The sequence below is a fragment of the Spermophilus citellus genome, assembly GCF_964194105.1.
Source record: "Spermophilus citellus genome assembly, chromosome: 16".
NCBI classification, from domain to species: domain Eukaryota; kingdom Metazoa; phylum Chordata; class Mammalia; order Rodentia; family Sciuridae; genus Spermophilus; species Spermophilus citellus.
Window position 1 is genome coordinate 1,306,658 of NC_138196.1, and position 64,272 is coordinate 1,370,929.

At 37.4% G+C, this 64,272-nt stretch overlaps 2 long non-coding RNA genes across 2 annotated transcripts; both read right to left on the bottom strand.

Moving 5' to 3' along the window:
- Positions 1-21,813: 21,813 nt before the first annotated feature.
- LOC308635348 lies at positions 21,814-30,654 on the bottom strand. Its single transcript, XR_014019176.1, has 6 exons — positions 30,634-30,654; positions 27,536-27,687; positions 26,508-26,648; positions 26,177-26,255; positions 22,289-22,393; positions 21,814-21,950 (listed from the first exon to the last, which is right to left on the bottom strand). It is a non-coding gene; the product is annotated as an uncharacterized lncRNA (long non-coding RNA).
- Positions 30,655-32,995: 2,341 nt separating this feature from the next.
- LOC308635438 lies at positions 32,996-49,880 on the bottom strand. Its single transcript, XR_014019190.1, has 3 exons — positions 49,811-49,880; positions 44,038-44,166; positions 32,996-33,032 (listed from the first exon to the last, which is right to left on the bottom strand). It is a non-coding gene; the product is annotated as an uncharacterized lncRNA (long non-coding RNA).
- Between the last annotated feature and the right edge of the window lie 14,392 nt (positions 49,881-64,272).

Consider the following 64,272-nt stretch of genomic DNA (forward strand, 5'->3'; position numbering starts at 1 on the left):
AACAATAGACACAGGAGCTGGCCAGGCAGCTTCTGAACAGCATGCCAGTGACCATGGGTCAAGTTGGTTCTAGAATTTTCTACACTTCACAGCTGCATCTAGCCTCAGGTCCTCCAACAGTTTCCTACAATTATTAAGTTTGCCTTGGCTTTCACCTTAACATGTATTTATTGTTTTTTAAAGTATTGACTTTTTAAAAAAAATCTATAGTTTTAGATGGACAGAATGTCTTTATTATGTTATGTGGTGCTGAGGATCAAACCCAGTGCCCCACACACGTTAGGCAAGTGCTCTGCCACTGAGCCCCAGTTCCAGCCCTTAGTATGAATTTTAAACTTGTCACTCAGCCACACTGTGAAGTCAGAAATTGTACCTTCCAGTTCTTGTGATGGCCCTAGAGTCATATTTTATTTAAATTCATATTTTATTTGCAAGGACAAACCACAGAGCAAAGCAGTAGGAACATCCAGACCAGAAGAGCAGGTTCTGGCCCCTCCCACAGCCAGGTGTCCCTGGAGAGCCACTTGCATGCACAGAATCTGCCTTTCCCCTCTGCACAGGGCTGGACTTTAGGGTCTTGCCACAGTCTGGCTGGGCAAAAATAACCAAGCAACCACACACCTTGTAGATTCAAACAGCAACTCTTTATTTTCGAACTGTCACCGGCACTCTACACGCACGTTCTGGGGAAAAATACACCCTCCACCGGGCTCTGTACCAAATACCCTCTGAATCCCGTGAGAACTCAATGGGAACTCAAGGAGTGGGCGCCTGAGGCAGCAGGATATGCCCTATTCCCAGCAGGATCCACCCTAAACCTGGAACCGCCCTATTCCCAGCAGGATCCACCCTAAACCTGGATCCACTCTAAACCCAGATCCACCCTGGTCCTTGAGCAGGGTCACCTTTCAACCAAAACTCTCAAACATTCATGCAATGTCACTGCAAATGACCTGGGTCCAAGGCACACCCATTTCCACAATGGAGAGTCCTCCCTCTAAGCAACATTGGGTAGGCTGACAAGCAAATTGCCATGCGTCATTCCTACTTGGCTATGGCTCTCAGCAGGGTCTCTAACTTTTCTTTTGGTGTTTGAGGACTAAATCTGCAGAACTCTGAGAAGAAATGCTAAGGGGAGTAAGAGCTGATCCGTTCACAGGCAAGGAGTGGACAGGGACCAGATGAGCAGCACACACCAGGAGGGAAGGAGCCGGGGGCAGCAGAATAAGGGAGCAAATTCCTTACTCGTTCCTGGGAGTTATATTAGCCGAATGAAATGCAAGAGGTGGGAACCGGAGGAGGAAAGACTCTTTTAGGAGCAACTGGACGTGGGTATCTCTTATGCATTCGCCTCCTTTAATTATTCTTAGTGGTGGTTATTAATACAATAGTTTTCAGGGCCTTGCTTTTCAGAAAGTAGAAAATTGTGGAAAGAAAGGCCAATGACAGAGAGTAGCTTGGAAAAGTTATTAAAGTTATTCCACAGGCTGCTGGCCTTGTCCTGAAGGCAAAGATGGAATCCCTTCAAACCACAAATGGGTCCAGATGGGTCCATATATGCAGGGGGCCTGTAATCACAAAGCAGAAGGCCTAGAGCTCTAGCAATCAAAAGGCAAATAAATAAAGGGACCAGGAAGGATGGCTGGGGACACAGGGTGCAGAGGATTGGGCAGTCCACATTTAGGTCTTTCAGGAAGAAGAAGGAAAGACTGTGAAGAGTCCCTGTGGACGGGTGGCAGTCCCAGGAGGGGTCCCCAGACAGCTGTTTCTTTTTTTCTTGCCCCAGCAGCTCCAGGGGCTCTGTGAAGGAGCCACTTCACCCAATGAAACTGCTTTTGCATCTGCAGGACAAGGTGAACTCTACCTGCTCTGACTGAGCTCCGCAGGAGCAGGTGAAGCCCACGATGCACCAGGTGTCTGAGATGTGCTGTGCCAACACACACCGTCCTAAAGCAGCAAGCAATCATCCTATTATGCGCTGGTGGTGCGAGGCCCAGCAATCTCCCCAGTACCCTGCCTTCTCCCTCACTCGACCACTGCCACTGCCTGGTGGTGTGTTGCCATCCCCATCAAGTCGAGCCATCTTTCCAGACTGCGGTTGTGTGGCAGCCCTCCCTTTCTTCTGACACTTCCCATCATCTCTAGATGACACTTAAGGCTTCTTAAGAACACAGGCAAGACCCTTCATGACCTGTCCTTCATCCGCCGATTTCCAAACACTGCTAACCTCTGACTGCCACAATCTCTATCCTGCAGCCAAGTCAAACTATCCGAAATTCCCCCAATAATCTGGATCTTCCACGACCCCGGGACTTTATATGTGTCTGGTCCTTTTCCTGAAGAGTCCTTTCCCATCGGACATGTTCCAACTTACCCTTCAAACCCAGTTCAAATGCAATCAATATCTAGTTCAAATACCATCCTCCCTGAGACGCCTTCTCCTGCTCCCCCAGGCAGTTAATACTTCTGTTACCTTCGATTTTTACCAAAAGATTCATTTGTTCACACTGGAAATTCTACCATTTCCCATAGGAAAAAAAATGTTCTATAAACTGCTTTTTGCATTTGATTCTCTGCTCTTTCCTTGATAGCCCTGAAAATTTTACCTTATTGACAGCTCCAAGGTCAGAGTTTTGGAAATGATGCTTCTTTTAGCTTATACTACTCACTAGGACTAAATTATACTTTTAAAAAAATAGATACAATCTGTCGACGACCATCCTCTGCCAAGTGGCACATTTCTGTAAATGTACGAGAGGGAAATTCAATTGCTTTGTTAATTCCAGAGACTCTTCACATCTGAATGAGTGAGAACTCCCTCCTTTGCCCTCCCAGAGCTCTGCACATGACTATGGCACAGCCTGGATATAGAGCTCCTCATGGTGTCCCCTAGCTTCCCACAGAAGGCCCTGAATGCTTGGTGGCCAGGGACTGTTCCCCATGTTCCCCAGCACCCAGCCCCCTTTGTGTGACACAGTGTCAGTCAATCCAGAAATATTCATTGGAAAAATAGTAATATCTACAATTAAGGACTGCACGTGCACCAGGCCCAGGGCTAGACACTGTGCGTGAACTCACTGGAGTGTCACCACATCCCGGTGAGACAGGCATTGTGATCATCCCCACTCTGAAGATGAGAAAGGCTGAGTTTCAGCAGAAGTCTGATTTAAAACCAAGACACTCTGGCAAGAGAGCACATGCCTCTGCAACTCCACTGTCTTGCCTTTCTCATCCAATAAAAAAACACTCCTCATGAGTTCCATCGTAAGAGGACTCTGTACTCTTCTACCCACTTTCAGAAAGAAGACAAGGAGATCTACGTACTGAGTTGCTTCATTGAGTAAACGTACATCAAACTATCTTTGTGCCAAACATCAGTCCTGGGTTCTGTGGGACCTAAGAGGAGTTGGACTTTGCACTGTACAGAATCTGGCCCTCCAATTCACCTCCAAAAGCATCACTTTCCAGGTTATGCAGCTGTGTTTGATAATAAGGAAGTTACCGTCCAGAGGAACCTCCCGGAGCCAGCAGGTCATCCTTACAGGATTAGGTATAAAGAACAGGCCTCAGAGACCCCAGGAGGAGGCCTCCGGCATGCAGGGCAGCCAGGTGCAGCCAGGACAATTACCCCAACGGCAGCCCGGACTTCCCCTGAGGGAGTGGGTTTCTCTGGTGGAGCCGAGTTCCTGCAGGCTGACCTCTAGTTTCCATAAAAGTCTGTTGAAGAGGAGACTGAAGAGTCCAAGCTTCCAGGAGAGCAATCTGGAGGAAATGGGAGTGTAAAGGAAAAATAGGAGAACCTAGCTAATAATGAAAGTGAGATCTCATTCTTACAACAATCCTCTGATACAGGCGTTATTTGGATTCTTGGTTTGCAATTGAGGCAACAGGCGCAGGAAGGCTAAGGGGCCAAAGTTTGTGTGATAAAACCCTTCCCTGTGATTTCCTCCATCTTCTCAAAATTTTACTAGGTTTTCTCAAAATCGTCAGTGTGATAATGCATATTTCCACTGAAGCAAGTGCCCACCCTGAACTTCCTTTGGAGGTTGAATGAGGGTGAAAGGAGGCGGTGGCCTATGTACATACACATCTGTTTGGGACATGGGGGATGAGACGACAACATTCATTCAACAGCAAAAGTAATCACCTCCAAGAGATGCTTCGGAGGGACAGTTACACACATGAGCTGTCATCGGTTAAATCGCTGGGAAGGAGAAAAGAAGTCATCTAATTCCGCAGAGATCCAAACAAAGCAACCCAGGAGTCACTGGAAGAATTTTAAATGGGCACAAGGGCTCCCCACACTTGGGGGCATCCATCCAGACTCCTCACCGTCCCCATGTGCCCTTGGCTTGACCTAGTGAGGCCACGGCATCACAGGGCGTGGGTTCTTTTCTCCTTTCCCTTTTCACATTGTGCCAAAGAACACATATCTCCCGCTCCTTCCCAAACTTCAGATTATGCATTGCTCAGGGTGCCAAAATCTCCAGAGAGAAGACAAACCATTCAGAATACAGTGAATGATCATCTTTAGAGTGAAAACAGGAGTCAGCCAGCTGGAATCCACAGGCTGAACACAAACTTCTACCTCTTCTTTTGAACAAATCCCATGGGAATGTGACCACACCACAGCGATCACATGTCGCCCAGCCCTTTCTCGTTTCAGCAGCAGGGTTGAGTGGTTAGGCAGAGACTCTCTGGCACACAAAGTTTATAATACCTGGGCCTCTGCAGAAAAATATTTGCCAACTCTTGTGGTAAGCAACAGACGCTTCTCAAATACCAGAAGGTTATGACCCCAAAACTCCATCATAAGTTGAAAATATAAAAGTCAAAAAAATATTTAATTCTCCTAACCTACCAAATGTCATAGCAACAGAACACACTGACCAGCAGTGACCTGGTGGCTCGTGACCACAGGACAGATCAACTGCAGCTTACTGCCAGTACCCAGCATCACAAGAGTCTCTTATTGCTTGATAATCACCCATAAAGATCAAAATTCAAAATTTGAAGTATGGTTTCTACTGAATGCATGTGACCTTTGCACTATTGTAAAGTGGAAAAAGCATAAGTCAAAACATGGGGGTCTATCTGCACTTTTTCAGGTCAGGTGGTTTCAAATTCGTTTCTTTCAACAAAAATGAAGGAGAGCTTAAAGGATGATCTGTGCTGAACACCTGCTTTCCTTCTGGGAGCCTGGAATTTTGGTGTGTTCTAGGCAGGCAGAGGAAGCCAACGTGCGCAGCCCCCAAGTAAAGCCTAAGTAAAGATCTAAGGATCTTTCCTGGTAGTTGACATTTCACACGTCTTGTCACATCACCTTGCTGATGGAATTAAGTAGATCCTGTGTAACTGCTGAGACAGGACTCTTGAGGCTTGAGCCCTGTTTCCACTGGACTTCACCACGTGCGCTTTTCCCCTTGCTGATTTTGCTTTGTGTGCTTCCCTATAATAAATCCTAGTCATAAGAATGACAATGTGCTGATCCCATGAGTCCTGCCAACCTGCTCCCCCCGCCAGACTGGGACACCTCATCATTCATAGACTGAAGGTAGAGCCTCAGAAGGGTCTTGTCTCAGGAGTGGGGTCTAATTAGCCTGGAACAAACACTGCTATGTCCTAGCAAACAAACTCTAAAAACAAGACCAAAAAGGAATTAAACTGGTTTCAAGCAACTTAGCTGATTCCAAAAGCAAAAATCAAACATATTTATGGGCAATACTCAACACCAAATATGGTAAAATTCACAATGCCTGGCACTCAATCAAAAGTCACCAAGCAAAGAAACAGGTGTACAGCACCCATCAGATAAGCCAGTGAAGTGAAACTGTACATAACCAACACAGGTGTAAGAATCAACAGACAAGTACATTAAAAAATTATTATTAAAATTGGACCCCCTACATTCAGAAACCTAATAGACATACAGACAGCATCAATAAGATGCAAATCAAATTTTTAGAAATAAAAATTATGTTTGAGCTAAAAACTAGAAAGATATACTGGATGAGATGAATGGCAGATTAAATACTACAGAAGAAACGGTAAGAGCATAATAGTAGCTACATCCATACCAAAGAGAAAAAAAAAAGATGGATTCATTGAGAAGACAGCAGTCCTAAACAGTTATATCGTTAAAAACAGAATCAAAACACATGAAGGAAAAACTGATAAACTTATAATAAAAACAAAAATCCATAGCTATCAGATATATCAACAGTTTTCCATTAGCAGTTGACAATAATAAACAGAAAAGGATATAAAATACAGAAAGGACCTGAATGGCTTGAATATTAACACAAACACCTTGATCCAACTGACATTCATGGAACATGCCATCCAACACCAGTCAAGTGTTGAGGCATTGACCAAGACAGATCATATTCAAAGGCATAAAACACTCAGTAAGCTTCAGAGAATATGAGTCATACAAAGGATGTTCTCCATGAATAGAACTAAAATAGAAATCAATAACTGAAAGATGTTTTTCAAAATTCCCAAATATCTAGAAAATTAAATTACATTTCTAAATACACATCAAATAATAAGTCAAAAGGGAAGTCAGAAAGTATTTTAAATTGAATGAAAAAGGAACACAAATAGGAAAATAAAAAGGAACAAAAAGGAACACAAATAGGAAAATAAATACTACTATGTAAGTTAGTGTAGGAGACAAAGTGGTATTAGTCTTCAAAGAAAAATACTTTTAGAGGCAGAATGAAATACAAAGGTACAAAAAAGAACTAAAGATATGTATGCTTATCTCTTTGAGAACCCATCCATTAAGGTCCATGAGAGTTCACACATACTGTATATCTCTAAGATGCGTGAGGCTGACAGACAACCTGTGATGGTGGCAATTCAAAAACAGCACATCTCTACTCAATACACTGCAATTTTGCCAGTTTGTTGTTAGTAGCAACAGAAAATTCTGTGTGTCAAAATAGACTGAATGTTACAATTGCCAGAACACAAAATCAGTGAAACAGTACAGGAAGTGGTATGCAAATTGACCCTGGAATAAAAAACAAGTGCCAGGAAATCCACAAGATCTTCTTTCACCTGCATTTCTAGATCACTTTCTAGAATTATCAGACTAAGGAAAAGCATTAACCTGTTCCAAATTCAGAGTTCAAAGAGAAGTGAAACTTAGGCACACAGAGAAGTGTGGCTGGTGAAACTTCTGGTTTGATTACATCAGTCAACACATTATGGAAAAGGATAAAGTATGCTCCATACCAGGGACAGAGACTCTCCCTTTAGATAATCAAAGCTAAAGGAAACGGATGAACAAAAGAAATATCAGCTCAGAAAAGCTAAATTAAAACACTAAAACAGAACTTCCGTTTTAAGCAAAAATAGAGCATGAAGCAACAGAACACCAATAAACCTCTTGGAAAACACACACACACACACACACCCCTAATACATCTAACACCAACACACCAGGCAGTGCAGGGTACTGACAACTAAGGGAAACTGAGTTCTACAATACTCCAACTCCAGATCACCACCCAAAAAGAGGTGACAGACCACAGGACAAAAAGCAGGGAGCAGATCCAAACAGAGCCTGGCAGTCCTTCTGAGTTGAGGAGACAAGGTTTGAAACTCAGCAAGCCAAAGCAGCTAATAATCCATAGATAACAGGGCATAGAAGAAAGATTCTGCACTATGAAAGCAAACTCTGAAGATCCTCCGAAGTCTGTGAGCAAGTCATGTACTCAGAAGCTCTGATCAGCCCACACTTGTGAATATGTAAAGAACCAAGCAAAAGGAACAGAAGGAACTGTAGCTTTCACGCAAAAAAGCCAGAAATAGCCTGTGTTCCCACCAGTCAGAATGGAAAAATAATAATTTACAGTGTATCAGTACGTAGAGGAGCATCACCTTAGCCTTGACGGAAGGCTATTCTGTTCCCACACAGCAAAGCTAAAAAGTAAGCCTCAAAAGGATTATGTCCAAGCAACTTACCTGTACCCCAGAAGAAAGCCTCAATACACATGTATCATCCACCCCAGTCATGTTAAATCCACGATGTCAGCCAATGAATCAAAAATTGCCAGGAATGTACAAACTAAAAAGCTGCTTCTCAGCAAAAGAAATAATCAGTGAGGTTAAGTAGAGAGACCACAGCTTGGGAGCAAATTTTTACCACTTGCACAGACAGAGCACTAATCTCTAGGGTATATAAAGAACTCAAAAAGCTAAGCACCAAAAAAATAAATAGCCCAATCAATAAATGGGCCAAGGACGTGAACAGACATTTCCCAGAAGATGATATACAATCAATCAATATATGAAAAAATGTTCATCTTTGCCAGCAATTAGAGAAATGGAAATCAAAGCTACTCTAGTCAGAATGGCAGCTATTATGAAGACAAACAATAAGTGTTGGTGAGAATGTGGGGAGAAAGGCACACTCATACACTGCTGGTAGGACTGCAAATTGTGCAGCCAATATGGAAAGTAGTATTGAGATTCCTTGGAAAACTGGGAATATAACCACCTTTTGACCCAGCTATCCCATTCCACGGCCTGTACCCAAAGGACTTAAAAACAGCATACTACAGGGACAGAGCCACATCAATATTATAGCAGCACAATTCACAACAGCTAAACTGTGGAACCAACCTAGATGCCCTTCAATTGATGAATGGATAAAGAAAATGTGGTATATATACAATGGAATATTACTCACCAATAAGAGAATAAAATCATAGCATTTGCAGATAAATGAATGGAGTTGGAGAATATAATGCTAAGTGAAGTTAGCCAATCCCCCCCCCCCAAAAAAAAACAAATGCCAAATGTTTTCTCTGGTAGAAGGAGACTGATTCATAGTGGAATTCAGAGGGGGAGCACGGGAGGAATAGATAAACTCTAGAAAGAGCAAAGGGGTGGGAGGGGGATAGAAAAGACAGTTGAATGAGATGGACATCATTACCCTAAGTACATGTATGAAGAAATGAACAGTATGAAAATACTTTGTATACAACCAGAGGTATGAAAAATTGTGATCTATATGTGTAATATTAACTGTAATGCATTTTGCTCTCATATATAATAAATTAGGATATATATATATTTATTTTGAAAAAAATTGCCAGGAATGCAAAGAAAGATAAAATGATGGCCCATTACCATAAGAAAATTTGTTTTTTAAACAAATCAAGAAACACCATGAATGACATAAGCAGTAGCATAGAAAATAAATATATCCAAATCTACCAGGAATCAAAAACATCAGAAATGAAAAATAGTATACTAAGATTAAATACCCACACACAAACAGCCATAAACAGCCATCAACAGCAGACACTGAAAGGAAGACTAATGTAGAAACTACCCAAAATGAAACACAGGGTAAGAATGACTAGGACAATTGAGCTCTAACATAAGATCAAGCAGCCAACACACATACAATTGGGGTCTGGAGGAGGCGAAATGGTATGTATTATTGGAAACAGGAGAGAGGGAAGGGAAAAAATAATATAAATGAGTTTCCTAAATTTGGTGAAAACTATAACCCCAGAAATTCAAGGAACTCCATAACCAAAAATTAGAACATGTAGAAAGCAACACTAATAGACAGCATAATAAAATGGCTCAAGACCAATTATAAGATCTTTGAAGTACACATATAAAATAAGACACGAGAGAAAGTAAAAGTAACAGATCTCTCATCAAAAGCAATGTGAGCCAGAAGACAATGGGGTGACCCTACTGATGCACTGAAAGAGTAATAGTAGCAACAAGTAATGGGGATTTAATGGAGCAAACTAAGCTATGTGGATTTATGAAATATGTCAAAATCAACTGTTTATGACTACAAAGCACTAATATTAAATAAAATTGGCAGTGTATAAGTCTATACTTAACATACCTTTCAAAACAGACAAAATACAGACTTCAGACATAAAAACAAAGATAATTCCTCACCAGCAGATCAGCACTGTAGCCAAGTTAAAGAAAACCTTTCATGCAGAAAGAAACTAATACCAGAAAAACGTGGACTTCACAAGGCAATGGAGGGAAATGAAGAGCACTGGAAATGGTAAATGTGTAAATATAAAATACATTTTTAATTTAAAATTAATTAAAACAAAAATAAGAAAAATTTATAGTGGCATTCATCACACACATCAGACAATAGCGAAAAGCCAGAAGGAAAGAAAAATGCTTTTAGAAATGTCTTACTTTTTATGTACTATTATTTGAAAGTGGTCTTTCAGAGTAGACTTTGCTTTCAGTGTTTAGGTATAACAGTCTTCATAAACCACTTTAGTGTTTAACAGAGAAAACTAACATTGTTATGGAATAGCAGTTCTCTAGGATGAGGCGACTAAAAGGAGAGAACAGAGGGATGCTGGTAATACCATTTAATTGTCTTCACTGTGTGAAAATGTGTCAAGTTGTACATTTTCCTGTATCTGCAGTTCAATAAAAGTTAAATTTTAAAAGAAACACTTGACTACTTAAAATAAGGCTTATTATACAGTTTTATTAGTAATCTGGAATGTCAGATCTCTTGCCAGCAAAGGGTCACTGACCCAGATTAAAAAAAAAAAAATCAAAGCCTCAAAGTCATCAGGAAGAAGTGATTCGTCTTAAGAGCTGCTAAGACAAAATATTTGCAATGGGGTAATTTACAAACAACAGATATTTATTTTTAGAGTTCTGGATTCTGAGAAGTCTAAGAAGCAGGTGGGCTTGGTGTCTCATGAAAGGGCCAGTCTCCATTTAAGATTCCCCTTACTGCTGTGTCCTCTAGAGGGAGAAACACTTCATCCTCATATTATGGAAGGGATGGAAAAGCAAGAAGGTGCCGTCTTCAATCTTGAGTTTCTAGCAGGGCACAAATCCCATCCATGAGGCCAGAGCCCTCAACTGAATCACTTCCCAAAGGCCACATCTCATGCTGCTGTACTGGAGATTGCATTTCAATGTGCATTTGGGACATGGCACCATCATTCAAACCATAGTCATTCCTCATTTGTCAGTTTTTATTCATCAGTCTTTTTGCAAGCCTATTTAATACACCTAAAACTAAAAGGAATCCATAAAATGATATTCCTATCAATATCTACAAAAGAAATGTTGCGGCTACTGCCATAACAATATCCTCTATTACAACTACCATTGACATTTTTATTGAACATCACACTTCAGTCATAAAAAAGGTTTCACGGAAGTATGTGGCCAGCAACTATCAGAACCAAATCATATACCCACATTTCTAACTACAAGCCAGTGCTCGTTCCAGGATACCATACTATCAATTCTCCTCTCCTCGACAAATGTATGTCCACATATGTCAAGTAATTCCAATATTTATGTATGCCTTGGGTGTTTCCATAGTTTTATGTACATTATCCAAACTTTTGGGATCAAATGAAAGGGGAACAAATCGAGTTTAAACATTTCTTAAAATATTGCATATATTTTTCTACATAACAGCAATTTAATTTTTAATAGCATTTTTCTTATTACAATCTTTAAACAAGCTTACCAATATCAGAAATTGGAAAAAGTGTCTCCCAGGGTTATTTATATGTTAATCAAACATAGTATGATAAAGATACTTGCTGTTACAGACAAGTATTTACATATTAATGAAATCTTTATTGGCAAAGACTGATCAAAAAGAATTATGGGGGCTATGTTGCTGCGGCAATTCAACCATTCAGAATATGTTGTTGCTTACTTAAAGGTCATGTGTTCTCAAATTATTGGTCAAGATACTTAAGTTTAGAAGAAAACTGAATAAAAGGAAGATCTTATTTCCATGAAGAGTATCATTTGTATCACTCAGTAATGCTGCATCTGGTAACAGCCTGATTTAAAGGAAATACATCAATGGGGCAGAGGGGGGAAAGGCCAAAATTGGGGGGAAGTGCCTCCTCAAAAAATTTTTAATGAAAGCAGTAACTTTAAACTGTACTAAACCACATTAAAAACATTTGATAGGGCTAGGACAGGGGCTGTAGCTCAGGGGTGGAGCACTTGCCTCACACATGTATGGCACTGGATTTGATCCTCAGCACCACATAAAAATAAACATATTATGTCCATATACAACTTCAAAAACAAGTTAGAAAAAAATATTGGCAAGCACTATATCCATACTAAACAGGATGTGATAAGTATTAAAATAACTCTACATTTCAGAACATATTTTACTAATATGTTTCAAATGTTTTCCCCCTAACAGCAAAATAATCCCTTTACTGCATATTTCAGGATATACTGTAAGAGCTACATGTGAAAGACAAAATGAGGCTGTAAACTAAAGAGACAAATGTTCTATACTCAATCCTGAAATGTTTGACTAAAAGGGAAAAACAAATTAATCAATATACCTTCGTTTCTTTGGCCTTCAGAGTTCCAGACACTTAATATCAACACACTTGAAGCCCCAGAAAAATTACTTTCTAATAGTATTAGTGTAATTTCTCTGATTAAGGAGGCAGAAACTAAGTCCATTTTTCCTTTAAATTGATAAGACAGAATTAATTTAGCCACAATCTAAAGTGCCACCATGCCAGGAGTTGTGAAAACCAACTACCCATACCACCAGCCCCAGTTCCTGGTTCTGAAGGTTGACTATATAAAGCAGGCCTTTCCCTTTTTTGGATTCCAAAACTGATGCCATTTTGTAAAAAGTGGTCTGTGTACTAATCTATCAATGGTCACCTCCAAAACAAAATACAAAGCCACATTATTCTTTGGTCATAGCAACTCAGAAACAAACTATACAAATGGAAATTAAATTTTTATTAGGTAAGAAATTGACTTAAGTTTTAGAAGAAAAATTCTTCTGTCTCTCTTGAGACCGAGAACCAAAAAGTAAAGTGAATACAATAGTCTAATCCTTCTATAATTATTTCATTTTTCAGCCTACAATTGAGGTGATACCTCATTTCAAAAACAAAATTAGGGTGAGAATAGAATACTCAAAAATTGCTTTTAAAATTTTCAAGGAAAACGTATTTATGAACAGGACTAGGCTACATAAAACCATGAATAAAGAGATTTGTATTTAATTTTTGGAAATCCTCCGTACTAACTCAATTTCAACCAGTGAATTAATTGGAAACATCATCTGTACCCTTCTCAATCAAAAATATGATATTGTTGAATGCATGAACAACTTCAGGTTAAATATTTATTCAGACTACTCTATCACTCAGAATTCCCTGAATCAAAAACACACTCAACTCTAAGGTCTGGATGCAAACCTTATCTCTTCCAAGGGGGTTTTCCCCAATGGACCTCCTTCACAACACAAGCTCATCTTTCCCACCTCTACACACATCTACATTCCTTATATAAAAATGTTGTACTTTATTGTAGGTACATATATACCTTTATCTGATCTTCCCTACTGGATTTTAATTTATCTACAGAAAGAGACCACATCTAATTCCGATTTGCATTACCTATTCAATCCAATGAAATTATGACTCATACATCTGCTTTAAACTGTTCTTTCAATGAAAATTAAATAAAGGAATTTAGAATAGTTCTGTTTTTAAATCATTCTCACAAATTAGCTATAAATTTCACTCTAAACAAGATTAAAATTTTAAAAAAACAAGTGCTTTTCAAGGAATATTAATATGATCTTTTTGCAACAAAGATCTTCCAGAATATCCAATAAACTATGAAATTAAGGCAATAGTAGTTGATTGTGAGACTGTCTTCTGTTGCTTTCAAGGAAAAATAGCAACGTCAATTTATCTTTTGAATTTAAAGCTTCTTAAAGTCAATGCTGACTTTGTTAAGAAATCAAATTGCTTAGTTTCTGAAAAACTACAATCTGATGTAAATTATCAAAAATCATCCATTTGAAACCGAACTGTAATAAAAAGTTGATTTTGACCTATCATTCAACTGTGGAGAAATGGGATCTTTAAAGTTAAATTCTTTATTAATGATTTAAGTTACAAGGTAAATCAATTTTACCTAATAAAACTGGTTCTACTGAAATTTTTAATGAAATTTATATTGATATTTTGATTTTATGGCACATTTTTATGTTTCTGTAAGAACAGAAAAATAATCCATGTCTGGCTATTCAAACCCAAGAGTCATAAAACAAAGTGAGAAGGCTCAGAAGTTCCCTTCATTTTGGAGGCCCCGCCTATCACCAAAAGATGAAGAGGTTCTCATAATGAGTCGGGCAATAACAGATGATAGTACACTAGCTCATCTAGCTAGTGCAAGGCCCTGGGTTCAATCCTCAGCACCACATAATAAATGTCCAACTAAAAATCATGTTTAAAAAACAAATTATCAACTATTATTACAGTCATGCAGTATATCCACAGCACTTTATTAGGAGATACATATCTCATTACCAAAAAAAAAAAAAAACTGCCATAAGATATGACAACCTGTATAGACAAAATATTCTCCATATTGGTCTCCAGAAGTTTTAGTTTTGGGTGAGTGACAGTAACTATCAGTAAGGACAAAGTTATGCAAAACTTCACACCCAATGATAATTCCCAGGGGCCCTGAATTTTCTGTTGCATTACGTGGAACAGAATGCGAAAAAGGGGCAAAGGCCCAAGCAAAGCAAGAATGATTTATGATTAACAAAGAAAATGCCAGAGACAAATGCAGTTCAAGTCAGCACAGCACAAAGAGGGACTAGTTCTGCAGGTGAAAGGGAAGAAAGCTTCTACCAACTGGCTTATCATGCAATGTACCATACTGTGTTTGCAAGGTTGTTCTGAAAAAGTGGTTTTTATGTTCCAGGAAAAGAGCAGCTTCTGAATATGGGGACTAGTATACTCTGACATGAGCTTAGGATGGCATCCTATGTGACCTAAGCCAGGGTTGACAGAATTTTCACACTGTCACTATTTTTAGCTTTGATGATCTTATAAATTACCATGGAACTAAAGGAAAGAATAATTAGTGCTGACTCAACAGATAACTCAAAGGAAAATGGAAACTTGTAAAATACACTCACAATTCACTGAGTTATAGTCCATCTACATGTTACAGCATATTTTTCATAATCTTTCAATCACCAAATAAGCTAACAAATTTATTTATAAGCAAATACATTGCAAAGTTCTGAGAGTAAGTTTTGGGGGATGATGTTAAGAATATAATGCTCTATTCCATTTCCATTTACGTTTGTCACTTGCACTATAAAATCCTGCAATAACCCCAAATACACAGAATACAATTCAGTCTTTTCCTATTGGTTCTGGAGATAATCCAGGAATATATCATAGTGGGTAATAATTCTTATCTAGTAAATATATAAGAGCCAAAGAATTGTATTATCAACATACATAGATCAACAGTTTATTTCCACACATTAAAAATAAATGAAGTCTAGGGACCGAGGTTGTGGCTCAGTGGTAGAGCACTTGCCTCGCACGTGTGAGACCCTGGGTTAGATCCTCAGCACCACGTTAAAAAAATAAACCAATTGAAATAAAGGTGCTGTGTCCAACTACAAGTAAAAAAATAAATATTTAAAAAATTTAAAAAAATAAAGTATATATAATGTTGTAGTATCTTGGAGTGGATTTTCAAACAGAAAAAGACATAAGTCTAAAAAAAATACTGGTGAATTCCAATAAACCTTTGGTGAGTTCAGTCACTTCCGTTTTTAAAATGGAAATTTGCTCCCACAAACTAATACATTAGGTAACTTAAGTATAACAGATTTCACATTTACACATGCACAACTGCATCCCCAGGAAGCATCCCATGAACACTGAACCCAGCTAAATCAAGCCAGATCAGACCCCCGTCCATGCACACTCCCCCACATCCACCAGCTAGCTCAGTGTAGTGATCCCATCCACATCTTGTGTTAAAACTTTCCAGATTTCTGTCGCCCTCCTGGCTCCACTTTCCAACTCACAAAGTGCAACTCTTCTGACACCCACTTCCACAATAAGATGCCCTTCACATGTTTTTCAAGGTAAAGGTCCATATTTGCACATTTATTTCTTAACTATTACATGTGTAAAAACTATGTTAACATTTTTGTTAGGTTCTTAACTTTGTCCTAGTGCACAAAGTGCCACTAGCCCCATTTCCCTAATATTCCGTGTAGTTTTTACTGAATGATTCCGCACAGTGCAATATTTAGAAATGCATGCACCACATTATAGCAGAACTGACTATGTGGTAGTCTATATTTGACCAATGTGTTATGACTAAAGGAATGGGAACCTAGGTGAAGAGTGTACCTTTTTCCCCCGCAACAATGTGTTTTATTTGTTTTAATTAGTTATACATGACAGTAAAATGCATTTATGTACTCTGATATATATAGATGGGATATAATTTATTATTTTTCTGAGTGTACATTGTTGCAGAATCATATTGGTCATGCAGTCACATATATACATACAGTAAATGGTTGGAGTTGCAGAATATGCTAAGTGAAATAAGCCAATCCAACAAAACCAAAGGCCAAATATTTCCTCTAGTATGTGGATGCTAATTCACAATAAGGCGGGGGCACTAGGGAAGAATAGAGTTACCTTAGATTAGGTAGAGGGAAGTGACAGGAGGGGAAGGGAGGGGATATGGGGATAGGAAAGATAGAATGAAAGAGTTTTCTGTAAATGTAAAATCATTCCAATAAAAACTCTGAAACAATATACAAACTATATAAGTATATGAGACCAAACTTTAGTACAAAATTCTGTATTATAATAACTGCTAACAATTCAATACCATTTACTTGATATAAACCACTGCAAACAGTGCTTGGTATTAATTCTTTAATCATTCTTACAACACTGTGGAGTAAGAGCTATAATCATACCCATGTTACAATGAAAAGACAGTGGTACAGTTGAGAAACTAACCCCAAATCATGACTCTAGGCAGGTAGTAGGTGCCCTTACCACTATGCTACATTATTTCCACAAATACAACTTTTTTTTAACCACACTGTATTCACCATACTGGAAAGATTTCACTAAGGAGGCTAAAATGAAAAAAAAACTATAAACTAAAAAGCTGTCAACAGTGATGTGGCTATGTCACTAGAGTATGCCAAGTTCTTTAGGAATAGACCAAGGAGTGGGATAGCTGAATCAAATGGTGGTTCCATTCCAAGTTTTCTAAGGAATCTCCACACTACTTTCCAAAGTGGTTGCACCCATCTGCAATTCCCACCAGCAATGTACCTTTTTCCCCACATCCTCTCTAATACTTATTATTGCTTGTGTTCTTGTTAACTGCCACTCTGGCGTGAGATGAAATCTTAGTGTAGTTTTGATTTGCATTTCTCCAATCACTGAAGATGTTAAACACTTTTTCCACGTATTTGTTGATCGCTTGTGTATCTTCTGAGAAGTGTCTGTTCAGTTCCTTAGCCCATTCTTTTTTTTTTGTATTAAGTTCATTGAGTTCTTTATATATCCTGGAGATTAACTTTCTATCTGATGCACTTGTGATAAAAATTTGCTCCCATTCTTTAGGCTCTCTCTTCACCTCAATAATTATCTCCTTTGCTGAGAAGCTTTTTTTAGTTTGACTCAATCGCATTTATTGATTTTATTTCTTGCACTTTAAGCCCCCAACTTCCTTACAAGACTCCTAATCTGACATGATGAAGATTTGGGCCTACCAAAAACCTAACCTGAAATGTGCAATCAGCACAAAAAACAAAAAAATATGATTTTGCACTTTTTATAATCTCTATTACCATGATTGGGGCACTAACAAAGAAATATCACCTTTTTTACTTTAAAAGGGCAAACTAGAATATAAAGTGTAAACATTTTATATCAATGATTAAGAATTGGTACCTTTTCACTAATGATGAAAAATGTCATTCAAGGTTTTACAAAACTTGGTCACATTTCAATGTCAAATACACAAGAAACAAAAAGTGACATTATAATACACAGAATAACATATACCATAGAAATCTCCCAGCCATCATATCCACACAGTTTAGTTCAATCAAAATTGATCAAACTTTGGTTAGATGTCAAAGTGAATGTTTTGCCAATGGAATCTCCAAACAGAACAACAGGTCGATTGCTGACATAACCCACTACTGGTTTCCAAATTTTTTATATAGCTTGAACTCTAAAATTTGAATTCTATCTACCATTCTGTGTACTGAATTTATCTTAAGTGACTCATTCATTCAAAACCTACTGAGTTATTACTTCATACCAGGCACTGAGACTAAAGATATTCATGGATTTTATATTCATTCATTCACAACTATTTACTGTACAACTGCAAAGTTTCAGGTGCTGTTCTGAGTGTACTAGGGAAGGCAACAAAAAAACGCTTATTCTACTGAAGGAGACATTATAAAGGAAAACAGACAATAAGCAAAACACAAACCAAATTAGTAATGAATGTTAGAAAACAAAAAGATATCAAAGAGAAGGATTTAAAGTGAGGATAAAATTTTAAGCAAAAGAAAGCCAAGGAAAATCATAAAGTAGAAAAGACAACCCTACAACTTGTTAGGTGTAAATGCTATGAAGAGAAATAAAATACGGGGAAAATGTGATGGTGAAGTGAAGGCTGAGAGAAAATGGTCAGTGAAGGCCTTTTTGAAGAGGTGGCCTTGAGAAGTGAATGTCAATGAAGTAAGAGATCCAGTCACATGAGGATATGGGAGAAGGGCATACCAAATCAAAAACTCCTTGGCAAGAGCAAATGTGGCATGTTTCGGAAGCAGCAAGAGACCAGAGTGGTGGCAGTGGAGAGAGATGGGGATGTGTACAATCTTCCCGATAGCCACTCTGAATATGGGCAGGTATACACTTAAAATTGTAATGACTTACTTCAAATCAAATCCACATTATAATTGCAGAGTGTAAATGGAGGGAATGAAGGAAAAAAGAAGTGGGATGAAGCCTAAGTGGTACCACTGAGTAATGCAGACTTCCACAAGAAAAATCAGGGTGTATACACAGAAAGTTCAACGGCCATTCAAGGCAGTGGATAAGAAATTTCTACTGATTTTTAAAGTATCCCTGATAACTCATGCCAATTGGAAACAGTGTTTTACTCATTTTGAAATCCCTCCCACATTGCTAGGCCCATGTGAGGTACTCAGCAAATGGCGAGTGGTTATGTGTAGAAAAGCATGTGTGTGCCAACGTGTCGAACATTATGTTCATCAGACCTCACAGTTGTAAATGACTCAGAAAATGAATAACAAGTATCCAAAAGAGAATCCTCAAAAAAAAAATCTCTAAACATATATTATTGATCTATATGTCCCTTAGGGCAAGATTCTAAATGGAGAAAAGAACTTGGCAGTGGGTTAAACAGAAATTGCACCTTCAGGTCAGCAGAACCTTGATAAGTACCTCTTATAAGACTCCTCCCACGTTAGCAGGCATATTATCCGCAGCACACCCTTTAGCCTCTTTCTTAAATGGCACAAGGACCTACCTGTCCCATCAGTAAACACTGTGAAGTACTTGCTACCCAAGAACCATCCCATGCCCCTGGGTATCCAGAAATTAGGAAGATGGTCTCTGTTTTTAGAATTAGGTTGATGTTCATTATAAGGGGAGCCAAAGGGAGAAGGACAGAAAATGAAAACAAACCATGTAAAAATTTTTGTACTATAAAGAATTAGAAGAATATAGGGAAAAGAATAACTTATAAGAAATCACACAGAAGCAGTTATGCCTGAAGTCTAAGCATTAAGCATGGTTTTGCATTTAGTAAGTTAAACTGTAATAGAGTAGACATTACCATTAAACCTATTGTTCTTTGCCACTTAGTTAAAAAAAAAACACTGTGAAAGACTTTCTGGAGAAACAAATTAACCAAAACAATCTGTATGTTTCTCAGTAGTTAAAAACAAATGTAACTCAAGAACTTATATACAATCAGTCTCTTCAAAGTTCTTTTTAAATCTTGTATCCCAAAACAATGATGCAAAATAGCTTTAATACCAGGGCATGGGAAGCAGGGAGGAACGGGGCAAGACCAGGGAGTGATACTGGCCACATATTATTATATTGTGCGCATATACAAATATGTAACAACAAATCCCATCATTGTGGACAACTATACTATACCCATTAAAATGTGGGGAGAAAAAAGAGGCTGGGGATGTATCTCAATGGTAAAGTACCGATGGTTTCAATCCCCAGTATGGGTTGGGGAGAGGGGAGGACCTTAAACTTCCAGTTACCCTCTGCTGAAATATAACTGAAGTCTTTTTTGTAATTTAAATCAGTCCTTGAGTTAACTTAAAGGACCCCCAGGGCATTCAAAGATAATACAGCACTGGACATTGTGCAATTATTCTGCAAGCCAACTTTCAGGTTAAAATCTTAAGTTTAAGCAATCACTAGAAAACAGTAACAGTAAGTGCATTACATCTTAAAAGAAATTACCTTTTAAAAACAACATTAAGGAATAGTAGCCCTTTTTCCTAAAGATTTACAACAAAAATAAGTCATCTCCAATCAAATTTATTTTGCAAAGGTAGAGGACAGAATTACATTCTAATTTATAAACACATTTAGAAAATACATTTACGATTCACTATACAGATTTAAAAGTTGAAAATTATCGAAGTATCTCAATGTTTTTCTTCACTTTTACCTAAACAAAGATTTCCCTTTTTAGTAATAAGAATAATGCAAATAAGTAATTTTAAACATTCTTAGAGCCTAGTGACTTACAACTTTTAAGCACAGATTAAAATCTAGGATATACCTATGTTTATTTTAACATGGTTCCAAGCCTCTATAAATCTCAGGAAAAACAACAAAATTATCTGGAGACCAGGTGTAAGTAAGATGTGCCAAATCACTCTGCATATGCAGATCAACACCCAAGCCTAAAAGTATTATATTTGGTGAAGGCAGCAAGGGAAGCCAGATGATCCCCAACTTATGCAATATCCCTTAATATTCTAAGTTTCCAGTAGCTAGAGTTAATAACAATGATTTCAATCTGAACTATCAAAATCCTTCAGAGTGTTATGGTTTACAAGCAAATTTCATATGTATCAATTCATCTATTACTAAAAAGAATGCTATAAGAGTAAGTCTGACAAGAACTGTTGACTCATTTTAAAGATAAAGAAATTCAAAATCAGAAAAGATAAATCATGCATTGACTAGTGAGCCAGCTGACTACACATTAAAGACCTCACAAATGGATATGTCCTGTTACTCTCCATTTGCCTTCTACCTCCATTCAGAACTGACCTAGCAAAGTATGCTCTGAACACCTCTCTTCTCCCTTGTGCCATTTGACCGGGAGCTAACATCCCTAAAGTATATACTACACACTTCAATCTCAAGATGCTGGTCTCCAGAAGAACATGAGGTGATAATACTAGAATGTAATATCTACATAGGCTTACAGTCTGTCACATGCCAAAATCCGATTATAATACGTAACATTAGTTTGGTAGTAACATGGTATTTCATATTTGTCCTTGTCTCTGGGAGTTTCAAATGGAGACAAGGTTGTTGAGCAAAGCAGGATACAGATAGTCCTTGGTCCCTAATACTATTAGAACTACAGGTTCAGTTTCTAAAATAAACAACTATTTCAAATTGATATTGTTATCCTAAAATTGTTTTTAATTTAAACAGTACATATTGCAAACATGGCACTAAACCATGACTTTTAAAATTGTGTATTGAGTTCAAGTGGTTCCATTATATTTTCAAGATTTAAAAATAAGTTGAATTTACTTTTATCACCAGAAAAAAAGGTTTAAATAGATTACATTTTTTTTAATTCAAGGTTTTCAACATGAAACAAAAAATTGTTCGAGAGAAGGTAAAATTCGGTTTACAGAGAGTCACATACCAAGCTTCAGGCAGCAAAACAGAGTATTCATGTGGAGAAGTTGTTTCTGGAAAGTTGGAGAGAATTGCAAGGCGATGAGGAAGAAGGTCAGAGCCATGATAAGTAAATAGAATTTCTAATGCTTGGACATTGCTTTCCTGTATAAAAGGGAAGAGGTGAGTTTCTAACATGAATCTTAAAAATAAAGCACTGATTTTCTATGACATTCAAAAATTTAACTTTTATGCAATTCTGAAAAAGTTCTTTGAAATATTGCTGAATTTTTCCTAACTTGTATCATGTTTCTCAATTTAACGGTACAAAAATGATTTTTAAATCTCTGAAGAAAATTTTTTAAAATGTAGCTATGTTCTCTACATTCATATTACAACAGAACAGAAAATGTAATGGTATATGCACACATCAACATTAACTGCACAACTTCAATATTTACAAGTGTTAATAGCCACAATTATTTACCAAAAAAAAGAATTACCCGAGCATAAGTTCTTGCTGAGAGAACAATATTCTGGCTTCTAAACTTCTTAAAGAACTCAGCATCGTATCTCTGTCCAGATGCATGAGGCACTCCCAGGATTTCCTGAAGGGAAACAATAATTTAATGAATAGGCCTTTAAATACGGTGACAAGAAAATATTAAAAACCTTTACAACCCTGCCTGCCTAAATAAATAAGGCCTGAACTAATTAAACTGTCAACTCTTAAATAAAGTGCTATATCTGTATCCTCATCTTTGTTTTGAAAAGGGCCATATTTGTAAATGCAGTAATTTTTTCAAATCCAGAAGTAAATGAAATAGTAAAAATTTAATTACAGTAGGACAACCAAAACCAACTACCTGGTAAGAATAAGCAACAGTTATACAGTGCTGTACATTATAAGCACCCATCACATCTACGTAAGAATAATTAAATCAATCTAAAGTTCTTAAGAGTGACCTATGTTAAATGCAGATTGTAAATTGTAAATTCAGAATGAATAGGCTCAGAGTGTCTACTATATGCTAGTGGTACCGTTATAGGCACTGTTAACTCACTGAACAATGTACTTTCCCTTCCCCTCCATGTAGCTTGAAATTCAGCGAAGAAGTGTATCAACTGTTTACAAAACGTCTTAATTTTTTAAAAGCATTTATGAGGTACATAGAAACATTGAATATGAAGTAGATATCATAAGAGAATTGCTACTAATTTTGTTAGAAGTAACAGCAGCCTTGTGGTTATTTTTTTTTAAGACCTAATGATTTAGATATTTGTACTGTAGATAAAATGATAGAATTTCTGTGATTTGCTTTTAAGTGAAAGAAAAGGCAGGAATGTAAAGGTGGAAAATAAAAGACAAGATTGGCAAACTAGCTGAAACTGAGAATGAAGACATCAGATTTCTTAGTACTGTTCTCTGACATGTTTGAAATAGTTTTTAATAAAAAGCTAAAAAGTAAACTAATAAAACTCAAGACAACTATACTCAAATAGATACTCAGTGTTCTTACATTTCCCTAAGAAGTTTCCTACTATTAGGAACTTTTTCACATTTTCTGATCCTCTAGACTGACATTCTATTCCCCAGCCCCCTACTCTCAGCTAACAACCTTGCTTTTCTTAATTGACTATTAGATGGGAGGTCCCTAATTTTCCAACCCACCAAAGCTGCAAATCTGCCTGCATCTATACCAATAGAATTTTCCTTCCTTCCGTTACAGCAGAAAGGAATTTTCATACCTAAAACAGTCTCCAAACGCCACTGATGCTCAGAATCCCATTCTCCTCCTCTTCCACTATTAACTAAGTATTCCTTTTTCTTCCACTGAATAAATTCCCTTTCACTCTTCCACTGTGCATTCCCGTTAGCATGCAACCAATACTACTACTTCCTTCTACTACAAAAACGACCCTTATTGGGGCTGGGGATGTGGCTCAAGCGGTAGCGCGCTCGCCTGGCATGCATGCAGCCCGGGTTCGATCCTCAGCACCACATACAAAGATGTTGTGTCCGCCGAAAACTAAAAAATAAATATTAAAAAATTCTCTTTAAAAAAAAAAAAAAAAACGACCCTTACACATACCTAGCCACCACCTCCTTCACCATTTTCTCTGGCCCAGCCTTTTTCTCAATAACACTTCTTGAAAGAGCTGCCCACGTCCAGTCTCCACTTCCCCACTGAACCTCTAAGAAAAACTCGATTCCTTAAATAGGATAAGTAAACAATTCTAACCATGTTTCCCACCTTTGTTCTGTGCCACCTCAATCCCCACATCCTACGCTGACTATCAAATGTTCTCAAGAGCATGTCACCTTCTTCCATGCCAACAGGCCTTTATCTAACACTGATTATTAGCAGAGCCTGCTCAACAGAGAAGTTCTTGCTTCCTAGTTATTTAGACAAACTGATAACCTTCTCTAAGCTTCTATAAAATTCAGAGGATAGTACAAACTGCCTCAAAAAACTGTTGATAAACAATCTTGAATAAGTACATGAGACAACAGCTGACAGTCCTCAACAAACGTGCTGGTATTTCTTGAGGTCTTCTCTTTGCCCACTGGGTCTTCCTGCTGTGCTTCCTCATCAATTTTTCCTAACTTTATCATCACTTAATGCCTATAAAAGAAAACTGTTCTTTATTCATCTCTCCACCTCCAGAAACAGCCCAATAAAATCTGGCATACAGTAAGCACACAGGTAAAATTTAAATGAATTTATTTTTATCCATTTATCATCATTTGTAAAAAGCATGTCCTATGATGAAAATGCAATGCCTATCTCTTATACTAACAGGTTAATCATTATACCTGAAGATTTTAATTCATTCCAAGTCATCTACATTCCAAAAGCTTAGGTTTTCAAAAAAAAGGGGGGGGGGACTTATATACTTTAAATGGACTGTCACATGGGAAATAGCCATTCAAAAACCAAAGAGTAACAAAAGAGGCCTGGGAGTGTAGCTGAACGGTAGAGCACTTGCCTAGCAGGTGTGAAGCTCAGGGTTCAATCCCAAGCACCACAAATGGTGGTGATGATGATGATGATGATGAAAGAAAATTAACTGGATCATCAAGCTCTGAACATTTTTGGGGGTAGCAAGGGGATAACCTGGGATTGAACCCAGGGACTTACCCACTGAGTCACACCCCTGGCATTTTTCCCCCCCTAACAGGATCTTTCCAAGTTGCTAAGTCTGGCTTTGGAACTTATGATCCCCCTGCCTCAGCCTACTGAGTCACTTGTATTACAAGTACGCATGCACTACAGTATGCAGCTAAACATTTTACATATTTTTTTAAAGATTTATATACTTAGCCTTAGTTTCATGAATAAAGTACATGCTTGGATTTCTATAGTATGGAATGTGCTTATAATACATTACCTCAAAATATTCCAGAACTCAAACGTTGTAAAACAATGTTTTAGGGCAGTATGACCATCTGCCAGTAAAACTAATTGTACTTATATATAAAATTTTCGGGAATTCTTCATAACTTGTTTGCATTAAGTGGTATATTCATTACCAATGTTTTGTAATATCCACAAAATTAGCCCTCTTAAGTGTCCTGTTTAAAAAGCATTTTAACTACATTAGCAAGGTGGGGGAATCAAGTGCTTCTGGGTCCATTTATACACAGTCACAAGTACAAAAGGCTTCCGTTATTCTTGGGATGGGCACCATATTAGCAGACATGACACTGAGCACCTACTACTGTGCCAGTGTCATGACTGATATGCCTACACAGTAGGGAGGCAAGTCACAGACTAAAGAAATAACTTCCATGTGAAGCCAAACTTCGATAGTTGGAAATACAGTTTAAAACCTGAATAACTTCAACTATGAAGGTCATTTAATAAAGCAATCTAATCTAGTTACGGAAATGTGGCCAATTTCCACTTTTACCTTTAAGAGTTTATGAATTGTTCTAATAGTTCAGAGTACTACTGAAATCCCCAACATGGGGCCATCTGTACTTACATCTCTGAAGACTTGAATACAAAACATACTATTTTTAAGTTCAAGTGTGGCCCTAATTAGGATCAACCAACTAAATTTGACCCAACAAATCATACTCATCTTAAGATTATTTAAACTCAGTAAAAACTGAAAATTGGTACTGAAAACAGCTAAGTGTCATTAACAAAATATAAGAAAAAGAACCGTAAATCTACAAGACTTAGAGGCATTGAAATGGCTATACCTTTTTTATTCCCTAACCTAACAAAATAACTTCTGGCCTTTCATGATCTTGAATTTTTACCAAAACAAGTTATGAGAGAACTTGCTTCTGTAAGAAATTTTTCCCATATAAACAGTTTTAAGACAAGAATATCAGTGACCGATCAAATTCACATAATTGGACTGAAATTATTCCTTACCTCATATGTTGCAAGTCGATCCAAGTAAGTTAATAATTTCAGTCTACAACGGCAAAGTTCTTTTTGTTCCAGCGTCAACCTGTGTTGAATAACTATATTAGGCCATTTATATTTACATAGAAGTACATTTCTCTAGGAGTTAAAATAGAACAAAAATGAATAATATTCCACTGAACCCAAAGCTCTTGGAACAGTTTACTAAATAAAGCATAAGGGTAAAACAATATTAGAACATTTAAGTTGCTGCAATAATTATCACAAGTAAAAAATATATACTGAAATCATTCGTTATTTTAAAGAGGTTACCGAATGAATAGTAATGAATCATTACTTTGAGAAGTTCACTAATTTAAGTAGTTCTCGTCTCTTCTTGAGCTCTTTTTCCTTTTTATTCTTGGCAGGCTGTTCATCCAGTGGTGAAAGATCCTCATAGGAGATACTGTCAATGTCTACTTCACCAGGTAATGTAAATCTGCAAGATAAAAAAAAAAAAAAAAAAAAAAAAAAAAAAACAAAACTTGAATCCTTTTTCAGTTTTTTTAAACTTAAAAGCTGTTTATTCCTATTTTAGCTGAATTATTAACTTCCACAGAAAAAGAAACAATTTTTTTTTAATTTTTGCCATTGTAATCCAGGTGATCCACTCATTATATCCATAAAATAGAAAAATAATAATTAATATGCACAGAAATGCTAAGTTCAAGAAAATGAAAACTGTTTAGGAAAACATGTAGTATTATATTCACCTAATGAAAAACAGCCCATTAGAAAATGCTGCCTAGAGTTTATAATTTGACTCACTTCCATTTATGATCTTAAAATAATTAGCAAATGTTATCATTTAAATTATTCACTTTTCAGATATATTATCATTTATATCTCCTCCAAAGAAGTCCCAAATGTCTGATGAGCAATGACCCCTGTCAAGTAACTATTACTATTATTACTGACATTTGAATGATGCTTCAAAGTTCAAGAGGTGCTTTCACAAGATATATAATTTAATCACTGAAAGTAATTCTGTAAAGGAGGTATGACCCTACAGGTAAGGAAAGAGAAGTCAAGACTCCAAAGATTGGTCAACTAACAAGGAAGCCAACTTAGGTTTGTGCCAAAAGCCCCAGCCTAGCAAGGGCCAGCATTCAATAGATGTTTCTAGAATGGCTATTTCCTCAAATCAAGCCATTACATGCTAACACTTAACATAGGAACAAAAGCCATAACCTAATGTAAGAAAGCGCTGATCAAAGACAACTGCCTGGATATAGAGGAATTTCAAGTTTACCTGGCCCAGGGTCTCAGCTTAGAAGTTTTCACCAAGTCACTTTTGTTTTGAATTCAGATTTTACTGTAACCAACCTGCCATCATCTGCTCCTTTCCCTATTGCTAGCAGAGCCTCCAGATCTGTGCCTTTCAATCCATACTGAAGCAGTTCTTTTGCAGCATCCACATTATCAGGCACTCGCTCCAAACACTCATGGAGAACCCAGGATCGCTTCTTTATTTTACTCTAGATAGAAAACATAAAACAAGGATAAAGAATGCATGGCATCTTATAGCACCTGACAACTGCCTTCTAGAATTATAAAGCTCTATGTGAAGTGGTATAGTTATTTAACAACTGGGCCATAGCTCAAGAAAACACGAACTGTTCATTCTCTAATGTTGATTCCAACTGGATAAAGAGCATGTGATTCCAACTGCTTTTGCGTCTAATGAGCCTCAAAGAGACAAAAAGCTCCATTTTCATATCTGCAGCCTACACATCAGTCTAAGGCATCAAAATTCAACATCTGGGACACTATAGGAGTTCTCTGCTCCTAGCAGGGTTTTCTACACCACTCCCTTCCTACTCCAGTCCTCTTTTACACCATTTGCCTCTGCAATCCCCACAGTCAAAAATCCACAACAATTTTTCACTACCTAAAGAGAAAAGCCCGAGTCACCACAAGGTTTCAGCATCCTCCCAAATCAACACATTTTTCCACCTGTATTTCTTCATGTTCACTACCTCAAATAGCATCTCCAACAAACGGAGTGAATTCATTTACCCATGAAATGGTTACTGGGCACCTAGTATATGCAGGCACTGAATGGAACATGAGGATACGACAGTGAATTAGATTGGGTCACTGTCCTCATGCCCGTTGCAAGTTGCTCATACCAATACCATTTGTCCTCTTACAAATGCCTTTCTCTTTTCGGACTCCCAAATTCCTGTACAAAATATCTTCACTATACAAGGCCTTTCTTCTACTCCTGCTGAACGTACCATGATCGCTACCTTCTCCAGGCTTCTACAGTTCGATCTCATGTATACTTAAGCAAAAGGTTTGTCTCTGGGAAGACAATCAGCTCAATAGCCACAGCCACACTTGGGCCCCTGCTGCACCTCCCCATGGTCACCAGTATATTATTTGTACTCTTAACTATCTAGATAATAAAATTAAATACGTCCCCAATTAAAAATTTACTTCTGTTGTCTCATAATCATCTTAGCTCCTTTATAGTGACCAAAACTGTTCTTTATGTTTCAAAAAAAAGCAAGTAGATATACATGCATTCATGAGTCCACTTGGACTAAGGCATAAGAAAAGATAAGGTAGGCTTGGTGTCCTAATTTGCTAAAGAAAATGGTAAGCAACTTTGTCTTCATTTTTCCATCAGCTCTCATGCTCCCTTGTCTGAGATATTACTTGTATTAACAGTTAACGATCCTGTTTGGTTGAAGCATCAACATCTCCCAACATTTTCAGATGGTGTTTTTATTTTTAAAAACTCAAAGTACATAAACTTCTAAGGAAAACAATCACCATTAAATTTGCCCATCATTTCCTAGGGTCTTCCTAAGGGCAAAGAGGTTTTCCTTTCTAAATGTCAGATCAGAATATCAGGATTTCAACTACTTCCTTACAAAGATGCCAAGGGTCAAAACATACAGGCTTGCTATGAGTTGAATGTATTACTGAAAATTCAGATATTGAACATATGACTATATGGATCAGTAATCCTCCTGTGATTATTTACAAAGAGTCTTTCAGAGGTAACTAGATCAATAAGAGTAGGGCCCTCATAATATAATTAGTGCCCACATAAGAGACTAGGCATGAGCTTGCTTCCTCTCTCATGTGCTCTCGGCCATATAGGGACGCAGCAAGAAGGAATTAATCAACAAATCAGAAAAGGGCCTCACCAAGAACTGAACTATCATTTTCCCTGTGAACTTTCACCTCCAGAACTGTGATAAATGAATTTTGTTTTAAACCACCCACGTCTATGATACTTGTGTTATAGCAACCCACGCTAAGGCTGACTGTGGCTACATAACAATTTTAATGTGAGGAAACCGATAGAAGGAAAGATACAGTTGTGGGATATAAGTTAAAAAAGGAATATTTAGTAATTTTGGTATGTCAGTTGCCTATTTATTATCAACTCCAAACTTCCCCTCCAAGCAGGCGCAGTGATAGCATTTTTCATTTGCTGCTTGACACAGTATGTTAAGCTTTATCAACAGGAGTACTAAAGGGCCACAATAAAGGAAGAAACTCTTGTTTCAAGAACTTATGTTCTGGTTCTTGGCAGTCAGCAAGGCCTGAGATGAGGTGGGGAATACAGTGATATCTCCTTCTCTACCTTTCCTCCCGCCATGACAACTGTCCACTGAGTATCAGTGGCACTCCCATGAACCAATTTTTTCCCAGTGAATCTCCCAGGAAGCTGAACAGAAAGATTCCCAGACTGAGCCTACCTTACAGGAGTAAGGGTTTTCTTGGCCAGTCCCAGGTTAAGGCCTCCTCTTTATCTACCAACTTTAAGCTGTGTGCAGCTGCTGGGGGAGCATCCTAAACAGGATGCTTCTAGTATCAGGGATTTTCTGAAACACAACCTTAGCTCACTGGCACCCTGGAAATAGAGATGGATATCAAAGCTGGTGGTCTAACTGCCAACCAGGGTCACTGGAGACCAGCCCTAGCCCGACACAACCCAGAGAACTTTTCCATCCAGTGTGCTGCAACCAATCCTTGTCTAACATTGTCCAAATCCCAGCCTAGAGGAAGATGCCCCTCTTCCAAGCGCATTCCCTCCATGGGCGTGTTCCTTCAGCCCAAGGGTATTCCATGGAATTCTCTTTACTCCTTTAGAGTTAATCTCTGTTGACTACAAAAATTCTAATTGAAACTTCTGCTGTGGTTCCTGAGTGGACCCTGACAACCGTGAGTGAAGAAAGGTAGCTGATGCAGTGAAGAAAAGGATCAGGTCTTTGTTCAAACATCTTTACCATCACAATTCAGTTACACAGGCAACAGATCCTGATGAGAATTTTTCCAGGTTAAAAAACACTTCACCACCTATAGAAAAGTCAGCAACATCAAGTACCCTAAAATAAAACCTATAACCAAAAGAATATTCCATGAACATGAATTTACCACATTACCAAAATATTTTAACATACCAAATAATTCTGAATTGAAGCACTGTTGACTGCTGACTTCCTCCACTGCCTCTGATACACGAGATAAGTATCCAGGCCGTAGGTGTGAGCCAGAGACAAGGCTTCCTCATACTCTTCGCTTTCAATCTTTTAACAAAGAAAGAGAAATGGTGGGAACGTTAATAGTGTAGAACTATCCACAGTCACTATGATTAGAGAATGGATAAGAAAAATGTATTGACCTAATACAGCATGGCATGCCATTTTGTGCACTGTGCCACCGGAAGCTCACTGACATTTAGACAAGATAAATTTAGTGTTCGTACAACACTTTAACAAAGATGATAAAGAGCACTTGCTTATAGAATCGAACAATGGCAAAACCAGGACCAGAATACTACAGCCCGATTCCTGCTCCAGGGCTACAGCCGCAGCACTGCCAAATGGCACAAGTAACTCCAAGGTGTGCGTGCAGGCTCTGTCATGTGGGCTTCCCATCAAAATCCCTGGCTTGTTTCCCTCAATATCTTTAGCTTGTAGGCCAAAACCAAGTAGTTGGCTGGTTCACTAGTGACTATTTGTTAACCATCCTCTGTACCATCATCTTCTATCCCACTAAAATGGGGATAAGGAGGCACTAAGCAATTCCGTGAGACTCTGTCTGTAAATACAATGTAAAAATGGCTCAGTGGTAAAGTGCCCATGGGTTCAATCCCCAGCACCCAAAAATAAGATAAAACTGATAATTCTAAACTGTTAATGATCTAACACCTCTTTCTTTAAATTTTTTCCTTTATTGAAACGTTTGCTTTTTTTCCTGGGTGGGTAGGGGGGAGTTTGATTCCTTAATCCTTTGGTAGAAAATGGATATTCTCACCTTTCTCTGATAAAGCTCCTCTGGAGTTGTAGAGCGCAAGCTGACAAGACGGTAGTTCTTGGTAATGGTTCGTGGGCATTTCCGCGGAGGTGCAAATCGCTCCATTTCAGTCACCAAGTAAAGACCCTGTTTTATGTACCCAAAGTAGCGAGCCTTGGCCGATGTTTCATGATCAGAGTCAGAATCCTCTCCCCCCTCATCATCTTCTCCAGCCCTCATCTCCAAACGAGATCGTTTGGGGGCAAGTTTAATCTCACACTGAATTGAAAAATGAGGTACGAAATTAATACTGAGGAAGTAAACAACCTTTTAGAATTAATGAAAAACAAAATTTTCAACTTTACTCTGGCTTGATTCATTATTACGATGCAAACTGGAACCCAAAGGACTGCAACAACAAGCATATACATCAATTTCTGCAGAAACATACATGGACATTATCAGATCCAAATCTCCAAAACTGAAGGGCTATTTTAGTGACAGATCATTAGTAGTCATAAATATATGCCTAATTATTTTAGAGAAAGAACTTGAGAATGAATTGCTTTTACTTTTGATATTCCTGTACTTGCTATGGACAAATTGGATGACAATATTTTACATCTATTTAGAGAATGAACATTAAGGTATCTGCTTCATCAAAAATAAGCTCTCTCCCTGCCCCTTTTAAAAAGTCTAACAGCTTAACAAAGTTCCCTATCTGAAAGCCTGGTTATTAAAGATAACTTTCATTTCAGGCTTAACAGAACTGGCTTATATTTTCAGCTATTCTCTTTAAAGAACATCTTTAGACTCAGTAACAAACTTGTTTGAGAAAGAAAAATAATCCTGGGGGGTGGGGGGGAAGCCATGTAGTGAAGCACTTGTTTCATGTGTGCCGAGTCCTAGATTTGATTCCCAGCACCACAAGAAAAAATATATATATTCCTTAGCCAAAAATTAAAAGAAAAACTCAAGGTAACAATTTTTTTTGTTTGTTTTTACCAATTAAGTAACAATCAGCACATTTCTTTAAAAATACATCTTGATTTATTCCCCATTTATAAAAATATGCACTCATTTTGAAAATAAATTTTGAAATTGGAGATATATCAAGAAATTAAAAAGAAAGCCCTGCCAGCCTAATCTTAATGACCTCCCACCCACAAAGATTACTCTTCAGCTTACCAGTTGTAGACCTTCTACAGCTATCTTCTCCAGAGGTATGTGCAAAGATGTGTGCTTCTGAGCATTGACCTGTGTGCCATTTCAGGGCTGGCTCTGGCAGGAGACCTGTGCCACAGACATTGGGCTCTGCCTCAGCTTTAAGGGAGGCTCAAACATCAGAGCATTGAGTCTACTGCCTGGTTCTAATGCTGTGAACTTCTGGTGTTTCTTCCACAGTCAAGCAAAAGTACCTAGAGACTTTACCATCTAAAGAATACCTTATGTAATAAGAGCTGTCTCTTGAGATTTTAACAATCATTTCTTACAACTCACCTTTTATTTTTTTTCTCTTCTCAGTTAAGAGCCTCCAGTTAGGATTAAGGTCATCATAGCCTGGCTAAATATGAAAATACACATGACTTCTTGAGTCAACTATGTAAGAAAATTGTGAGCAAATCATCAACAGTTATGGAATTAAATTTTAAATAACCAAATACAGAGATGATGCTTTTCCATGATCTTGGTTACAATTAACTGAAATCTTCTTCAACTTAGTCATCTGGAAAAGCAATTTTTCTTAGAGTTCACATGGGCACAGGCAGGTATTGTGACTCAGTTTTATAAATGAAATAGAATGCATAAGAACAATAAGTTAACAAATGTACAATTAACACAAATGAAAGCAAAATACAGTAAGAATTCACTCTACACACATACCCCACCCACCCTATATAATAGGAGGAAGACAGCAATGTTGTTGCGACTCAACATTAGCCTGGGTGGTCATTCAAATTCAGCCCCATATAAACTGAGCAACCTCTCCAGGTCTTGGTCTTCAGAGCACAAAGACCTGACTGGACAACCTCCATGTTGTCCACTAATTCTAACTTTCTATGACTAAAAATTTACTAAGTAAAAGAACATAATCATGCAATCTTCAAAGTTAATCCATTCATATTCTAAAATCAAGGCAACATGGTATTATGCTTTGGGAACATAATGGCATGTCAATCTCTCAAATATCATTAAGTCAAATACACTATTGGCTCCATGTTCCTTACTTCATCTCCAAAGTTACAACAGCATGGAAAAGACTAGCAAAAAAAAAAATCAGTTTTTTTTTATTGGAAATCTTAAATCTTAGAAAAGAGTTGCCAATAGGTCTACTATAGTTTACAACAATTTGTTATATGTTAAGAACAAAAAAAAAGTTTGGAGATTCCCAACATAAAGAAATGATAAATGTTCAGAATCCTTGGGATGGATATCACAATTGCCCCAATTTGATCATTATCTATTACACACATGTATCAAGGTATCACACTGTACCCTATAAATATGTACAATTATTGTGTCAATCAAAATTAAAATATTGGGAGTTTATCAATTGTTTGTGATCCAGGAGTCATCTTGGGACTGCAGTGTGTTGGAGCCTATGGAAACTGAAACCCAGATCTGTGCTGTTAATATTGATCTCCCTCTCAAAGGCAAGATACTAGAAACCTTCAGGGACACTATAAGTCTACAGGGTAGAAACTGTACTGCCTCTGATGCACACAGATAAATGGGAAGAGATACAACAAAAAAACAAGGGAATAAAACTCTCCAAACAAACCAAGATGCTCCAATAATAGAATCCATTGACAGTACAGTAGAAGACATGTCAGAAAAGGAGTTCAGAATGTACTTGGTAAAACTGCTCTGCGACTTAAAGGATAATATAAGAGCAAATACAGGTAGCAAAAGATCACTTCAATAAAGAGATCCTGAGAAGAAATACTTGAAATGAAGGAATCAATAAGCCAAATTAAAAATTCAATGGAAAGCATCTCCAACAAATGAGACCACCCAGAAGATAGACGTCAGGCAATGAAGACGAAATATATAATCTTGAAAATACAGTTGACCGCACAGAGAAGATAAGTTGCGTAATATTCCCTCACCCAGACACAATGCCTGAACAGCAACTGCTAAAGCCAACAGAGTAGAGCCATTGTGACTACTTCTGGGTAGTAGTAGTACTTGGGCCGATAAGGAAAAAACCGCAAAGCAATGGCACCATGGCTGGGTTCGAACTGGTGCTCCAAAAGCAACTGAAAGGCAAACAGATATAGAAAGAAATGTCTGAATTTGTCCAACAGAGGATAAAGATTGAAGAAGAATATGCAAAGAGCTTGGCTAAGCTCTCAGAGCTCCTTGGCTGTACTATAGGAAGGCTTTCTGGGAGAAGCATGGCCCCAGTTGAAGAGGAGTCTGGCAGATGAAGCAGAAGTTCATCTCAAGATCTCTGCCAAGTGTCTCTGTGAGGTACAGAAGCACCTAATGAACTTTCATGAGAAATTCAAGACTTGAAAAAGTATCTATGACCTCTACAAGCAACTTGCCAGTCACTAAGCATCAATAGAGAAGGCCCGGGAAGCCCTTAGAGACCAACTGAAGAAACTCAGTTGACTCTAACAGATGGGAACAAGGTCAATCTGACCAGCTTGATCTTAAATATCTAGCAGAACAGTTATAACCAAAGCACAGTCCATCCTTGGCATTCAAAAGAAAAAAAATAGCTCTTCTAATGTAACTTAAGATGTACACTTGTTAACCCCACAAAAAAAACAAGACTGGAGACTACAGAAGAGAAGATTCTTAGGCAAGAGTGCCTGATCACTATCAAGAGAAACTGCCAGGGTCAGAAGGTTTTAGTCAGTTTAAGGCCCGAGATCTTCCCAACCTCCTACACAGGTAGACTTAATCAATGTTTGCTAATATGATTATCTAGCCCTAAGTAACAGAAATAAAGGGATCTCTACTAAACACAGGAGGTCATACCAATAAAAACATTTTACAAAAATCAGATAATATTAAGTAGCTTAACTACATCTATGGGAAATCTGTGATAGTAAAAATTAAGTGTTGTATTTACATTCCCAACAACTCTGGCAATGTTAAAGACTTACATTTCCAAATAACCTTGTCCTCCCCCAGCTTTGTTATAGGGACAACTTCTCAGATCTTGCACCTCCTAGTGAGCGTTTATTCATGTCTATCATCTGCATGATATTCACTAACATGTTCCAGATGCAACATTTATTCTATATTGATCTCATATCTTTTTGTTCCTATCTCAGAAGAACCCACCCCCAGATGACTTTACAACCTGTTCTTTTGGAACCAGAATTTTTCCACGGACCCCTCCACCAACCCAATTTCTAAAAGGGGACTCCAAACTGTTTGCCCGACCCTACATCAAACCCTCTCAGCTTGAAGCAGCAAGAGTGTTTCATCGCCCTTTTTCCTTATAGTAAGGTGTCCCTAAAATTGGATGGGGGAATGAAGCAAAAATTACAGATAGGCAGTCAGTGTAGATAATTGGGTCAGATCACAAAAATGGAGGCCAGTTTGGGTCCAGAAAGTTGGAGTCCACCTCTGAGAGAATGAAATGTTAACGTCTCCAGAGCCTTTTGATTACCAAAATAACCTGTGTATACTGCCCCTCCCTTATCCATCCTTTGTCAAACCTAAACAATATACTAGGAACTAAAATGGAGCAAACTATGTTATGAGCATTTATGAATATGTCACTATTACATAAATAAAATGCACTAATAACAGACCACTTTTCCTGGATCTTAGGTCTTCGTTTCTGAAGGCTCCAAGACCCTGTGAAACTTTGATTAAATCAATGTTCTTCAGGTGGGGGGATTGAACCCCAGGGCACTTGACCACTGAGCCACATCCCCAGCCCTTTTTTAAATATTTTATTTACAGACAGGGTCTCCCCATTAGTTGCATAGGGCCGGCTTTGAACTCAGGAACCTCTTGACTTTTTGTTATAGGAGTTTCAGCTATAACCCTTATTCGACTCCATCAGTTTGTTGCCCACTGTGGGTCAGTTGACAAGGTCTACAGATGAAATCCTGGAACTGCTACTGACAAAAGTCAGCAATAAAAGGAACTGTTTTACCAACTCCAACCCTTCTGAATCTGCCCATAATGCCTGGTTAAGAACAAAAAGTACAAGCTGTCTCTTTCCAAATTCTAGATACCAGGAAAAAAAATCATTTGTTATTAAATGAACCTGTCTGTTGTGACATTCATATAGTGAGGAAAGGAATCACCCTACTGCCCCAATATATTCTTGCTACTGCATATCTACAATCATGCTGCCATCACTTAATGCAGCAGTAGTCTAGGGGAAGGTCCTAAGAACATGGATAGAGGTTTTATATAGAAAGGCTACTAGGACTAAAGCAATGCTTTTTTTTTTCCCATATCTAAAGATTGATTTATTTTTACAAGTGGAATCTAAATATAATAAAGTCTCTACCCTCCATCAGACTCCTGAAAGGAACATTTCAAATGAATTTTTCATTCCACATTTATTAGTATTTAATATGCTTTGCCTAAAAAATTCTGTGGATAAAATACATTTCATGAAATACTTAATGGCCATTCTCAAAGAGCTCATAGTTTAGGAAAGTTGTGAAAATAGCTGTGGATTCTATCAAGAATCACAAACTGTCATCTTCCCATTGATCCTTCACTGATTCATCCACTTAACAAAGTTAGTCTAACACCTACTATGCTTAAAGAAATAAAATGGGAAATATATTTGTCTATTCCCATTTCTAGATCTACAGAAATACAAATAGGCAAGTATATAAAACATTAGAGGAAAATTAAGGCCAAAAATGAGAGATAAAGTTATAAATATAACATACGGGAAATGTTTGAAATGAAAATCATTTAAGCCATTTTATTCTATTCCAGACATGAACAAAATTTAAGACTCAGATTTCTAGCCAGATGGATTTTCATATTGACAATGAAAGCTGAAGCATTTAATCAACTCAAAACTGAATAGAAGTAAGTCATAATAGGCACTTCCATAACTATCTTTAATCATTAAGTTTTGCAGAGAAAATACTCAATCACACAAAGTGTATTATAAAAACTAATAAAGCGGCAAGTTGCATGAAGAAAGCCCCAAATGAGCTGAATACAGAATTTGGGAATAGAGGCTCAGGGCAACAGTCACATTAGTTTCTTCTGAGGCAACATTTGAGCTAAAATTATAAGCTGACTGTATTTATATTACCAGATAATCTATTATGAACTAATTAGTTTATAATCTGTCTACTGATTTCCTAGAGCAGCCATTAAAAGAGGCAAAGCTCTGCTCTACTTGGCTGACCCAAGCTCACCCGATTATGGCAAGAGGAATGAGAAAACTCCAGCTACGTCAGTTTTCAAAGCCTGCATTTATCTTTAAAGGAGACACTACACATTTGGTAAGCCGGTCTTACAGTTTTCACTTATTACTCTAAACTTGCACATGTCTAAGTCCTCTGCATAATAAACTACATGACTCCAGAAGATGTTGCTCATATATACTGCAAAGTGATAACTCTCCCTGGTGTTCCCTTTAACTCATATGCCCATGGGTAGAGGGGGGAAGATCAGTATTTTATCTAAGCGTAAAAAACGAACAAAAACTTAAATCACCAGTTAAAGCAATAAATAAAAAGAAAGGCCAGTGGTTGGGATAGAGTATTGGGGACTGAAACAGAATTGTATTCCAGCATGTATGATTATGTCAAAATGAATCCCACTATTTTAACTAAAATGCACTAATAAAAACATTAAAAAGGGATAAAATTAGTTTAAATATGCACTGGAAGAAGTGATGAAGTCAGAAACCTGAATCAAAATGGAATCTTGATTCTAATAGTGATTTTAGGTTACTCTTTTAGCACCATTCTCATCTATTAAAATGGGTATAAAACATCTTTTTATGAGTAGGAATGCTATGAAATAAACCAAAATATGAAAATTACTCTGTAAATAGCTAAGCCTTACTAAAATTTCCAAGAATTTCTCTCCTAGCACTACCTGTGAATTCTGGTTTTTTTTCCCTCCAAGCTTACATTTTCATGATATTAACACGTTATTTTACCTTGTATTTATAATTTCCCTTGCAAGACTATGCATACCTCAAGGTTAGTGTACTTCCTACACTAGAACTTAGTAGAAATTCAGTGAACAATTTAACTTTTTAATTTGGTACCAGGGATTGAACTCAGGGGCACTCAAGCACTCAGCCACATCCCTAGCCTTATTCTGGGTGTTTGTTTTGGGGGGACAGTGCTGGGGATTGAACCCAGAGCCTTGTGTATGCAAGGCAGGTATTCTACCAAGTGAGCTACGTTCCTAGCTGAGACAGGGTCTTACTGATTTGCTTAGTGCCTCGCCATTACCATTGCCGAGGCTGGATTTGACCTCATGATCCTCCTGCCTCAGCCTCCAGAGCTGCTGGGATCACAGGAGTGTGCCACTGCGTCCAGCTGAACAGTTCAACTTTTATTTCACAATTATGTTATTAAGATTACAGAAACAAAGTATTTATAAATTACACTTAACACACTAGATTTTATTCACACATACAGTGAAGTCCCAATTGAAAACAATTACCGACCTGGGGTTGTAGCAAAAAAGTAGAGAGCACTCACTTAGCATACATGAGGCACTGGGTTCAATCCTCAGCACTACATGAAAATAAAGTTACTGTGTCTACCTACAACTAAAAAAATAGTTTAAAGAAAACAATTACTTATTTTCCTGGAACACAAGTGGAAGACTCAGTAGTTATACAAACTCCTCTTGCTGGAAAATAGTGACCACCTCCAACCCAGGCCCCACTATGTCACAAGTCTCTACATATCTATTATAATGCTAAGCGTTTGCCAGTGAGAAACTTTCTCAATTATTAATTCCAATACCTGGTACACACTAACTTCTTAAGAGCTGAGCACATAAGAGGGCTGCAAAAAGGTCTGCATTGTATTCACTGAGAAAAACGATTTCTGTGTTTTTAAAGATTAAATAAGAATCAATGCCAAAAATGAATCAAACAATATAATTCCTGCTTTCTTAATCTATTAAAAAGAAATCTCATCTTTCAAATAATAGAGTGTTCCTAAACTGTAAGGACACGCCCAATACTGTGGGAATAAAAATGTGTGTTGGACATGCTGGCATTCACTGGCTTAAGTTTTTCTCTCACTTTTTCAATATATTTTCCCACATGAACAGAGTCAGAAAGTTGAAATCAAATCTTAGCTTGCTACATAACATAGAACAAAGCAAATGCTCATTAGATAACAGCTGATGTTATCAGAGTAAATTTTGTAAAAAGGAAAAAAAATCATACGTGCACCTTCATCCTTTTAAGCTATAAAGGTCCGAGATAAGCGTAGTCAAAGAAACCAGTGTGTCTGTGAAGAGAATGAAACCTCAGAGATAATGATGGAATGAAGAAAACTATGATCAAACAGTAGAAAAGCTGAGACAAAAGCAGCAGACAGGGAGAGGAGGGTCCAAGAGTAAAGCACTTGACGATCAGACTAGAAGCGATGACAAGTAAGAGGAGTTTGCATTTTTACCAGTCACAGGATTTAAGAGAAATAAATATAAATGCCTTCCCAATCCCCAACTCTAGACCTAAATTTCTTTTGAGGCTAAAACTGGCTGGGATCTCAGAGGGCAGAGACTGTTCTATCCAGATAGCCTTTGTCCAGGCTGAGCAGCTGCTTGAAAAGGGAAGGCTTGGCACCCCTAGCCTGTGGTGCTGCACAGCAGGGATGGTGATCCCATCAGGACTTGGTTCATTAACTAGCTAAGCTCCCTAAGCAAAGAGCATCATAACCTGCAGAATGGCAACCAAGTCAGTTTCTAGTTCTGAGACTCCCAAGAAGCTACTTTTTCCAGTTTATGCAGACATTAAGGGAAAAAAATCTACGTCAACCAAATCAGAACTGACAAATAACACTAACAATTTGTAAAGTTTTAATAAGTGACGCAACTAGCTTGAGAATCAAGTTGCATCCCTCCTGACAGATCGACTTAAAAATATTCTATCTGAGCGCTGTTCAGGGAGCAATTGAATCAAAAGCACAGAAGGTATGTGCTCAATTATCAAACTATGGCATTTCCTACTGGGTTCCCCTTCTAGAAGCTCAGCATACGCAAGGATGGAGTCAAACTTATACCTTGAACTCATCTCTTCTTACCATGTACCTCCTTACCATGTATTTTTGAAATCCCCTCCTTTTGTTTCCCGTAACATATCTGAATGCATGTTTTAAAACCATGGGGAAAATTACATTTATTCCTTCCCAGGTTTCAAGGTTTTTAAGCGATGTTTTAAGTTTCTTTCGTAGTCACTATAAAAATTTAATAACATTAAAAAGTAATGAATCATAAGGACACTGATTGGCAATTAATGACAAAAAAACCTAACCACTCAAAAAGTTGAGTGTATGCCAATAAGATGCAATTTATCTTTGCAGGCAATAAAGGGGCCCCAGAATCTCAGTAAACAAAAGAGCACACTAATCAATTTTGCAATGAATAGTTCTTATACTGTATACATGACATTCTAGGATACTCAGAAGATGAAATATTAAGAATGCTTCAGAAATTGATCGATATTTTTATTAGGTAAATGAAAATAACTTAGGAAAACAAAGCCCAGAGGGGAAAACATCTATTATTCAAAGGTTTTCACCATTTAAAAACATGTTACCCAAGCATAAAAATTTCCCAAATATCAAAAGAACATCAGGATCCTCCCAAGGAAGCTGAATACTCTATCACCACACATTAACAACCATGAAAAATACCCAATATTTTTGGATCAATTACCTAAATAATGTCTTTTTTTTCTGAATAAAGATGGAAAACAGACTCCATATATCAAGCCTCAGGAAGTACAACATGAAATATGTCAGATAAATTAAACTATAATCCCATCTCCAGACAGTTCAACAGTTTGGTGAAAGCTCTGCTGCCTGACGTATCTTGCTAAAGATGTTAAGCAGTTATGACAGGTGATCACTCCACAGGGAAAAAATAAAGGAACTTAGCTATAGTTATAGTTTCAAAGAAGAAAAAAATGAATGTGCCTTATATATCGCTACCGAGACCATAGGCTGAGCAGCACCTCTTCATCTAAAACAGATCCAGTAAGACAGAACAGTAGATGTGTGGAAACTAAATTAATTAAAGGTGAAGGGAAGCTAGGAGGGGAAAAAAATCCTCCCTCTATCTGTGTACAAGAAAAAAAGGTGGGGGCTGGGGTTGTGGCTCAGCAGTAGGGCACTCACCCAGCACATGCAAGGCCCTGGGTTCACTTCTCAGCACCACATAAAATAAAGGCATTGTGTCCATATACAATTAAAACTTTTTTTAAAAAATTTTAATCTGAGAATACAGTAGAAAAATGTAGAACATTAAACAGCGACAAGAGGTGGGAGGGAAAGGGAGAGAGAAGGGAAATTGCATGGAAATGGAAGGAGACCCTCATTGTTATACAAAATTACATAAGAGGAAGTGAGGGGAAAGGGGGGAAAAAAAGGAGAGAAATGAATTACAGTAGATGGGGTAGAGAGAGAAGATGGGAGGGGAGGGGGGATAGTAGAGGATAGGAAAGGCAGCAGAAAACAACAGACACTAGTATGGTCTACCACGCGGCCTGCGCAGTGGTTTCATTAATGAGGTTCTAGGCATAAAGTTAGTTAGAAGAGATCGAAATAAAACACACAAACCAGTTACCTTATTTATATTGCTAGGTCCAAGACGGCTCACCTCCCTGGTTCCCGCCTCTAGCGGCCCAGCAGGGCAGCGAGGATTACTCTGGGCTAGCAGGAGAGAGAGAGAGACAGCGAGAACACACCTGGGAGTAGCCTTTTATTTGGGGAACAAGAGATTCAGGGGAGAATTCCATCCAATGAAGGTTGAGGGGGGCTGCACTCCAAGGTCAGGGTCAGTGATTGGGTCTCCAGGGTCAGTGGTCACGCACACCCCCACACAGATGGGCTCTCTCATCAGGAAAGGGTCGACACAGCCAGAGCGCCTCAGGCCCTTAACGGGAGTCACCCAATCACGTGTCAGAATGGCTCCCCACAGTATGGCAGTATGTAAAAATGTGGATGTGTAACCGATATGATTCTGCAATCTGTATACGGGGTAAAAATGGGAGTTCATAACCCACTTGAATCAAATGTATGAAATATGATATGTCAAGAGCTATGAAATGTTTTGAACAACTAATAAAAATATTTTAAGAAAAAAAGTAGAGTCACTTTCTTTTTCCGTTATTCTGAAAAAAATTAGTAATTCTGACATTGATCCATTCAGATCATTCAAGAAATATACTCTAATTTTAGAATCATAAAACTATCCAAAGATGGATCTCTCCATGGGCAAATGGTGGGAAATTCAAGATGAGAGTAGAATTAATCCTTAAAATGATAAAATGTAAAGCAACCAGAGTACATAAGATTTATATCATACTACAGGTAGTTGAGGAAAGATTTTTCTTTAAGCCTCCACTATCACGATGTATGGCTATAAGCATGTTTTAAAACCACAGGGTTTTAAACCAAGTTCAAGTTTATGATCTAACTCTACCTTCCCCTTATGAATTTAAATTATTTATAAGTGCTAATTCAACCCGTTACTAAAAAACAAAAACCATCTAATCCTTGAAACTGGTCATTTCAGGACAATAAAAATGAAAATGTTCCATCTTCGTCTATGTTAGGGCAACTCATCTTTGAGTTAAAAGAAGGGAACTCCTTTCAAGTCTCAAAGCATATGATTAAAATTAGCAATATGTATAAAGAATTGTAACCCTTTAAGAATTTTACCTTCCAAATCCTTGACCATACTGACTCTTGCTGAAATCTTAACATTTTCATTCTGTATTTTTAGAATGTAAAGGGTGGTGGGGGAGAACAGTTCAACTAATAGACAACACCTGGTATACAGAGTGTATTGAACCACACATTAAAATCAGTGTGCATGCAGCTGGGCCCGGTGGTATACACATCTATTCCAAGCAACCCAGAAGGCTGAGGCAGGAGAATCTCAAGTTCAAAGCCAGCCTCAGTAAATTAGAGAGGCCCTAAGCAATATCCTGTCTCTTAAAAAGTAAAAAGTGCTGGGGATATGGCTCAGTGTTTAGCACCCCAGGTTCAATACCTGGTACAAGGAAAAAAAAAAAGATTTTTTTTTCCTTATACACAGATTTAGGGAGGATTTTCCCCCCTCCTAGCTTCCCTTCACCTTCAATTAATTTAGATTCCACAAGTCTACCATTCTGTCTTATTGGGTCTGTTTTAAATGAAGAGGTGCTGCTCAGTTTATAGTCTCAGGGAAATAAAAAGGCACATTTTTTCTTTCTGCTGTCTATTATTAATTTGTCCTACTCTATTGACATCAACTGATAGTATAATTTAACTGAAAAACAAGACAGTTTTGGAATGATGAAACTAATGTGGGTGCTATAAAAAAGAAAATTGAACAAACTGAAGTACTATAAGAGTACTCACTCATAAAAGACATACCTGCTCATTTTGATGCCACATTCCTTGTTGCTTCAGAGACGGGATGGCCCAGATGCTCAGTTTCCCTGAGAAATGAGTGGCTGCAAGGAGGCTTCCTTGTGGTGAAAGGCTCATCTTGAAGATTCCATCCTGTACAAGTCATAAGGTCAGAGCAAAGGCACAAACAAATCTCAGAATCGACAGTCATCAGGGGTGCCATGTTATAAATGATTGTTAGTCCCTGGGAGTTCTACCCACTTCATATGCTTGTGCTCCAGCCTATCCCCTGACCTTAACAAGTTTTTGTCTATTTTATAGCAGCAAAATCAACACAAAACCCTAAACCCAAATATGCAAATATTCTAAAATTATCATGAGTTATCAAAAACTTAAGTTTTTAACAGATTATGAATTCCTTAAAATGCAGACCCACATATGGGAGTGATGGTTAAGGGATAGAGGGTCATTTTCAGGATAATAAAAATTATAAAATTAATAAAACTAAGATGGTTACAAAGTTCTGTGCACACATTAAAAATCAGCTAATTGTATCCTTGAAATGAGTGAACTGTAGTGTATGTGAATAATATAAAGCTGTTCCCAAAAAAAGGCATTAAACCACATGTTTGCTTAATGAAATTTCCTCTAGCTTCCTGCTGACATTAAACCACTAGCTCAAATGTCCATCTGATTTTTTTCTTAATTAAAACACTAATTAAAGCTTTCTACTACTGGCAGTAATATTTAGAGTAGAAACTGTACCTTCTCTCAAATATTGTATTAAAACTTATCTGTCCTTTCTGAGAGGGGATTTTTTTAGTGTCAAATATCAGATCTCTGTACTAAAATGAATTTAAACTGCTTCACTCTCTTCAACTGCCCATCATCTACATGGAATAATTAAAAAGGAGTGATCTGTTTTCTATGCCTTTTGATACACATGCCATATTAAAATGAAAGTACTGAATTCTAGGTTAAACACTCAACATTCTGAATTACTACCTATTTTTAAAGAAATCTCAAATCAATAAAAGGTTATTTTATAACTATAGCTCTTCTAACATCCCAGAATTACATATTAAATATTGCATATTCAAGAATAAATATTACATGCCAAGTACTGTTGTATACTCTGGGAAGTCAGTGAACAAATTCATGCCCACAAAGAGTTTAGTACACATTTTAGCCAACTGATTTTGAAGTCTCATTAAAATAAATTTTTTTAATGTATCCTTAAAATTAAGAGAAAAATCATCTTGAAAAGCCTGGTTAACAACTCAGAAAAAAAAAAAAAAAAAACACTGTCAAAGTATGAAAAGAAAATGTAAAAGTATGGAAGACAAAAGTTTTTAGAATAAAACAATTTTCTAAGCCAATATCTTCTATAATACTGATTATTAATAAATCCTTTAAAAGATAATATATGCCAGTGAGACATTGATTATTTAAAGGCATATAAGTTTTGTGTACATTAAACCACAATTTAAAAGAACCTGTAAGCTACTAGTTCTATAATTATGGATATAAAAAATAGATCAACAGCTGCCACCATCATTTATTGTTAACATGACAACCAGTGCCCTTAATGCCCTCAGAGTGTGTGTGTGTGTGTGTGTGTGTGTGTGTGTGTGTATGTGTGTGTGTATGTGTGTGCGTAAAACCTCTGATATTGTGCAATTTTCTATTTACTTCTTGGTTTTGCTAAGAAGAGGAAAAATGAACTAAATATTTACAATATAGTTACTGCATAGGAAAGTAGATCCCTTTTAAAAATGTATTAATACTCAAGAAGAAGACAGTGTAACAGAGAAACAATTACCAAACTTGCTACCAAACTTGAGTAATAAAATAGATCATTCCTCGTGAAATAAAAATATATAGCCAGGCATGGTGGTGCACACCTGTAATCCCAGAAGCTCAACAAGATGAAGCAGGAGGATCACAAGTTCAAAGCCAGCCTCAACAGTTTAATGAGGCTCTAATCAACTTAGGGAGACCCTATCTCAAAATTAAAAATAATTTTTTAAGAAGGGCTGGGGAATACCTAATAAGAAAGGGCTGGGGATGTGGTTCAGTGATTAAGCATATCTGGGTTAATCCCTAGGGTCCCTTCCCCCAAAAAAAGTAATATATAGTCTTGGTTACTTTTAAGAACAATAAATCTTGGTTTCTGTTTCTTCAATTATCCAACTAAATATTTAGACAATAGTCAGAGAGGTTATAGAAAAAGCACTGATTGTGGGCTGGGGTTGTAGCTCAGTAGTAGAGCTCTTGCCTAGCAAGTGTGAGGCACTGGGCTTGATCCTCAACATTAAAGTAAAATAAAGGTATTGTGTCCATCTACAACTGAAAAAAAAAAGCACTGACCACAAGCAGACCTAAGACCAAACCCATTCCTGTTACTATCTACCTAAGTGAACTTGGTAGGCCATTTGTCTTAAATCTTCAATTTCTTCACCAATAAAAAACGGGCATCATGATGCCAGTAATGCCAGTTTCCTGTGAAGTTGTATGGAAAGTGCTGGTCAGAAAGAGTTCATAATTCTTAAGATATTCTCTATGAGCTCTCAAAAGCTCTAAAATTGCTGCACTAAAAATATGAGCTGTAAGTATTTCTAGGCTGGAAACTTATAGGTACAAAATAAGATACATAATATTCAGATGTTTACTGGGAAGTACTGGGTTTAGAATGTTAAATTTGAAAAGTCTTAAAGTTCAAACAGTTAAGGATGCCAGTACAGTATGTTCATAAGCGAGAATGAAAATACAAAGAAATTAATAGTTTGCTTTCCTTTTGTTCCATCACAGAGAATCTTAAAAGTCGAGTTCTATTACAAGAGAATAACCAATAGCACAGGTTGAAACTACACAAGCTGGAGTTCAAAGGAGTTGAATGGGATCAAAGGAAGATGGTCATTTACAGATTGAACAGACTTACTCCTGCCTAATGGTATGCCAAGGCAATTAATAAACACTTTGAATGACATACCAGACAGGATATAGAGAAGAGCTGTGAATATCAAGCCCCCAAATAATTCCTGTTCTAAATATTACTAAACCTATCAGTCCAAATAAAATAAACATGGAAAACAAAACAAACCGATGCATTCCAGTGATGTTGTCTGAGCGTATCCCAAACTCTACTTCTGTTACAAAGCCTTCCCCTTTCTGCCTGAGGAACTATTCCTCCCTTCACCATTAGAACAAGTGTCACCACCAGAGTTGAATGCTCCTTCTGTAATGCTTTGTGAGAGGGCAGGTCACAGAAGGCTCTTGTCTGAGTCTGTCTCTCTACACATAAGGGCATCCTTCTATTCTCTAGCTCCGAGAAAGTGCTTGCTGACTGATGAAATAAATGAATACTGAAATTCCACATTCTCGCTTAATTACAGTCAACAGATTTTTTAAATGAATATTTTAATTTTATTAAAAATAAAGTTATTATTTAGATAATACTAGGAACAATGAGAAAAGGATCCAGGGAGAAAGGCAAGGTAATGCATCTTTTCATGGTAATGAAAAGACCAATAGAGGCAACACAGTAAATTAGAAAAAATGAACTTCAAGGAAAAAGCCAAGTCATTTAGCCTTGCCTATGTTTCTTTGTCTACAAAATAAAGAAAACTTCATGAAATAATTAAAAATACAGGGCATGGAGGCAGTAAAGATGGTGGAATGAGATGGATACAGCTACCCCAGGTACATGTATGACTACAAAATGGTGTGACTCTACTTCATGCACAAAGTGAAACATTCTGCTCCATTTGAGTATAATGTATCAAAGGATTCTGCTGTCCTGTATAACTGATTAGAATAAAATATGCATATAAATTTTTTTAAATCCCAAAAATTATAGAAGACAATATGGATTTTATTATGGAGTACCAGATTAGCTTCATTACATTAAAAGTCCTCACAAAATAAAATAAATGAATGCTAACTACAAAAGAGTTCAAATATGCAAAGGACTAAGAAAAAAAGTGACTTTCTAGACACAAAGAACAGTAAGGGCTTTTGCTCATCACTACAGACAGAACGGCAAATCTATCCAGACTACATGATTAAGCTTAAGTCAATGGCAGAGAAATAGGACCTAAAATTTAAAATATATGAAATACAAATGGTGAAACAGAATGCTTATTACATTTCTCCCCTTGGCTCAGTAAATAAATTGAAGTAGAAAAATCAGGCTATTTGATTCTTCCTATAACAGGAGTAGGAACTGATTCTCCCTTGTAGGTCAAGATTCTTTTGAGAGTCACACCGAGAGTAAATATAACCAGATCCCCTGGAGGCAATTCCGATATGTATCACTAATATTCAGAATGAAACTGTCCAACTCAATTGTCATGGACCATGCTTCTCTAAGTAACAAATCAGTAAAATAAATGATACCTGAAACCCTAAATCAACGTGGCTCCTTCTCATCTCTTGGAACAGTAATGTCAAACTTGAGGATTATTTTTTTTAGTTTTATGAGAAGCCAACAAAAATGATCTATTGTGAAAAGGAATTTTTAAAACTCCACAAGATTTTTTTTAAAAAATTCATAGATGTTAATATTCTTATGCTCTTCCTGCTCTGTTCTTAGTTGCTCTCCTTATATCAAAGAAGATATTTGGCTTTTTTTTGGGGGGGATTGGCTAGCTTCACTTAGCATAACATTAAACAGGTAGGAGAGGTGGGAGGGAAAGAGAGAGAAGGGAAATTGCATGGAAATAGAAGGAGACCCTCATTGTTATATAAAATTACATATAAGAGGAAGTGAGGGGAAAGGGAGAAAAAACAAGGGAGAGAAATGAATTACAGTAGATGGAGTAGAGAGAGAAGATGGGAGGGGAGGGGGGATAGTAGAGGATAGGAAAGGCAGAATACAACAGACACTAGTATGGCAGTATGTAAAAACCTGGATGTGTAACCAATGCGATTCTGCAATCTGTATGGGTGGGGGGTGGGAGTTCATAACCCACTTGAATCAAATGTATGAAATATGATATGTCAAGAGCTATGTAATGATTTGACAATAATAAAAAAATTATAATTAGATGTTAGATCTGTATTCAGTAGCATCACCAATTCACTTAAGGGACATCTGTTACATTAAATTTCAGCTGTTTTTGCAAAAGTTATTGTTCTCCGATTAGCAGAAATTAGAAGTATCTTGTTTCACTTGAATCTTTAATTTTAAACATTTGAAGAAAATGTTTATATTACAACAAATTTAGACAATATGGTTTAAAAATCAAGATACAAATGAATTATATGCTGTCATTCATGTCTCTATATATTCAAAAGTCAATGGAAATAGTGGTACCATTCTCAAATTTTACATAGCAGTTTGCAGAATGGGACATAGACTTGTATACGTATTTGTGAGTCAATATGTATATTAAGGTTTTATTTTTGTAAAATGCTCCATGGCATCAGTGTCCAAACTGTGGGGGGAAAAAATGTTTCTTCCCGATTCTATAATAAGATGAGGTAGTGTTGCCAGTGGGGGGAAAAAAACAAATTCATAGATATATGTATGCTTCTAGGATAATTCTTTAGGCTGTCTTCAGAACCCAAGGAAACTAGGCTCATTCTCTATTTCTCTTTAAAGTTTTTTTTTTTTTTTTTCCAGTTGAGACATACTAATGAATAACTAAGTTTTTACTAGTGCATATATCTGCATAGTGTATAATTATGAATACACCCGGATGAAGATCTATAATATTCAAAGTTCACTCACCTTTTAACCTTACGGGTACTCTGGTGAAAATGAGAAGCACAAGGTTAAACAAATTTGCATTACCTGTTCTTGTCCCTGGCGACTGTAAAACTTGACACTTAACATCCTTAATAATCCTAGTGTCTTTGGTACCTACAAAATAAATGCACATTATACAAAGAAAAATTAATGAAAAAATTTTTCACTGTAAATATTCTTATAAAAACAAATCTACAGCAAATCAAGTATATATATATGTATTTTTTTTTTTTACAATTGTTAAGAAAATTTCCAACAGGTGTCAAGAATCTTTGTGAGATTCTTTTCAGTTCAGGGGGCGGGGGAACTACCAACTGGTAAAATGTTACAAAATATATCCAACATCCAATGGTTTCTTAAAATATAAAAAAGAGTCTAATACAATTTATAAATATTACCATCTACCACAAGCTCTTAACTGAGGCTGTCCCAGATTACCAGTTATCCCAGCACCACTACAGAAAATTTCAAAACTTCCAACAAATTTTATTCATTAAGAAACTCATTCTACACTCTTAAAATACTGGAGAAAAATTCATCATTTAGAAATCAATATTTAAAATAACAGTATAAGAGGCTGGAGTTATAGCTCAATTGGTAAAGTGTTTGCCTACCATGCATAAGGCCCTAGGTTCAATCCCCAGCACAAAAAAAATGAACAGCACAAGATTAATTTGTGTTTAGATTTAAGAACTATACTTACAAAAGCAAGAAAGACAACTAATTTAAAAGCCGAAAAATAAGTGTTATTGAGCATGTCAACAATTTGTAACAATTATATATCACTAGTGGGAACACAAGGTACTATAGTCATTGTGGAAAAGTTAAAGGGAAAATTATCATATGACCTAGCAATTCTTTTGTAGATCTATGCATAAATTAGAAACAGGTATTCAAAATACCTGTCCCTGAATACTCAGAAATATTGTTCACAATAGCTGAAAAGTGGAAACAACCCAAATACGCATTAATTAGTATATAAAAACATGTTGTTTATGTAAACCTATTATTCAGCCGTAAGAAGGAATGACGTAATGGTTGGACCTTAAAAACCTTTAATAAGTCAAAGAAGCCAGCTACCTGAGATCACATAAATGTATGATTCCACTTTGATGAAATATTCAGAAGAGGTAAAGTCTATAGAGACAAAAAGCAAGCCAGTGGTTTCCAGGAGCTAGGGAGATGAGGGAAAAGGGATCAACTGTTTGATAACAGGTTTTCGTTTGGGATGGTAAAAATGACTTTAAAATAGATGGTATTGATGGTTTCACAACATAGTAAATGTACTATCACTGAATTGTATACTTTAAAATGGATATGCTTTATTTTATGCTATATGAATTTTGCCCTAGTTAAGGGGGGATAGGGGGTGGGCAAAACAGATACTGTTAAATTGACATTAAAAAGTGGTGAGAAATTCTCAGTAGCTGAAGTAGTAATGGCCTAGCAACATTTCTCCCACTATATTCTTTAAAAAAAAAAAACACCCTCCGATTATTAAGATACATGAAAACTCACCTTCAAAATAACTGCATAAAATGAGAAAAATCGCCCTATCCTGTTGTCTCACCTTGTTTCTGCTCACTCATCCCCACCGCAACCTCCACCAATGCTTGGTGGCAAACAAAGGCAGATTGAAACAAATACTGTAGGGCCCAATGGGGGCACAGTCAAGGAAGCTAGCAAAGTCAAAAGTCTGTCAAAATCCACAGCTAACACGATTCAATTTACTGAGTCTGAAAACAGTTAAAAAAAAAAAAAGAACCATCCATATCCATCAGTCAGACTGCTGATAAGGAACTAAGTGTCAGTGTGATGTGAAGGACCAATCTTCTGAACACCGATTCTGAAGGAGAACAAGGGTTAAAAAGGGAGAAGCACACTTTGCAATTGAGTAGTGAAGAGGAAAGAAGCCCAGGAAACAGCAAGCAACTAGAGAGATCCACAGACCCATAGCTGTTCTCCACCACCAGACAGACACCAACCAGTCAGAGTACCTAACTATGCTACACTAGCCAAAGAGGGCATCACTGGGCTGGAAATCTTGTAAAGCAGTTTAATAACATTTAAAAGCACCAAGAAAAAGATTTACACATACATTGCAGAAAACCAGAATACAAAATTTCACATGTATCAATAAAGGTACATTACATCTGGAAGAACAACCATAAACCAAAAGAAAACTTAAACCTAACATTCTAAAGAGAACAAAACTGCTTTGTCACACATTTGAGGGCATAGAAAACTTAACCTTAATCAGAAACTCAAGAACTCAGAAAATAATTAGACAAGAAATCTTTTGTAAAAGTGAACAATAAGGGGCTGGGCTGGAGTTGTGGCTCACCGGTAGAGCACTCGCTTCGCATGTGCAAGACTATGGGTTCGATCTTCAGCATCACATAAAAATAAGTAAAGGTATTGTGTCTAAAAATAAATATTTTTTAAAAGCGAATAACAAGCAGCTTATGTAATTTGGGAATAAGAAAATCATCTTTAAAAGAGGTATGCAAATTTTGAAAAAAAAATTCATCAGCTATGAGCCTTCTCAAAACATCTCTAAAGATTAACTTCAGTCAAGAAACAACTGGGAAAATTTAAGGAGCTTTAAATAAAGGCAAGAAAACAATACATGAAAAGGAGATGAAAATTAAAAGGAAATGAAATAGAGTAAAATCTAAAAAACTGATTACCAGAGAACCTGAAAGAAAACCAATGCACAAAATATCTAGAATTATAATCCAAGAAACTTTCCAGAAATAGAAAAAGATCAGAGTCTCTAAGTCATAAGGGCAGACATATCTGGAGAAATTAGCACTGAATGATGAGCTCCAGCATTCTAGAAAAGTTATTAGATTTCACAGATAAAAAAAAAAAATCTAAAAACCTCCAAGCAAAATGGATTATACAAAGGGGGAATGATTTGATTAAATCAGACTTTTAAACCCTGCATACCAAGAAAATAAGAGTAGAAATTCCTAAGGTTTTCTGAAAGTGAATCAAGATTCTATAGGTAGAAAAGGTAAAATATCAAAACTCTGGAAAAATAATTTTGAAGTTAAAAAAAATCAGCTATGAGCCCTTCTCAAAATATCTACTACAAACTTCAGTCAAGAGATGACTGGGAAAACTTCAATGAAAAAACTAACTCCAAGCATTTTAAAATGCATAAATGCATATCCAAGACTAAAGTGGAAATGAGAGTCCAAAGTATGTGTAAATAGAATATATTGTGACAAAGAAATAATCCAAATAAAACGGAGCAGAAAGTAAAGGGAAAGGAAAATAGAATAAGCTTACTGATTTTTTTTTATCTAAGCAACTATTAGGAATTTAAGCATACCAATAAAACTGAGAAGACATTGGAGGATAGATAACATCGATAAGAATATTTTAAATAAAAAGATGGAGCTAAATTCCCATTTAAGTGAACTGGAGAGAAAATGGAAAGGACAGAGTTGGAAGCCAGCAGAGCCAACATGTGAACACTTTAAGGAAAAGAAAAGGGACGGAGGCTGGAGGGCAAGGGAGGCCAAGAGTTTTATTAGAGGAGGAACAAAAGCATCTTATAAGTTGGTAAGTCTATGAGACAGCAAAATCTTAGTGTAGGTGAACATTCTTCAATTATCTAGGCAGATCTAGAGGACAAAGGGACGGCTTGGCCTTAGAGCAAGGACAGCACCTGCCATGACAACAGAGTACACACGTAGGGCCCCAGGCAGATGGTAAAATCTCATGGAAGACCTCTTCTCCTTATGCTTCTATTTTCTCAGAAAAATAGGAATTTTTAGGTAAACAAGATTCCAAAAAGCCTGTATTCTTTCCACTGTAACAATGTAAATTGAAAAAGCAGCATCATATAAAAAGTCAGTCTTCATTTTTATATATTTATCTTCAAGATTTTTAACTTTAAAAAAATAGGCAATAATATTTGACCCTGTAGAGCATCTGAGTTTATCAAACACTTTCACATACATTTCTCCTGTGGATCCTAGACAAAGCCTGAAATGGCAAGGGATGAGCAGGAATTCAATATTAGCCTCTGTCTCTAGAGCCTGCACTTTTCCTTGGTCCTAGTTATTAGAATCTGACCTGGTATCTTTTACAGCTTATTGTACTTATCTGTGGACAGTTATACTAATATCTTTATATTCGTAACACTTGGAGCAGTGATAGGTAAGTAAAACTATCTCACATATGAGACACTAACATTAGTTTGGAAACTAGTCAATGCATATGTTGAATTTTTCATAGTTTCTCTTACAACCTAGCAGCCTAGAATACATGCCCCACAGCATTTTTCAGTCAATATATACCCCAGCACAACAGCAACTCTACAGATTAACAGGCAGTTCAATGAGAACAATACCCGTCCCCTGACAAAAGGAACTATAGCTATAACCTCAAGTTTTTCGGAAGTAGGTGACACCTGTGGAGAACATTTTTAAGTTTAGCTGCAAGACAAATTTAAAAGCCACTAATTAAAATACACTTGCAACATTTCAAGAAGTTAATCATACAGAAGGGCATTCAATTTGCAATTCAATATTTTTCCCAACTTATTTTGTCAGTGCAAAAGCTATTTTCTTTTAAGACTTCAATATGAAAGCCTCAGGCCAGAGATGAACAGTGACTATATAGAGCACAGTAGCTTCTAATACATCAGCAAGGAGCATAGGGATAGCACAAGAGAACTCCAGCAAGTCAGGAGAAAAATGGTTTCCTAATATGCAATAGAACTCCATGAAATCTCCTTTCCTGGAATGCACTGTCACAAATACGCTCGACTACGGGTACAAAAACACTCACACTTTGCCTGCTTTACCTCTCCTAGCATCCTCCACACTTACCTTTCCCCCCCCCCGTATTTTTTATTTTGTCAAATTTCATAGCTACAGCATTGTACAATGAAGCACCAGTATCCCTTTCATCTGGGTTGACCAATTATATACATTTTGTCACATCTGTGTATTATCTCCCTCTCTGTGTACAGACTTTCCTAAAGATTATGTTTTGATTGAACCCCTGGAAAATAAGCTTAAGACATCATACCTGCTTTAGGCAGATTTGAGAGGAGAAATTCCTCAACCTCTTTCCAAGATCTGCCCTTATACATCTTACATATAAAACCAGAAGATGGATATGAGTTAATTCAGAGAAATAAACACAAGTAATAAGCTACAAACAAAAAATAATGTGTGAAGTATGTATAAGTGACTCCTACCTCACTTTTATTTGATAGGATAATCAGAGTATAAATTAGATATGTACGTAATTTCATATGGGAAGGAAGTGCTAAACAGGGCCACAAGAACTGGCCTATCCCCTTTTCCATCTTCAGTGCTTAGACTCTCATGAGCTTTCAGCTCCTTATCACTGCTCTGCTCCCCAGGTTAAGCAGGCAGCATAAATGAGTAGAATAGGTAGATGGTTAATAAATGGAAGTCAAAGCACAAAGCCTAGTACAAAATAAGTTGATCTCCAAATCTAAACTGATTCAAGGTCCGATGCCATATAAACCCATAAGTCATAATCACTTTTTAAAAAAATTAAAATTAGTGAGATGTAGTGTTGCACACTTGTAATCACAATAACTCAGGAGGCTGAGGCAGGAGAATCCCAAGTTCAAGGTCAATCTCACCATTTATAAGACACACAGTAATTTAGCAAGATTGTGCCTCAAAATAAAAATTTAAAAGGGTGCACATGTAGCTTAGTGGTAGACCATTTGCCTAGCATGTGTAACAACACCCTGTGTTCAATGAATTAAAAAACAAAAAAACAATTACAACTTTAAGAAAAAAAACAATACATTCATCATTGAAACAAACAGCCTAACACATTCACTTACATTGTGCCATCCTTAAATTTCTCAGTTTCTTCCCTCATCTGAAAAGGATCTAATTGCCCACTATGTAACAAATAATGTGGTAAATGCTTGTTTTCATACAGCCTACAGAAATACCCAAGATATGTAATATTACAGGGTGGGTATTCAAGATGGTAAACACAATCAGTACTCACCCATACACCTAGTTCTTCTCACCCTTCTGAACATAAAAGTACTTACTGGTGTCCCTTTATAGCTAGAAAAGAGGTTATCTTCCAAGAATCCTTTCTTCACCAATTAGAACAATTTGTCCAGAAGAATCACAGTATCAACATCAGGCTTTGCCACTGTGCAAAGCTTTACCACAGCTTTGCCACAAATAAGAAATAAACTTTCATGGGGTAAGCCACTGAGATTTTAGGCCTTTTGCTTTTCATTATTTATGTATGACAGTAGAATGCATTATAATTCATGTTATACAGCACAATTTTGCATATCTCTGGTTATATACAAAGTATATTCACACCATTTGAATCTTCATACATGTACTTGGGATAATGATGTCCATCTTACTCCACCATCATTTCTAACCCCTGTCTCCTCCCTTCCCTTCCCACCCCTCTCCCCTGACAAAAGAAGCTATCACAATAACCTCTAGACAAACCTATCTAGGGTTCGTCTATTCCTCCCATGCTCCGCCTCCCTACCCCACTATGAATCACCCTCCTTGTATCAGAGAAAACATTTGGCATTTAGTTTTTTGACATTGGTAATTTCACTTAACATATGCAAATGCCATGATTTTACTCTCTTATTGCTGAGTAATATTCTATTGTATATAAATGCCACTTTTTTAATCTATTCATCTACTGAAGGGCTTCTAGGTTGGTTCCACAGTTTAGGTATTATGAATTGTGCCGCTATAAACACTGATGTGGCTGTGTCACTGTAGCATGCCGTTTTTAAGTCCTTTGGGTATAGACTGAGGAGAGGAATAGCTGTGTCAAATGGTGGTTCCATTATCAATTTTCCAAGCAATGTCCATACTGCTTTTCATATTGGCTGCAAATTTGCAGTCCCATCAGCAATGTAAGAGTGTAACTTTTTCCCCCCACATCATCGCCAACACTCGTCTAATAGCTGCCATTCTGACTAGAGTGAGATGAAATCTTAGTGTAATTTTGATTTGCATTTCTCTAATTGCTAGTAATTATGAACATTTTTTCATCTATTTGTTGATTATATATTATCTTCTGAGAAGTGTCTGTTCAGATCCTTGGCCCATTTATTGACTGGCTTGTTTTATTAGTGTTTAGCTTTTTGAGTTCTTTATATACCCTGAAGATTAGTGCTGTATCTGATGTGTGAGGGGTTAAAATTTGCTCCCAAGATGTAGACTATTTACCTCACAGATAGTTTCTCCTTAGCAAAAGAAACATTTTAGTTTGAATCCATCCCATTTATTGATTCTCGATTTAAATTCTTGCACTAAAGGAGTCTTAAGGAAGTTGGGGCCTACTTCCACATTGAGATTAGGGCCTACTTTTTCTTCTATTAGACGCAGGGTCACCAATTTTATTCCTAGGTCCTTCCTTGATCCATTGAGTTCTGTGCATGGCAAGAGGGGTTTAATTTCATTTCCAGTTTTCCCAGCACCATTTGTTCAAGAGGCTATCTTCTCTCCAATGCATGTTTTTGGTGCCTTTGCCTAATATAATTATAATTTTGTGGGTTAGTCTCTGTGTCCTCTATTCAGTATTATTGTTCTACCAGTCTGTTTTTATGCCATTACCATGCTGTTTTTATTACTATTGCTCCGTAGAATAGTTTAAGATCTGCTTCACTCTTCCTGCTAAGGATTCCTTTAGCTATTCTGGGTCTTTTATTTTTCCAGATGAATTTCATGACTGCTTTTTCTATTTTTCTATGAGGAATGTCATTAGGATTTTAATTGGAATTGCATTCAATCTATATAGTGTTTTTGGTGGTATGGTCATTTTGATAACATTAGTTCTGCCTATCCAAGAGTAAGGTAGATCTTTCCATCTTCCAAGGTCTGCTTCTTGACAGGATTGTCTAAATCATCACAATACAGCCTAGCCTATTACTATTATAGCCTATTATGTAGAACTTGAATGTCTTCCAAGGGACCACTAAAGGTTTGGTCCCCAGCTCATGGTGCTACTTAATGGCAGTGGAACCTTTTGTGACCTGCTTCTAATAAGGTGATCCCGAAAGAACTCTCCATGCAGAAAGGCCAGTGAAAGGAAGTCTGGGGAGTGTACGCTCGAAGGGGCTATTGGGACACTGGCCTCTTCTCTCACTTCCCCATGGGCCATGAGGTGAGTAGCCTCTTCACCATGTGTTCCAACCATGACTTACTGCCTTAACGGGGACAAGCCACCATCGTGTAAAACCTCTGAAACTGAGCCAAAATAAGTTTTTCCTCCTTGAATGTTTATCTCAGTATTTTGTTGCAGCAACAGAAAGCCAACTAACCCAAAGGGTGTCTGACGCAAAACAGAAGCCCAATTAATTATAAATAACAAATAGTTCATAGAAAAAGGAACAGTATTGAAAGGAAGCACGGCATGGCAGTTAAGAAAATGGACTGGTGAATTTCTGAAATTTCTATTCTGATTTTACCACTTGCTAGCTAGGTAGCCCAGGGCAACTTAACCACAGTTTCCTCATGAACAAACCTTCAAAGAGTTACTTAGGTAAGCTAATACATGCAAAAGCATTCCACATAGTTGCCATATTGGTCATCAGCCTGTGGCACTAATGGAAGGTGGTGGAAGCTTTAAGAGAGGAACTCTACTGGAAGGAAGTTAGGTCACTGGGTGAAGGCACTGGGGGGGGGGGTTGGGGACCCTACCCCTTCCTCTCTTTACTTCCCAGCCACCATGAGATGGGCAATTTCCTCAACTACACACATCCAGCATGATGTATGGTGCCTCCATAGGCCAAAAAGCAATCAACCAGAATAAATCTCTGAAACTGAGCCAGAATAACTTTTCATTCTTTAAGGCGACTTATTTCAGGTATTTTTTCCACAGCCACAGAAAACACAACATCCTTCTCTTTATGGGACAAGGGAAAAGAAATACAGAAAACAGAAAACAAAATACAAAAATAAAAGGGGAAGAGAAAAATCAGAAGAATTAAATGATAAATAACAACTTCTTCAGTTAAGAGAAGTTATCTAAGGTGCCCCAAGGGAGCACTAGTCAACATACAAATAGAGCTCCTTTACTAGATGCCACGAATTTTATAGACATACAACACATACTCCTTGCCTTCAATGTCTGACATTCAGATTCCAGTTATGGATTATGTCTCAGTCCATTTGTACTGCTTTAACAAAATACCCAAGACTGCAAAATTTACAAAGAACAAATTTTCTCAGTTCTGGAGTCCAGAAAGGCTAACACATGCCAGCATGCCAGCAAGTGTGGTTTTCTGGTAAGGACTGCTATCTACTTTCAGAATGGCACCTTGTTACTATATTCTCCAGAGAAGAAGATTGATGTATCTTCACATGGCAGAGGAAAGGACAAGAGAATCAAGGGCTGTGTAAAGCCTCTGATAGGGGCCTTATATCAACTCTTAAGAGTCATAGGACATAATTACTTCTTAAATTCCCCATCTTTTGTTCCATTTTAGTAATATTGGAGATTGAACAGGGCCTTACACATGCGAGACAAGTGTTCCACCTCAGTTATACCCCCAACCCTTCCGATTTTTAGACAGGGTCTTCCCAAGTTGCCCAGGCTGGTCTTAAACTTGTGATCCTCCTGCTTCAAGCTCACATCTGAGAATACCACCACATTGACCAGTAAGTTTCAACATATGAATTTTAGAGGGAACATTCAAACCATAAACATAGTCAAACTGCAAAATGAAGTGTGGTATATCTAAGCAGTGCATATCCTCTCCCTTCTCCCACACACCTCCAACTACACTGTCAGCCATGCTATACCACTTCAAATTTCCCCAGATATATAATGACTTCTTTCCTCTTGCCATTTTTCCTATTGTCACTTTGTCTGGGATGTCCATCCTATCCAGACTGTATCCATTCTCCAAAGCAAATACAAGTGCCACAAGTCAAGCTTCTCTGATCCTTCACAAAAGTTATCTCTCCTTTATCTGAATCCACCACATCTGCAGTTTTAAGACCCTTACTTTCTAACTTAAGAATGTGAAAAAAATATATGTGTATAATATATATTGTCTAGTATACCCTATAACAAATATGCATATATTTTATGTTATTTTTTTATCCAAGAATAAAAACTTGAGGTCAGGACTGATATTCATCTTTACATTGTGCACAACATGTAACACAATTTGCCTCACACAAGTAAACAAATAAGAAAATGAAAGCAGGCCAGTTTTAGAACAGACATTCTACCTCAATCTTCCTAACACAGACAACTCATCTCACAGAATGCATGCACATTTTAATACAGGTTAAAATTTCAGAAGAGAAAGTTTACGTGCACTGAGAAAGGAACATATTAATAGCTAGACATTAAAAAAAAGATCAGGTGAACTGTCGACAGCTATCCATGGCCAGTATGAATCAAACCATCATTTTAACCAGAGAATAGGAAAATCTGCTATCTGGGAACTTCCAGTGGCAATCTTGCTGGTTAAGAATGGACAGATACATGCAAGTTCTATTCAGCTATTCCAGGTTCCACACAGCACCAGAGATGAGGTAACCTGTTGCAGCCACCTAGCCACACAGACTCCCAGAGATAGGCATGGCTTCAAGATGCCAATCAACCTGTTGACTACCAGACACCATGAAAGACTCCACCTGCTGAAACCTTATCCCTGCCTTTGAAGCTCTTCCTTTAGGGAAAAAAAAAATCGGAGAGCCACCTGCCCGTCACCCCAAAGGAGGAATTGGAAAATCAAATACAAGAGGCTTACAGGATACCGAATGCACAAATTACCACAGATCCATAGCAAATTATACTATAATGAGAATGCGTAGCATACAGAATAAGGATAGGATTAAAAGTCGCAAGATTACAAAATAGGGGGGAAACCAATTCAGATCTCAGCAGACTTTTCAACCCAGACCTTCAAAGCTAGGAGATCCTGGAACACTTACCAACTCTGAAAGAAAATGTATGCCAACCAAGAATCTTATACCAAGCAAAATTAAGCTTCAGGTTTGATGACAAAATAACCTTCCATGATAAGACAAAAATTAGAAGAATTTAACAAGAAAGCCCACACTATAGAATACCCTTGGCAAAAATATTCCATTAGGAGGAAATGCAAATCAGCAAAGGCAGAACTATGCTAAAGGAAATTCCAATCAAAGGAGAAACCAACTCAAGTTTAATAAAAAAATGTACAGTAATGACCAGAAATACAAACTGTCTCAATAACAACTTTTTAATGTTAATGCCCTAGACTCGGACTGGATAAAAAAAAAAAATGATCTAACAATACGCTGCCTTCAAGAGATTCATCTCATAGGAAATGAGATCCACACACTGAAGGTGAAAAGATGGGGAAAAAACATCACTCACATGGGCCACATAAACGGGAGTTTCCATCCCAATATCAGATAAAGTGGATTTAAGGTCAAATCCACCAGAAAAGAACGGACATTTTGGGGGCTGGGTGGCTATGATAGAGTGCTTGCCTAGTATGTGCTAGGTTCATTCCCTGGCACCATGTACAAAATAGACAAAGGTATTGTGTCCATCTATGACTAAAAAACTTAAAAGATTTTATACTGCTTAAGGGAACCACACCATCAACAAGACATATCATAAGTATCTGACCCAAACAATGAAGCACCCATATAAATAAACAAATCCTTAATTTCAAGAAGCAAATCGCAACACAATAATACTAGGTAATGGAAGAATGGAGGAACTTTGGATTGGTCAAAGGGGAGGATGAGAAGGGGTTATAAGGATAGGAAAGATGGTGGAATGAGATGAATGGACATCGTTACCCTAGGTACATGTATGATTGTAAATGGTGTAGAGACACACCATTCGTGCAATCAGAATTGAGATGTTGCAGTGCATTTTTGTACGATGAATTGAAATGCATTCTGCTGACATGTACAGCTAAGTAGAATAAAAAAAAAAACTTAATAATTGGAGTAGTTTTCTAACTGTTCTGTTCCAGCTCCTATCAGGACTGGAAGGACCTATCAGGAGCTCCCTTGAAACTAATTCCGAATTTATCTCTTATTTCTTCACTAATTACTTTAGAATATTTTTCTCTGGTGGCTTATCCCCTCCTGCACAGGAAGCCCCTGGTGAGGGGCTGGCTATGTGGTGATAAATATATACAATGAGGAAGGAAGATATTAATAGCTAGGTATAAAGAAAACATCAGTTGAACTGAACCAAAAAAAAAAAACACTTGACTAAGAGTAAACTTTGTTTCAACATAATAAAACACTATCAAAGAATATGTGAGCATAAAGAAATAGGTTATTGTCAAGAAAAATAAACTAACAATCATTGTGGTCTGGGAGCAACAAATATGGTCAAGGCTTGAGACTTGCGGTTTCTACAAAGGGCTGACAGCTCGGAAGAAGAGTGTGCTCTTGATTCAGTAGCACACCGTTTGTTGATTCACAGCTATTACCCAAGCTGAATATGTGTTTTGCTCTTATTAGTATCATTGTGTATTTCCTTATAAAACTTTTTATAACTGCAGCCTGCTGGTATTTGCAGAAGCACAGCTTCTAATAGAACAACCTGACTTGAGACAATAAGCTGTCTCATCTATGACAGGATATAACACTGACTTCTAGTATAAATACTGACCCCAATTAATTATTGACATTAAAGTTAAAACCCATGGGCTGGGGAGGTGGCTCAAGCGGTAACACGCTCGCCTGGCATGAGCAGGGCACTGGGTTCGATCCTCAGCACCACAAAATAGTAAAAGATGTTGTGTCCACAAAACTAAAAAAATTCTCTTAAAAAAGTTAAAACTCATTACTCCTACTTGAAGACTGGTGAAGCTGACCCCCTAGATGTTTAAAGCCCAAACCTGGAAACCAAAGTTAGAAGTAAAAGGGCCAAGGAAAAAGCCAACATTTTGGCCTTTGCCCTCTAAGGTCAGCCAGGATCCAGGGAACAGGACCCCTCTAAATGCCTTCCAATTCCACTGAGCCACCCAAGCTCACTGTCAGCAGGAACATGAGGACCCTAGAGAACAGAATGCCAACCAGAATTCTGCAGATAGAAGGGTCACTGGAGAGGGAAATGCCCCTGATGCTCTTATTAAGGGAAACCACATGTGCTCAGCAAGACCCTGACCCATCCCAGCAGATGTCACAACTAGTAGAGGAAAAGCTAAAGGAGCCAATTGGCTTCTCACAAGTTCCCAAGATTGCTCCCTGACAAATCTCAGCTAACAGTAGATAGGAAAAAGGACAATTTTGACAAACAGCCTTAAACACCTGGCAGGAAAGTATAACCAAAACACAGGCATACATGGACATTTAAAAAAGACAATGGCTCTTATTTTTACTTCAGATGTACATTTGTTAGTCCTTCAGAAAATAAGCAAAACTACATTATAAAGGGTTTTTTTTTAAACAGGAGTGCCTGAAAATTTTCACAAAAAGCTCTGTCAAAGTCAATAGTTGCTTAGTGAATCTGGAACTACAAATCTTTCTAACCTCGCGTAGGTGACCTTTTTGGGTGGATTTTTTTATTTTGGCTGGTATGATTACTATAAGCTGCTGCTCAGACTCCTCTGGAGTTCACAATTCATCACTTTCAGCCTTGTGACTTGGTTTCAATCAAGACCTGGAAAGAAGACAAGCTTCCACCAAGCGGGAAAGGAATTTGCCAAATGCTGAGTATTACTGGGGCAGCTATCCAAACAGCTAAAAAGGGAGAACTCATTATGGGTGATCTCCAACTCAAAGTTAAGATCTCTAGGATGGGTGGCAATATCAGAGGGTACAAGAACAAAAATAAAATGAAACCAAGAGGTATAAAGAAAAGCGGAGGGAGGGGGTTGTGAGAAATATAAAAGTCCTGCAGTCCATTTTTAGAATATATTATGTAGCTTTGAGATGCAAGAGTCAATCACACCCATTTTAACTATAGCCCTTCCCTCTACCAGCCCCAATTTTAAAATTAGCCAATCACATAGATTGTAACCCAGAACTCCTTATCAGAACAAGATGCAGTGCTGAGTTAGGATAAAAATAGGTAGAGAGACTGAGCATCAAGAAAAACTAACCTGAGTACCAAGAGGAAATGGATATCATGAAGCTGAATTTCTCAATTTCCACTAATTGGCCTGTAACAGTCCCTTGTAGAAGCATAGAACTGAAGCTTAGAGTACTAGGAACTGAACCCAGAACTTCACACACTGGCAAGCAGTCTACTTCCCAGCTACACCCCAAGCCCAAAACTGATATCTGAGACTTCTCCATGGAAGAGTGTCTGATACATGTGTGGCATCCCAGTCTGGAGATAAGACCTCTGCAACCCAAACATGAAGGAAGACATATCTGCCTGCAGGAAAGACCTCTTTTGACTTGGCCATGACACCACCTCCCCTGGAAAGTCACATCTCTGAGCACTTGTGTTCAGTAGTGTAGCTACTCGTGGGGAATGAAAAAGGAAAGAAAGCCAAAGTTGGCAGGTATGTACCGTATGGGAAT